This window comes from Centroberyx affinis, unplaced genomic scaffold, assembly GCF_046629955.1.
Source record: "Centroberyx affinis isolate AG114_WGS23_722 - 3 ecotype Tasmania unplaced genomic scaffold, CSIRO-AGI_Caff_v1 ptg000657l_1, whole genome shotgun sequence".
NCBI classification, from domain to species: domain Eukaryota; kingdom Metazoa; phylum Chordata; class Actinopteri; order Beryciformes; family Berycidae; genus Centroberyx; species Centroberyx affinis.
The window spans coordinates 46469-106660 of record NW_027279283.1 but is presented as its reverse complement, the minus strand read 5'-3'; the positions used below and the strand labels follow the sequence as shown (position 1 = coordinate 106660).

The following is a 60192-nucleotide window of genomic DNA, read 5'->3' as shown; positions in this document are numbered from 1 at the left end:
AAGTCATTTTAGGTGGATTTCCCCTTTAATCCCTCTAACCTTGATTTCTGAAACTCCTAAAGGGTTAATGTATCAGCAAACATAACTCATTTTTGGACTAGCAAGTCCTAGTGACTACTTTTCCTTTCTTTCCCCATTCAACTTCTTGCTTATTACAACAATTTGATGTAGGTCCAGTCGGAGGAAGCAGATTAGTACAATTTCCATAGCTGAATGGTAACATTTTTAGTAGTTTATTTAGTATGCAGAACATGAACTTACATTTCTAATGCATTCAACAACACTGATCTTATCAATAATCAATACCGCTGCACGGTTAGTGAAAGCTTCATACACTGATGATGTACTGAACAGCTTGTTATACAGGTAGTTAAACATTTCTCCATACACTTAAGGGATTTGATACAATGGCAGTGGGTGGGAAAATAGAAACCCTTGGGAGAGTTTGAATATTGATTCCTTTACTGGTAAACTGGATGTCTTTCCATGGGATCCAAATATAGGACCCATCTGTTCCTAATGCAGAAATAACACACTTAACATTGATTGTCCCTGGCACTGATGCAGCTGAAAACGGACGTTTGATGTTTGCTTTTTCTTTTGTGTGTGTGTGTAAATATGAACGCAGCTCCTTGCTACAGTAACATCTGAGCAAACAGATACATGCAAGACTAGATGCAAGACAAACTGAGAATAAACATTAGCAGCATTGGTTTGGGCACATGTCAATGATAATGGCTGATTTGACTATGAAAAGGGCCAAAGTGAAAAGGGATAAGTTGAGGAAAGGCCTGGGGGGTCGGAGAGCTCCAATTAGCCACAAAGGCTGATTTGCAGGTGAAATAGATGGCACACTCTGCTTTGTGGCCATTGTCCCGCTCTCATGCCTCTCTGCCAGATGGCCTCTTGAAATTCTTTAGAGTTGAAACCCCGGGACTCAGCCTTTGAAATGAGGCAGCAAATGCGACTCTCTAGGATTTGGCCTCTTTATTGGGCTAATTTGACAGTCATAGCTCATATTAACGTTTATCATTTTAAGCCTGACAACACAATACTGCCCAGAAAATGTAATTACTTCAAAACTCTTATTTCAAATTGTCAACTTACAGTATATTTGATTTTTTTTCTGCTACTTTAGAGGGCCACTTTTATTATTAGCCAGCTGATATTAGGTTATATGCAGTGCCACAAAGTCAACATAAGAAATAAAGTAATTTAGATTATGAAGACTGCAGAGTAGCAGTGAAATACCAATAATTTCAAGTATACCCAGTGGCTGGTTGACTAGATGGTTTCAACAGTCTAGATCAGTTAACTCTCAAGATGATGACAATTTATGACTAGTAATTGGTTTTAAAAATGTAAACGGCAGTACAAACAAATTGTATTGTGTGAAACAGGGTTAGGCTACCTGTCATTTGACACTGCAGAGGTTTGGCAAGCTGAAACTCTGTTCACTGCAAGGATTTTTGTTTCTAAAACTTGGCTCTGGGCGAGCTGTCTGAGTGACAGTGATACATGTTGTCACAGAGGAGAGCCACGGGTATAAACACACATCATTTTAGTACTTTCTAACATGATATTATGAACCAGTGTTTTTCTATCTCAGGCTATCTGTATGCCGCTGGCCCCAGTGATAAACCCTTGATACACAAACAAGCCCTGTGCTATAGATTTAAGTTGGGTATTGATCGTGGAAAGAGAACTGATATATTTTCCTCAAGTAGAAGTGAACTGCTACTTAGGTCAAATTTTACAAAGTTGGAGAAAAAATTAAGATTTTATGAATGTTCCACACATTGACCTGTTACCCAGTTCTGATTAATTATCTGCCCAGAGTTTGGGGATCATCCCATTTCAATGCTATTAACAAAACTTGTTTGAATTATGGAAGGTCAAGTCCAGGATTGTTGTGTTTCACTGGAAATGGAAAGTCTGACTGTGTTCACTACTCATAAGTCAAACATAAAAATTCCCTATAAGCATGAAAAAATGCAGCCATTTTTCAATATTTAAAGAATTTGGCATTTACAAGCCCTATAAGCCTTGATCTGCATCTCAGTTCATCCCAGGCTGTATATGATAAACAATATAAGCCTAGTCCTAATATCTCAGTTACAAGTATAGCTCAAAATATAAAGCAATTCACTACCTAGGCTAATAATAATAATACAAAGAGGCAAAACATATAGAATAGAAACAAATATTTATTCAATCTTCTCAAATGTTTTTGCTTAGAAAATATGAATAGCTATAAAAAAAATCGAAAAACATATCAAGAAGCATAAACAACATAAACAAATGTGTTTTGGGTTGACACCATCAATGAACAAAAATGCAAAGAAATTAAATAAACGTGTCCATAAATAAAAAGATAAATAAAATAAAATAAGAAATAAAATAAACCACTGACATCGATAGAATAACTTCACAAATCACTAAACTGATACATATTTAAAAACATATATATAAAGTTCCATTGGTGCAGTGAACTAGTTCTTGGTCTAGTCCATAGTAATTTAAAAATACAAATAGTCCGTGTGCCATAGTTCATCGTATTGTTTTGCATGGAGCTGCTTCACTGGAACTTGTGAGAAGAGGGTTTAGGATCTTTGCTTCTGACGTCCTTCTCCTCTTTACGAAGAAATCTGCAAAGAAAAATAGGAAGGAAAATGTTAATGTCACCGCTTCATGTAAATAATAGTAGATAAAAGTGCTGGTTGGCGCCATTGACTCTAAAATTTCAATTTGAACCTATTTTGACTTGGGCCTTACCTGTAATCTGTGCGTTGTTTTTGGGCTTGGCTGCCTGTTTGGAGAGCGTCCTCTTCCTCCGGACGGGTGTCACTTCACCGGGGAACTTGAGTGTGTTGGACACGCTGGAGCAATTCTCCTGGTTGATCTCCGCCAGACAAGCCGGGGTTTCCTCACTGCTGTGCAGCCGGCAGCAGTCACTCAGACTGTCGCTGTCCTCCGTGTTTGACCCGACGACAACATCCTCCGCCAGAGTGGAGTCCTGGTAGAAAGCAGCAGAGCGACATGCGGGTGTTTCCTCCCACTGATACCTGCCAGGCAGCGGAGTGTCCGTGTGGAAGTTGAAGTTCCAGCGGCGGCTGTCCTGCTCCGAGATTTCCCGCAGCTTCTGCTTCAAGTCTCGGCTCAGCTGGTCGTGGTCCACCGGGCCGAACAGACTCCTGCACACCGCGTCTCTGCGCCGGATGGGACTCATGGCTTTTCCTTTACAGTCCTGTTGAGTTTTTGGAGATCGGAGAAAAAAAACAACACGTAGGCCTATTTCTTCTGGTATAACAAGGGGACTAGTTGTCTCTCCGTCCCAGTTGGTCTCTGGTCGCCACAGTGGGACAGGTCTATTTAAATGCCACAGGGCGCACGCTGGTCTGTTTGTATACAATAGGCAGAGCCTGCTGATTGGCTGCAGCTCTTCTTTGTATAGCTTGAAGAGGAAGGGGCGGAATTCATTCAATCATTCGTGTTGTGATAAAAGCCATTGAAACCATTGTTAAAAGTTTGTGGTTTCATTTTGGATTCTTGAGCTGTGAAATAATTTTCCAATTTTTCAAGCAATAGATCAACACTGTCATGTCTACCATAATATGTCTGGTAGGCCTATTCTATAAAATTAGTAGGCTACGGCTGAATTTTTAAGATTAATCTAGCCTAATCATTTTTGATAGTTTACATGATTGCGGTAAAAGAGCAGAACAATCGTAGGCTATATACGATTAATATTTATTTATATTGATTATATTTTTGCAAACAGGCCTAGCTTGTGGCAGTTAGGTAAGTTTCTGAATGTGAAGTGAGTTAAGGCGCCAGACTCCAGCTCAGCCGCTGCAGGGGAGCAGTGATTAGTAAATCACTACAGGCATTTCTAAAGTCTTGCCAAAATGAGATTGAAGGTTGGTCTGCGGTCCAAAATGAAAAGCGGATCAAATCAGCAGCTTACATGTAGTTATAATTGCAACTAGGTCACATATACAGCGATTAAAAAGTCCTGAAATGACTTACATTTTTTAAAGAATTGAAAGCAGAGTAGTTCACTTAGCCTCATAGACTAGAGCCTAGAGAATTAAATAGATTTTTTGGATTTAAACTGTCCCCAAATTTCTATATTTCCATTTCTATTTGGTTACATTCATTCCTTATTATTTCTATTTGGCTACATTATTGGATTCACAATGCTTCACATGGTCATTTTCATGTGAAAAATACTTAAAGTGTGAATACATGGTTGACATTAAGCCACATGTTTAAGACTGAGATGATCAACTCTTAGAATTACTGAAACTACTCACTTGGCCACACAAATGGCTTGATGATTCCTTAGATGCCAATGAACCTGTCAAAACTAAAAGTATGAACACACATGGCCACCCATTTAAACAATATTTTTTCTTTGCCTTTATGAGATGTAAGTCTTTCATTGGACAGCAGGAGGCCATGGTGCTGATGAGAGCGGTGTGCAGTTGCTGACCAACATGCAAAGTGATGGTGCTCAGCTCAGCCTGTGATTGGCCGGAGAGAGAACCACACCTTTTGACCACTTCCTGATGGCTCCAACGGTTCACCTGAGTGCTGTGAAGGGAAACCTTGTAGCCCCAGGTTGGGTTCAGGTGGAGGAGAGGAGCATTAAACCATGCAGGAGAGACAAGACACACCTCTGGTAAGTATCTATAGTGACAGGCTTGCGTGTTTTCCTGTGTATAAAAGTGTAAAGATGTTCTCCATTAAGCTAAGAATTTGTTACTAGTGTGTTTCCATTGCAATGAGCAGGCTCCCTCCTGTATTGTATATCAAAGGGGATAATGCTGTAAGGGTAAAAGCAGGGCAAGTTGATGAAAATGAACAGAAAGCATCAATCAATTTGACCATCTAAATTTTAGGTGTAATCACATTGTTGAGGAGTTTGACTTGTAGATGGAACAGAAGTTGTGTTTTTGGACTTTGCTTAACCCATCATAACTCAAACATACAGGTATATTTTTTTTTACCTATTTCTTCACTAATATTACACATGTAAACAAACATTGTATAAACATTGCTCCCCTAAAATTAATGAATTAATAGTGACATCCTTACATTAACCAATTGTATGCTTACTTTAGTGACCATCAGTTTATATTTGCAACATTCTACCTCTTTCTTGCTACTCATTGTAAAGTTGAAGATTTAATCATTTAGATAAAGGTTAAAGGTTAAAGGATAAAGGTTAAGTGAGGTTGGAATTTTAAACTTTATTTATATGTGCTTTTACAGCAAGGTGTTACAAGGTGTTTGCATCAGTACGTTCACTGATATTTCTTTCTTTTCCGCAAAGTTACTGGGATTGTTACGATGTTGCAAAATGTTGCGATCCAGACAAATCTTCACTCTTATAGATGATGTCGTTTTCAAAAACTTTTTCCATCACTTTCTAAGAATATCGTAAAAGTTTTATGGAGGAATGGATTTTCCTCCAAGCTGTAGATCAATCTAAAGGGGCATGCCTCTGAGGTCGTACACACACACACACCTATGTATTGCATGTACACACACAGATTCAGGCATCCCAGATCATTCTCTCTTCTTGTAGAGAAAACACCTCTGGTCATGCAAGACCTCAAGGCAGAGAGAAGGTGAGACAGAGCTAGACAGACAGACAGACACACACACACACACACACAGCTGGATGTCCCTTTCTCTGCCTTTGCATGCAAATGCTCCTGTTTGCATGGGCAATGATCTTTTCCCTCACACAACCAGACCTGCAGGCAAATAAAGTCTCCCACAAAGGGCTGCACACTTTTTGCATTAAAAAAGATTACTAAACACTAATTGACTACTTGCCATAATGAGTCAGTATGTTAGCCGTTTGACCACCACTTGTGTAAACTATATTCCTTATCCATGTTCATTTTACTAAGTGACCAGGGAGGCCAAGCTGACACTGCATATTGTCAGAGAAATATGCAAAAAAGAAATACATTGCATAATTTTTTAAATAATCTTTAGCAAGAAACTCATGTACCCATAAGAGTGGTTACTCATGCAAAAGGATAATCATTATCAATAATGGATATTATGTTTTGTTTTTTTACTGTTGAGCCTCGTAAAGTAGGAGATCCTAGCATAGTCCCTTGAAATTGGTACATTAATTTTAGCTTGTGAGACTGAAAAAAATTTGTATAGTTTTAGAAACTATGCTTGAATAGTTGATTATTATCATCATCATCATATATTTATATGAAAAGAATCATTTAGAGGGTATACATTTATTGCTTTTATTGTAAAATATATAACTAATAACTACATACAAACCAAGTTAGAAGCACATTTTTTCAACAATCCACATACGGTGCAGTATACCTTACTGTCATTTGCCATAGTGTCAGAAAGTTTTTGTTTTCCCACTCTCAAGTAGAAACCTTGTAGCCCTCTTACTAGTTTCATGTCTGTATGAATGAAAATCGTTTTAGGTGAAAGCTTGTGGTGTATTTCTAGGCCAAATGTCAGGGAGGAAGCAATTTGCATATGAGGCGAGAATGAAAATGCTGCCAGCTTTGCATTGACCAAAAGTTCTTTTACGAACCTTCCCAGCTGTCGACGGAGGAAAGATCGGCGAGAGAGCGATAATGTGTTCAGCAGAAAATGTACATAATGTCTTGTGCGGTGTGTTCATTTGTTTACAGGGGACACTACATCCACAGACACGATGCCTGCGATGTGGGGACACGCTGGAGTGGTCAGAGGAGCACAGGTGTGTGTGTGTGTGTGTGTGTGTGTGTGTGTGTGTGTGTGTGTGTGTGTGTGTGTGTGTGTGTGTGTAAAAAAAATGAAAATGTGAACACCGTCCCATGCTACAGTAGCAAATAATCAGCAATAACATGCATAAATGCAAGACAATGTGAAAATCAACATTAGTACCATTGGTTTTGGCTAATTGGGGGGGGGGTCCAGAGAGCTCCAGTTAGCCAAATGTGTGTGTGTGTGTGTGTGTGTGAGAGAGAGAGAGAAAGAGAGAGAGTACATGTAAAGGACATGGTCAAAGTAAAGGCAACACCAACATAAATTCCAGCCACAGTGATTTAATACACGCAACCATTCAATGTGTGTTCAATGTGAAAATCAACATTAGTACTATTGGTTTTGGCTAATTGGGGGGGCGGTCCAGAGAGCTCCAGTTAGCCAAATGTGTGTGTGTGTGTGTGTGTGTGTGTGAGAGAGAGAGAGAGAGAGAGAGAGAGAGAGAGAGAGTACATGTAAAGGACATGGTCAAAGTAAAGGCAACACCAACATAAATTCCAGCCACAGTGATTTAATACACGCAACCATTCAATGTGTGTTGCTTCCAGTGTCCTGCTGGGCTGCTCGTGCTGCTCTCCACTGGAGGAGACTCTGGAGAGTGTCTCTAGAGGCCTGGGAGGCAGGATGAAGAAGGAGAGAGAGAGTCACTGGGCAGCGGGAAGAGTGGGCGACATCGACTTCACTGGTTCCAGTCGGACAAGAGGGAAGGTGGGACCTTAACGGATAGCATACTATATCTCACCTTGTATGATATCATGTAGATTTTATCATTTAAAAAATACACAATAACATCAGGCTTAGCAGCATAGCAAGAGTTTTTTAAAAAGTCTCCATGCAATGAACAGTCCCGCCCCTCCGCACTCCTCCCTCCGCACTCGTCAAATAAAATTGCCTTTCTCTCCCTTACTCATATTCCACTGGCTTAGACTTTTTAGTGATCCCTCACTGCACTGTCCCACCCCAACATCCTGTTTCAACAGGAAATGAATCAAATCAAGGAAGTAAAGATGCCATTTCATGGGGTCTTTAACAGAATATTAACATACCACCTCGTTTCCCTCCGTCCAGTTTGTGAGGGTGCGCAGCAACACAGACCCGGTGCAGATCTACCAGATGCTGACAGAGCAGTGGGGCCTCGCTCCTCCACACCTGGTGGTGGCGCTGGTGGGAGGAGATGAGCTGGCTCAGATGAAGCCCTGGCTCAGGGACACCGTGAGGAAAGGGCTTGTGAAGGCCGCACAGAGCACAGGTAGGGACTCTCTTTAGAAATATAAAGTCGATACATTTTTTCTACAAGAAGTTATAGTCATAATAGATCATTTAATTTCTTCTTTCATTCCCTTATGGAGATTTAAAAAAAATAATAATAATTGGGCCATTAGGAAAATATTTGCATGAATTGCAGTGCATGTAATGCGGCGTGTCTGCATGATCCTGTTCTTGGCAATGACAACATTGCTGGGCTACACATTGTGTGCTTTATGATCATATAAAGCAATATGGATCACTTTGTCCAATATTTTCTACAGTCTAGTTATAATATGCTTACACATGGGTAACAGTGAGTCAGAAGTTGGTCAAATTAGGTTCTTCTGTATTAATATTTTCCTGTGGCTAATTCTGGAGCACAGCAGCTGCACAGCAACTGTTATGTACTACTAGGTAGTCGGGAAAACAATTTTATGGTTCTACCAGTCTCTACCATGTGGTAGAGACTGATAGAGACTCAATTCTTGTGCTTCTTTGTCCTCCAGGAGCGTGGATTTTGACCAATGGCCTTCGCTTCGGCATCACCAAGCACTTGGGCCAGGCGGTGCGAGACCACTCCCTGGCTAGCACCTCCTCCAAAGTCCGGGTGGTGGCCATCGGGATCGCGCCCTGGAACATGATCGACAACCGAGAGGCGCTGCTCACTGCCAAGGTTTCAATACACAGCTGATAAAAAACTGCCGGTGGCTTCTTCCCATCAGCATATAATTGATCTTTTACATTGTTACGTTTTGTGCTGTCCTGTATGTTCCCAAGGTGGATGAACCTGCTACATACGAGCCACAGGACTTGCCCCATGGGTCGGTCTACTCCCTGGACTGCCACCACTCCCATTTTATTCTGGTGGAGGAGGATCGCAACAGACCGGGAGCAACCAGTGAAATGAGGGTCAAGCTGCTGAAGCACATCTCGCTCCAGCGCACCGGCTATGGGGGTATAACCTTGTTGACCATTTACTTTTTCATGCCAAGGACCTCTTGGTTTATTGCTGATCAAATGACAATGTTTTCAAGAAACTGCAAGATGCAAAATATATTACTCTGTGGCCCTTGCAGGTGCAGGCAGTTTTGAGATCCCAGTTCTGTGTCTGTTGGTCCATGGAGAACCCCAGATCCTAAAGGTCGGTTTCATTATGTGCTATTGGGTGTTAGTTACTTGAGAACTTTCAAGACCTGACTGCAAAGAAACCTTTAGTAATCCAGATATCTGTTTTGGTGTATACATCCGGCTCTAAATCAGCAGTAGGCTTGAGAATTTGGCTTGGAACAAAATTGTAGTTCTTGAAGTAGCAGGCCAAAACTAGATTGAGAGCCAAATTCTTCCTGTTTCTCTTTGGCTAGGAAACCTGTGAAAGGCACAAATTTATTTACATAAATAGCCGATGAGATTATGAAATTACAGTTATCTAACACTGACCAATTTAATTCTGTGTTTATGTTATTTAGAGATAGATTGACTTTGAGTAAATCTATATTTGTGAACATTGTCTCCCTTCCTGCAGAGGATGTATAAGGGCATTGGGAATTCCACACCATGGCTGATCCTGGCAGGGTCGGGAGGCGTGGCTGACATCCTGGTCACGCTGATGAATAGGGGCTGCTGGGATACGGACAGTGTTCACGAGCTGCTGCTGGACACCTTTCCCAGCGCCCACCACAGCACAGACATCAGTAACTGGGTCAAGCTGGTGAGAGAGATGCACACAGCATGTAGACGGGCACACAGACAGATATGCGCATCACACGACTTCCGAAGTTAATTCACTGTCAAAGTTGCCAAAAAAGACGGGGTGCGCCGAGAAAGCTAAGATGTGGGATTTTCATCCTTATCTCCCAAATTTGTATGGGATGACCTAATTAAGGATATCTGCTCAATGTCGTGTGCTTTAAAAATAAACAGAGGGAGAGATAGGAAGAGTGTAACAAGATGACATACATAGTGAAGCCATTTGAATTGTTGGAAACTCTGTCATCGTGTTACGTAACTGATGTGAAACGTGATATGTATTAACTGGTTGATGCCCTGCCACTCAGATCCAGAAGATATTGGATAACGGGCACCTCCTGACCGTCCACGACCCTGAACAGGAGAGCTCAGAGTTGGACACGGTCATCCTCAAAGCTTTAGTGAAGGGTACGGTATTTCCTGCAAGGCATGCTATCAAGAAATTCTTGCAATCTGTAATGGCTGTACAATTATGGGTGTTGTGAATTGACAGTTATTTGGAAACGGAGCCTTGACCCTTTCAGTACCTCACAGATTGTGTAACATCTTCTTGTGTGTGTGTCTGTGTGTGTACGTGTGTGTGTGTGTGCGTGTGTGTGTGTGTGTGTGTGTGCATCCATCAGCCTGTAAGAGCCAAAGTCAGGAGGCCCAAGACTTCTTGGATGAACTGAAGCTGGCTGTGGCCTGGAACAGGGTGGACATCGCCAAGAGTGATATCTTTAATGGAGATGTGGAGTGGAGAGTGAGAGAAACACACAAACACTTTATATTAGTCAGGGTCTAGTATACGTAAATTAACCCTAACATATGTGCTAAAAAAAATTCTAGTTTTGAGGATTTGGCATGAGCACTTGTTTTATGTGTTGGCATTTGAGATTCAAAAGAGGTGTTAGTGTCTTAATTTAGTGACTATACACTTATTAAATATCACAAATATGAGAGTGGGCTGCCTGCATGAAGATACTGTTAATGATTGCTTACCATCTCAATTTATTTTATTTTCTCATTTCTCAAGAAGACAAATGCTTACACTACCAGTCAAAAGTTTTACATTTTACTATTTTAGAATAATGGTAAAGACATCAAAACTATGAAATAACACAAATGGAATTATGCAGTGACCAAAAAAGTGTTAAACAAATCAAAACTATCTTATATTTTAGATTCTTTAAAGTAGCTGCCTTTTACCTTGATGGAAAGGCAAAGGCTTTGGAAAGAAATTTATACACAGGCATCAACGTCACTATTTATATTTGTATAAGAAACACATTTCAAGTATTTGCATCAAAATGGCTTTAAGATAATGAAAAACACAGTGCATTCAATCATGTGTGTCCGAACATTTGACTGGTAGTTTATATATAAACCGTTGTAACATTGATTCATGATCTCTGCAGGCGTGCGACCTAGAGGAGGTGATGATGGATGCACTGATCAATGACAAGCCTGACTTTGTGCGCCTGTTTGTGGACAATGGTGTGAACCTGGGCGAGTTCCTCACCTACAGCCGTCTGCAGGAGCTCTACTGGTCTGTGTCGGAGAAGAGCCTCCTCCACAACCTGCTCCTGAAGAAGTACGAGGAGAAGCAGCTCCTGCTCGGCGCTGCCAGGACCCCCGGCCCCCCCGGGCACCACCCGCCCGAGCAGGGGGATCGGAAAACCCGTTTCACCCTCCACGAGGTCTCCAAAGTGCTGAAGGATTTCCTCCATGACTCCTGCAAAGGCTTTTACCAAAAGATTCCTACAGTGAGTGATCCACAGAAATTCAGATAACTTTATTTTTCTGCTAGAAACTGTCATAGTTATAGTCATAAAATAGTCATAAAACACACCACTCCCCTTGTCACCATTACAGCACAAATACAGAATTCCCAGTCTCAGTAAATCATAGAAACTAACACTGAATAACACTCGCAACTGATGACCGTAAGTCCTTTGTATTGCTCATGGTATTACCTCTTGTTATAAAGGGCATCTTTGCTGCTCATTCTATGAGCTCGCCTCAGCTAGAACCATGTAACCTTGCAAACGAGAAGATACTCGGAGAACACAAACCTCCGCCAACGCTGAACAATTGTCCACCTCGCTGTTACACCCAAAGACATCATTCCTATGACATAAATGTTCGGATCGCCACCAAAATCGAATCAATTGTTCCTTGGCACGAGGCCTATCAGTCTACCAAATTTAATTTAAAGCCATTCATAAGATTTTGACATATCCTGCTGACAGACAGACAGACAAACAAGCTAACAGGCAAACGCATAACCTCCTTGGCGGAAGCAATAATTGATTTCAAAAGCATTGTTGTTGGAAGGTTGCAATGTTGGAAATGTCTGTATGTTTGCAGTTTCTGTTTGTATTTCTGTGGTCTCTGTATGTGTGCGTCTGTATGTATGGCATGTTGTCTTATATTGTCTTATCTGTACATGTATTCGCTGCACCTGACTGTGAAAATAATTTCCTCTCGGGGACAATAAACAACCTCTCCTATCCTATCCATAGACTGTATCACACATATACAGTAATAACTATGCATGTGATGTGTATGCAGCCACTCTGTGCACTACATATGTCGTACATGCGCTGTCTGTCTGTGCGCTCCAGGAGAAGCCAGCTAAGGGTCGACTGTTCCACAGCCAGAAGAACCTGGCCGGGTTAGAGGGACGCTGTGAACATCCGTGGAGGGATCTTTTCCTCTGGGCCGTCCTTCAGAACCGACAGCAGATGGCTAACTACTTTTGGGCCATGGTCAGTCTTGTCAGCTCCCTAATTCAATTCAGCTCCAGCTTACACCATCTTGGTGTTGTGTGGTTCGATCAATAAAAACCTAAATGTGCATGGCGCTGGCGAAACTCATCCAGCCAAACTGAACTGAGCTGAATTATACTGTGCCAGTTTGTATTCTGTGGTTTATGTGAACAAGAATGATATGGACCAGTGCAGTGCAGGTGCAGGTCAGCGCTGCCATATGAAAATGTCACTCTAGATAAAAGAGTCCAGTAAATGGCATATTTATCAACCACCGTGTTGAACTAGAAAGCTATCTTATCTCCAAGAACATTATTCAAATGAAGGTCATGCTGCTTGCTAGGGCTGTAGCCAAAGAGCAAAGAAGCAGTGTATGCATATCTAAAATCCTGATGAAGTCAGTGAGAGAGAAAAAAGATCCCCGCGCACTGGATTGATGCTCAATTTAAAATGACACAAATGAATGGTAATTGGTTTAGTTTGTTTTCAACATTTTATCACGGCACCTCTCATTTTTTAATGCACCTCCCCAAATTAAAGGAACCAATTAGTGAAATCTCACAAGCAGTCACTCTCCTGTGTTTCTTTCCTGGGTGCTATTTCAAACGCTATCTATCAGTATGGTAATTGCATTCAATGTGCGCACATCCCTCAGTGCAAGTCTTTTAACCGTTCATACACTGGCTGGGATATCAGCATTCATATGATTATGTGAAGCATCTCTCATGTTGAACGCCTCATGTGAGATATCCTTGCGACTTGGCTTATGCTAGCAAAATATCTTATGATTTATGCATGCATATACAGTATGTGAGCACAGGAGTAAAGTGTGATGTAAAAGAAAAAAAAACCCTGTCGCTGCTTATTTTAAACAAGCAGGGCACAATGTCAGTGCTGTGAGGTACAAATCAGGAACTGAGAGTGGAGAGAGCTCCACTTTTGATCCATTTTATGTTACTCCTCATGTACGATTTGACACATAAATCATTTAAATCTTTGCATCTAGGCCCTACTACGCCATTAAATACTTCTTTATTGATTACCCGTTGATTATAGAATGACAGTTGTCCTTGAGCGTTCTCTTTGTTTACTGACAAGGATCCAACTGAAGATCTGTTTTGTGTGTAACCCAGTAAATCAGCTATTCTTTCCCTTCTATGGCCATAAATACATCTTCTTCTTCCTTCACATTTATGCATGGCTAACAAAAACCCATCAGTGTCAAAACGCTGACTTAACTATTAAGGGTGCAGGTATTATTGTCTATCTCAGCGCTGTAGTCAGCACCACCTTAAGTCCAAATTGAGACCAGGAGAGTGCAGCTGAGGTTAAGGCCTTGGACATCTGAATTCAAGACCAGTCATGACAATGAGACTGGATTCAAGCACCTACTTTGCGGCTTGATTGCAGTCCAAATAGTTGAAAAGGAAACAAGCAGACAGAGGTAGAGAGATAAGTATGAAATGATGAGAGAGAGTTTTAAAGAGTTTGGTTGTCATGTACAGCCATACATAATACTTCATTCTACAGTCTTTGGTTGAATCCCAATGTCAAGACTAGAGACTACAGACTCTTCAGTACAGACTGGAACGCCAGATGCACACAATGCACCCATTTAGATACCGTACATGCATTTCTCTGAAAATCCTTTTAACTAGATTTCAGTCTGGACTCAGCTTTCTTTTAATTCCTCAGGGCCCTGAGGCTGTTGCAGCAGCGCTGGCTGGCTGTAAGATCTTGAAGGAGATGGCAAGACTGGAATCAGAGGCTGAGTCGGCACGTAGCATGAAGGAGGCCAAGTACGAGCAGTTTGCCCTTGGTGAGATACAAAAAATTTGATGACAACAGCTAACAATGTGGTCAGAAAATGTAAAGCTCATGCATTTCATTCACTGACCTGAAATGAACCAAACCGAATCAACCAATCGATCATTTTTTACCCACAAACCAAACCAAATCCCACTGGAAGGGAATAAAATATGAATTTTGATTTAAGAATTCTTCAACTGTAGCTGAGTGTTTGACACCGTGTTACGACTGTGTTATCGTGACAGATTTGTTTGGAGAATGCTACTCCAACAGTGAAGACAGGGCCTATGCTTTGTTGGTGAGGCGAACTCGCTGCTGGAGCAAATCTACTGTCCTCAACTTGGCAACCGAGGCAGATGCCAAATGCTTCTTTGCCCACGATGGAGTTCAGGTAACAGCGACACACGTCCATATGTTCATCTGGCACCGCTTTGGCTGATTCCCTCAGCTGCGGTGAAACAGGTGTGACATTTAGAGAGTAGGAAAAATCTATCCTTTATTGAGGTTGCATCCAACAGTTTCAAAGTGTTGTGTCTTTGATAAAGAGAGTTGGGTAGCTTAATATGCTGCTTCTTGTATTCAAATATTGATAAAAGAAATTGCCCTAGAATTATTGCAGTAATTAAGGATGATGCTTGTTCAGGGCAGTGTGCGTCATTAGATATGCAATTCAAAGTGATATCTTCCACTGCTCAATGGGCCCCATTCAGTTTGCAATTTGTGTATAAACCCCTCTGACAGACATCCTCGTCATTACAAAGCCTTCACTGAGAATTTAGGGGTGTCCATTTTCAGCAGGGAAAGTTACCATGCAGCAAGTTCCTGGACTAGCAATACGTCATTTAAAGCGCACGGCGGGAATAATATAGTTGCCATTCACACTGATAGCTGTTAATTATAATTTACTGCATATTATGTATCAAGGGAACACAGCTCAGATGGCATTTAACTGGGATATTACAAAGGGCCTACAAGCTCATGACCAAGCATCAGGTGTCCTTTCATTTTGAGAGACCATTCCCCAAATTACAACAACAAATGCATCATGTGAAATGGAGGTCTGATGAGGGGAAACAGCCAGGCAGACACACAAAGCAACAGATTTGAAGGCTTATGGTGCCCTCTTGTGGTAGACTTTATTCAACAGCTAAATCATTTAATAGTTCTTCATGCATGTGGAGCATATTGCGGTTTATTCTAGGTCATAGTACATGATTTTAATCCAAATAACACAAAATTAAACTTTATTACAGGCCCTCCTCACTAAGATTTGGTGGGGGGCGATGACGACCGACACAGCCATCTCCAAACTAGTGGTGTCTTTCTTCTTCCCACCACTCATTTGGACCAACCTCATAAAGTTCAGGTGATGTACTGTCTTACCCTTTGTCTCAGTCATGTGTGTGTTTGTACACTACCAGTCAAAAGTTTCGACACGCCACATTTTTCTTTATTTTTACTATTTTCCACAGTTCAGAATGATAGTAAAGACATCAAAACTATGAAATAGCACAAATGGAATTATGCAGCAACCAAAAAAGTGTTAAACAAATCAAAGCTATCTTATATTTTGGCTTCTTTAATGTAGCCGCCCTTTGCCTTGATGAAAAGGCAAAGGCTTTGGAAAGAAATTCATACATAGGCATCACCTTGTATAAGCCTTTAGATCAAAATGTCTTTAAGAGAATGAAAAACATTCAATCAGGTGTGTCTAAACCTTTGACTGTTAGTGTATGTACATGCCTTTCTCTGTGCACTCACACTCACATGATCATGGACTCTTCATGTGTGTGTCAGTGATGAGGAGTTGGACAATCGCAGTGGGGGAGAGCAGTTTGTGGAGCTGGACAGTCTGGATACAGAGAAGGCCTTACTGCTCACTGACGATGACGACCCTCTGTGAGTCTCCAGTGAAAACTCACTTATTTTTCATCCTACACCGGAACAGAATTAAACTGTTATTGAATAGTATGAAAATTATCTCTGTTTAATAATGGTTCACTTCATTTAGATGTGGCCAAACCAAGACCTGTGAATTAAAAATACAGCTACGCTATCAGAGACAAATTTCTAGACTACATTCATTTATTAATGGAGACCTCAATTAGTAATTATGCTAGCTGAGAACATTTAAAAGATGTCTTTGAAACCAGCCAGCCGCTAATTTTCTTTGAGGGCTGGCATTTACAAAGCATTTTTCTCGCAGAGCAATTTTGCAGACTATTGTGCAGAGCTAATTTTGCAGATTTTATTTCGGCTTCTAACCTACTAGTCTACAGCACTTAACGTATGCCTACCTTACTTTTTTAAGACAGGGAAGCTTTTGCAACATATTTGAATACCAATTTCTCCAAAATAATTTGGGGACGCATTTTAATCTTCCCATGACCCAATTTAGTGTTACACTACATATTCACACCACAGTTACACCACACATTCACATCGTCTTCTAGTACTTGCAAGTTATTTTTGTATGTGAAAGGAGATGGAGAGACAAATGAGTGTCTTGTCCACTGTTTGTTTTCCAGAGACTCTCCACCCGGAGGCCCAGCAGCCCAGAGCTGCGCCTCAGTGTGGTGGCGCTTCTTGCTGCGCCGCTGGCGTCGCTTCTGGAGCGCTCCTGTCACCGTGTTCCTCGGTAATGTCATCATGTACTTCGCCTTCCTCTTCCTCTTCACCTATGTGCTCCTGCTGGACTTCCGCCCACCGCCGCCCAATGGCCCCGGAGCCGCAGAGATCATGCTCTACTTCTGGGTCTTCACCTTGGTGCTGGAGGAGCTTCGCCAGGTGAACGCTGAAATAGATAGACTGAACCTTTTGAATTTTCCAGGCCGTGTGATTTTTTGGACAGGATCCGCATGTGGAAAGGAACTCAAGAGTGCGGGGACTTCTCTAAAATCAGTAATGACTTTTAAGTTCTGATGAATTAGATGGTCAAGGGGATCTATTCACAAATCCTCATTCAAATTATTCCTTGGAATCATACTACAAGTATGACCATAACCAAAAATACTCACAGTTTCACAGAAATACTCCCAGAAATATTTCTCGTAACTTTGACCAAATTGTTCACGGAAACCTAAGAGAAGGAAGTGGATGGTACTTTCCTGACTCTCATATTCCCACTCTCAACAGTGAGCAGCAGTTAGTCTTATGTAATTTAAGAGTGAATAAAATATCTTCAATCCAGTGAATCACTATGTAAACAAACCAGTAAACTTCAGTTATGGGTTAGGATTTGAGCATGACACCTCCTTTTGAAGCAGTGTCACGCTTATTAGCTTTGCTTTGGTCTCTGGGCCTGACCAGTCAGTCACCAGCCACAACAAGCTCTCTCTGTTTCTGGGGCTTGAGGAGGTGCGTGAGTCTTTCACCCCTCCCTGTGAGCCAGGTTATACAAGCATGTTCCCATATTGCATTGATCCTCAGGAGCCTTCCTCCCCAGGCCACATATTAAGTACCCAGCTGGGACAGGCCTTCACCACTGTTCCCTCAGTTCAGTTTTTCAACTCGCATTCTAGCAAGTCCCATGGGCTGAATACAACTACGGAACAGGTTACCCCAAAAAAGAATCAAACTGCTACAGGCAGCCTTGGCATGCTACCAAGCCCAGCGGGCTCCCTGTGCCTTCAAAGGGATGGCTGTGGGGCACACGCTGCTCCCTGAAGGGAGACAGTGCCACAGGGGGCCTCTGTTCCTGCCAAACCCGTAGAACAAGGGTACAGACTGCAGTGTCACCAGCTTTTTTAAATGCTGTAGAGACCCATTGATGCTGATGCAAGGCTGCCCGCTTTCAAACGAGTAAGTAACGTGCTGTTGCACCAATTGGGAGATAAAGGGATGAATAGTGCATGGTTTCTCATTGACTTCAGCAGAAATCACTGGTCTCAAGCTCTACACTGTGGTTGGTGGATGGTTCACAGACACTTCATCCATATTTACAGGTCATTCATGTCCCAAAAAGGTTGGACAACATCAACAGTGGTATACATGAAACTTAGTCAGAGGTGAAAAGTTTTGTTGGGGAGCAGCAGAGCAACTGTCTCTCAGAGCAACACATGTACCACACAAACTGAACAGAAGGAGACCTGCCAGATGCAGATTCAGTGGAGTACCTTCCATGGTTAGTCTCTGTGACCTCAAATAGCGGCTATATGTACAGTTGTGAAAGAGATGTAATGAAGTTGCTTATCAGTGTTCCAACCTGGCCGTTCCTCTTTCCTACAGTTCTTGCTCAAACAAGGTAAACAGCTTTTTCACAGTGAAAGTGTATTTGGCTGCCACTCCAGCATGTCATGTTGTTTTGTGATGCGACAGTCGGGACTCACACACTGGGCTGTCACTTTATGAAAGGAGCACACCGTCCTCGCCTTGTCCTCAAACCATTTGTGCCATCCAGGGACCTAACATTGGCTCTTGATGCACTTCCAGGTGCCCCATTCAAACCACTGGGGACAGTTGACCTTAAGTTCCTGTTCTATAACACATAGTTGTTTGCACTGGCCACCAACTGGCATGTTAGGAGTCTTTGTATGCTTCAGTTTCACCAGATTGTCCCTCTTGCAAGGCTAGTGTAAGAGGCAGTTCAGTGTATTGAGGATTTGGGACTCTGCATGTGCATATAAAGCAGTGTGGCTGTGTTCCTCCTAAGGCCCAGTAGGTGTGATTGAATGGGGCTTCAGTGTATGACCCGGCAGAGTGCATGTCCCCATGTGAAATGCTTCCTTTGTCTCCCACAGACAAAAAAAGTTACATAACTACACTTACACTAGGTTGAGAAAGTTTGTTAAAGCTAATTTTTCTGTCCCTAGAACTATTTTAAAATCACTCCAGATTGTATCTTTAAAGGGGTGTTAAGTACAACACTGATTTATTATGCACATAATCGAGCATAAATCTCTATCCTGTAAACAGCAACACAGAGTATTTCAAATGATGTTACATACAGATCAGTAAAATACTGAAAATGAAAAATAGTATGCCCTAAAGGCACATGAATAGATACTGTTTGGAAAATGTAATTTTCAAGTTAGAGCAAAAGCAATCACAACAAACATCAAAACAAACAAAGCAAAACAAAATTACACCAATCTATCTCATGACCATGGCAGGAACCTTTCTTGGGAGAAATAAAGGCTGGGAAGAATTGAGAGCTAGCGAAGGCTACATGAAATGTTTGATAGTTAAGCTGTCTTCATTTGGAGTGAAAATATCTCCATAAAATCATCAAGACTACACATTGAGACTATGTATTATATTATTTGAAGTTCTGTCAGAACAAAACAAAATTTGAGATATTTAGGAAAATCAGCATAGCTCAGCACATTAAAACACCAGAAAGCCATGGCAACGAAATCACTATCAACACACACCAGTCATACCCAAGACAGGGTTGTTGGTGGAAAATGACTCAATATGGTTTTCTAATACTCTACCATGTTTATAGATGGGGTTTTTTCATGAATATGTATGTTTCATAGTGGTGTATGAACTGTCTTTCGTGACACAGAGCTTCTTTACCGATGAAGAGATGAACATCTTGAAGAAGTTCAAGCTCTACCTAGAGGACAACTGGAATAAGTGTGACATGGTTGCCATCTTGCTCTTTGTTGTTGGGGTGTCATGCAGGTAAGAAACATCAAATAACATCAATGACACTTTTTGAAGAAATTACAACAAAACAACTTGGAGGCTGTAAATTGGTTGGTACAGTGGCCTAGAGAGTGAACATAAGTGAATGAATGAGTTAGTGAGGGAAGAAATGAATAAATAAATTACAGAGTGAGTAATGTCTGTTTTCATTTGTATTGCAGGATGGCGGACAGCACCTATGAGGCAGGAAGGACAGTTCTGGCAATAGACTTCATGGTATTCACACTGAGGCTGATCCACATCTTTGCCATTCATAAGCAGCTGGGTCCAAAGATCATCATCGTGGAGAGAATGGTGACCAAAACAAAATACTTCTATCAAACCATAGCAACTCTGTCAAAATTAAAACCAAAGTTTAGGGATAAAGATGAAGATAACACAGACCTTATTACAAATGTGTAGTCTATAGAGAAGATACATTTCCATTTCTCCTTTCCAGATGAAGGATGTCTTCTTCTTCCTCTTCTTCCTGAGCGTGTGGCTCATTGCATATGGCGTGGCCACCCAGGCCCTCCTGCACCCTAATGACCCGCGGATCGACTGGGTGTTCCGCAGGGCCTTGTACCGCCCCTACCTGCACATTTTCGGCCAGATCCCCTTGGAGGAAATAGATGGTAACATACAGTAGTTGGCAGTTTCTATATTTATTTACTCCAAATAATATGCGGCTGTTATATGTGTGTTTACAAATGAAAAATGTGATTTTGTATCTTTATGACTAACGTAATGTTTTGATCATTCATTTGATTGTGGTTGGGTTTCTACTGTAACCAGTTTGAATGTTGTCAGGTCACTTTTCTCATTTCATGGAGATCATAGTTGATAAAAACAGTGTGTGTCTGAAAAAGCAAGAAAAAAAGCAATCTAATCTATCTAGTAAAATACTATCGAATCTAATGTAATCTAAATTGTATGAAATCTAATCTAATCTACTCTAATATAATATAGTCTCATCTAAATTTCATTAAATCTAATCTAATCTAGTCTAGTCTTATCTATTTTTTTTATTAAATCTAATCTAGTCTAATCTTAATTGTATTAAATCAAATCTAATCTAATCTGATTTAATCTAGTCTAGTCTAGTCTTGTTGAATCTAATGTAATTAGATTCATCTAATCTCTCCATTTTGGGCACAGCGGCCCGCATGCCGGAGACCAACTGCACCACGGACCCAGAGGAGATCATCATGGGCCTGCAGCCTCCGTGTCCCAACATCTACGCCAACTGGCTGGTCATCCTGCTGCTGGTCATCTTCCTCCTAGTCACCAACGTCCTGCTGCTCAACCTCCTCATTGCCATGTTCAGGTCAGAGGCTGAGAAGCCAAATAATGGTCCATATACTTGTCAGCCAACTAACATTATCAGCTCATAGTGATGATCATGACGATAAACGTTTGGTTATAGTTAGATTATTTGCATCCTCAAGACTAAGGGGGATCAAGTCCAAGACCGGAGCGAGTCAAGACATGTAGTTGATGTCATATGTCAGATATTACGTGATTGCATTCCAATTACATTTTGGATTACAAACTTGTACACTGGATGGAGAAGCTATGGCTAAGCTGCAGTGACTGGGACAGAGGCAAGAAAATAAAATCCAGTCCAAGGCAAGTCCAGGAACATTAAGAGAAGAGAAGGCCCTCTCAAATGCAGATAAAAAGTCTGGTTTATTTGACAGAAAGCCAGGCTTTTTATCTGCATTTGAAAGTGTGAACCTTCTCTTCTCTTCTCTTCTCTTCTCTTCTCTTGATATGTGATTACACTTGGTCAATGCATCACCAACATCACTAACCCAGCTCTACTAAGTCCAGGAACGTTGAAAACTGGCCTCAAGACCTGTCTCAAGATTGAGATTGGAGTACTACAGTTCTGGTCAAAACCTCAATAGGGTTTAGCTGGTGGCATCTTTGTACCTTAAGAAATCCAAAAATGTACGCGTGTGTTAACAGCTAAAAAAGACATACTGATTAGATCACACAAACTGATTTTACTGCAACAATATGGCATAATTTGAATTTTAACCTCTTTTAACACTACAAAATTGCATGACTGTTGGATGTTAACTTCAGTTAATTATGTGTTTTACAAACCCTAGTACTTATCTCAGCTGCAAAACAATTTCAAACCATTAACAGCACAAAGGCAAACCATCTATCCAACAGGCTTTGTATTTATTCTTCTTTTCCACTTCCAGCTACACGTTCCAGGTGGTTCAGGGGAACACAGACATCTTCTGGAAGTTCCAGAGGTACAACCTGATAGTGGAGTACCACAGCCGTCCCGCCCTGGCCCCCCCCTTCATCATCATCAGCCACCTCTCCCAGCTCCTCCTCTGCCTGATCAAGCGGCCCGAGTCCAAGCAGGAGCATCTTGGTATGAGAAGAGGTTCTGTGTAATAAGCACGGTTCAATATATTTCCATATATAGAGAACTGCCGAGCCACACCACTTTACATTTCAGATATTGAAATGGCTCCTTGTGGCTTATCTGGCTAAATAAAAGTTGAATGAAGTACTGGCAAATACACAGCTTGCTTATCTCTGTCCCTCACCTGTTCTATGCACGGGAATTGCCTTTTTTGTTAATTGGTTTTTGGAATGTTTCCGTGTGTGTATCTGTGTGTCTGTGCGTGTGTGTGTGTGTGTGTGTGTGTGTGTGACCAGAGAGGGAACTGCCGGCAGGGCTAGACCAGCGGCTGATGACATGGGAGACGGTGCAGAAGGAGAACTACCTGGCCAAACTAGAGCGCCAGCATGGGGAGAGCAGTGAGGAGAGACTCAAGAGTACCTCCTCCAAGTAATTGCCATCTTGCAAATCTTTCCCATTGGAAATTGTGGCATAGTCACTTATTCTGAATATTAGAATATATAACTTAAGGGTTAACCGACAAGTTATAACTCAGTTCTTTATTTCTTTAAAGTTTTAGATGCAGTCAGTGTCTCCTATAGTACTTTATGAATGTTTTGGTACATTTTGACCGATGATATTAAGGGTTTTGACTGAGGTTTGTTTGTGACCAAGGGTCCAGAGCTTGCTGAGGATTGTTGGTGGGTTCAAGGACCAAGAGAAACGACTGGCATCCATGGAAGCTCAGGTAATCCTGGAACAATGTTGAACATCTCGACAGCTAAATACTGTGAAGTAGGCGCGCACATCCAAAAAACTTCAAGGCAGGTGCTGAACCAATAGAAGACAGTATGAAAGAAAGAGGAAGGTCCGCACACTGTAGCTCCCTTTAGTTTTTTTAATTACATATGGGATGTTTAATTAAAAGAACTAAAGGGAGCTACAGTGTGTGGACCTTCCTCTTTCTTTCATAACATCTCGACAGCGCCACTTGACACATAATCAATTGCACTTAGCTTGCAAGTAATGTGGCAGAACTGCTTGCCTTAAGAATTCACACAACTTTCAATCAGCTCTGGCTTTCTCTCTAGGTTAGATACTGTGGAGAGGTGTTGTCCTGGCTTGCTGAGTGCTTTGCCAAGAGCACGCTCAAGTGTGGGAAAGAGGCTCCCAGAGCTCCAAGTGAGTCATGTGGTAATGAGAAACAACAATGATGATGACGACCATGAATTAGGCAACAATAGAGAAAAATATTAGATTACATTTTCCAATGTAAAATAATGTGATTATACTATGATATCCTACTTCAGTCTAATTTAAGTTAATATGAAATCTTGTGCCACAAAATGGCAGTGTCTTTGACAGGCAACAAGGCAAGCAGTAGCAAAGACGCACCTCAAAGTCAACCAGACAAAGAAGTGAAACAAGAAGCGGCTGAGGCTAGACCAGGTCACCCAGGATATGGAGCCAACAAAAGATTCCCTTACATTGATGAATAAAAGTGACAATGACAAGTGTTATCTTCGTCAACACAGAAAGACAGTTGTGATTCTATATGTAAGATTTATGGAATGTGTTTAGGGTATGATGATGATATAATTTGAGGAAAAGGGGCGTAGATTTTGTTTGAAAATTAAAATTGTTAAGTAGACTTCACAGATGATGTCCCATTGTGGTTTCTGGTAGTGTTTCTGTAGAGCAACTTGTCATATGTGTATCTTAGGAAACAAAGTCCACATCCTCATTCCTATTCTACGAATGAAGCCTTAAGGTTAAGAATAGATTTACTAAAGCTTTGTAAATTGTTGGCCTTAGGGTTAGGGTTATGGTTAGGTCAGGGTTAATTAACACTATACCACTTAAAAAACAATTCTTTTTTTTCTGTCAATAGATCTGGTAAAACCATGTAGTGGCTAGAAAAGGCATTCACTCCCCTCTGCCCCTCCCAGACAAAATCAGTGCAAAATACATGTATTGGGGATTTTTGTTGTATAATCAGGGAAAAGTACTCTTTTCAAAGTGGAGTGACAAAGATGTCAAGTATACAATTCTAAAAATGAAAAATCTAGTTTGTTAGTATTCACTGGGGCTAAAGTATCCCACTGAAAAAGCATTTCATCACATATATTAGGTTCTTTAGGTTATAGTGAGTCATTCTGAATACATTTCCTTTTCATCGCTCCAACTTTATACCCTTCTTGGTAGGAAGTCTTATACCAGGTCCCTTCAGTACATCTTGGGTTGGGACTTCAGGGTTTGGTGTTTTCTGCTTCAGGATTCTGGATCACATTGTTGAATAACTGTGCCACTTATGGATGACATTTGATTTCAGTTATTGGGGTTTAACATATATCTTGATTTGAATGTCAAATAACACAGTGGTTATGAGTTTAAGGTGGATATGACTTTAATTTAAGGGTATTTTCATCAGATGGTATACTCAATTTGTGAACGAACAACCATTCAAACATTAAAACTAAAATGAACCACAATCAAATCACACTGAATAACATCATCACAATGCCATGTTACAAGTGAAAAAATAGTCTACCAACAAGGCCTATCAATGCTCAAAAGGCAGCATATTGTTTTAAAGCCATGAACTTAGCTTAATGTCTACACTTATTTTGCTAGATCACATTAGGCAGGAACTTGTGATAAAGGCACCATAAATTATATGGACATTTGTAAAGAGCAAAATGAATAACATAAGGCACATTTGCATTGGTGTGACCTATTTTTCAAAACTGTACAGAGGTGATGAAGCCTGGTACACAGACAGCATTAAGAGTTCAAAGGGGATATTGTGCTTTTCTGCTGAGGATGCCACTGTGATGCCCACAGAGAAATATACTGAAGAGTCATGAAACATAAAATCTTGAATGGGGAATGCCCACTGAATTTCAGTTTTGCTATCCCTATGCCTTACAATTACATTTCAGTCTATATTAGTAAACATTCACTGCTGTCTACAAGAACCAGAACAAATGAACAAACCCCTCTTCTTTTAACTGTTCTCCAGAAAAAAAAATCTTATTTGGTATCAGTTAAGTTTCCAGTGAGTATGTATGACAACAGAAACTATTACATCACTTGATAGTAGAGCCATGTAAAGTAAATTTCAGTCTCCTAGTTTGCAGGCAGTAAGTGCACATCTTGAGCTGTAACGTTGATTTGATAAAACATAATTCAGTATTTATACTCACATGTATAAGTTGAACATAAAAGATTTTTAACTACTGGAAATTGCTATCATGTGGCTGTGAGCAAATCTATTTCTAAAATAAAATAAATCATATTTAAAAAATGATGTTGATAAAAAGTCAGTGAGCAAATAAATAGTAAATTGCATAGTTGCGCTGTCCAAATTGTAGAACAGAATTGGTCTGAACATCATTTTTCCTGCTCTGCATCTCCAACCTTTTAAATAGACTTAGCGATGTCATAACATCAGCAGAGCTACTGTGTTGATACACCTCTGCAGCACTGAGTGAGTGGAATTTCCTCCTAACTTCTAAGACTTATTGATTTATTTGGTGTGCCTTATCTTGGGCATTTTAAAAATCATCAACACATGATAACTGTAACAATCCAAAATATACCCCCCCCCCCCCCCAGCCAAACTTTAAATACTCTCATATCCTATCTTTATAGTCACTGAAACTTTAGTCCCTTAAACTGAGGCCTCGGGCCCTCTGGGCTGCACTGCTGCTCCCTCGCGGCGAAGAGCCCCGTCGAAGCGCGGTGTGACCTCACAGCGGACCAGCAGAGTGTCGTCTTTAACGAAGGCCCTCTGATGCAGCTGATGCAGGTGCAAGAAGGTGACGTAGCCGAAGCCCTTGGGATTTCGCTGGATGGTTGGCTTCTGGAAGGCCTGCAGGTCTGGTTTAGTCTCCATCACCTCCATGTGGTGCTGGCCCTCAGGGCCCTGGTCCAGGATGGCGAGCCGGATGGTACCCTGAAAGGGCCAGCTCAGCTGCCCGTCAAAGGCTCCTTGCATGGTGTGGACAAACAGGGAGATGTAGTTGGAGCAGCGTGGGGCGTTGGGGGTCTGCAGGTGTAAGCGCAGGCACAGCTTGTAGCCTGGGCGGCCCGTGTAGAAGCCCGGACTGTGCTCCACCACCGGCAGGCCCGCCTCCTGGTTGTGCAGGTGGGCAGAAAAACCCTTGAGGCGCCAGATGAAGATGCCCTGGCACTGCTGGGCCTCCAGCTCCTTCACCGTCTCCTCCAGCACAGAAACCCTGCGCCGCAGCTCTGCAAGCTGGCCTGCCTGTGGGAGGGAGGGGACAGTAGTTTCAAGTGAAACAGAGGCTCAAGGACAATCGCAGACACTTTTTCCCAAAATGTGACTAATATCTAAGTAAAACTACACCACTACAACTGAAAATGTTAAGTTTAAGTGTAGTAATAACTAACTGAGCACACCACACAATATTACCCTTCACAGTTCTAAAGCGTCTTGCTATGCTTTAAGTCATCTTTTGTACCAAGGAACATACAATCTCATCTAATCTCAAAATTGCATTGCTTTATTCTCTAAGATGCACACAGAAGAGAATGAGGACAGGGACAGGTGGCTGGAGCAGACGCACTACAATGACGAAACTGACCCGTCCCGATTATGAATTCTGTATTTACTTTTTTTTTTTACATTTCAATATTCTCGTTTTTGTGGTCATCTTTATCTGAAAGGTCAGATTCTGTAGCTGACACTGCAGTCACATCCACCTCAGTATGGTTGTCCACCTGAACAGCGGTGGTGTGGCTGACATCACTGGGGGCTGCTGTGGATGTCTGCCGTGTGTGACAGCATGTCAGGTGTTGCCACTGATTTGAAATTCTGTTTTTGCCCAGACAATGAGCAATCCACAACTACGATGTTGGGACATGTCAAAATGAGTTTAGGCAATAAAATCTCAGAATAAAGAGCCAAAAAAGATTTACAAAATAATATTAATAATAATTTCACGAATAGTTAGTCAAGAAAAAGAAGCAAACAGAAAGTAGGCACAGAGGAGACAGGCATGTGACTGTACCATGAAATGTGATGCAATGTTGACTATATCATACACATATTAGTACACTGAGACACCAGGACATCCCATACCTGTGTTTCTTTTAAGATGATGAGCTCACGCAGCTGGTGGTCCTGCTTTACCAATCGTCCATCCATCTCCCTGAGCCTCTGACCATCCTCACTGGGCTGACAAGATGCGCTGCTGCCGCTGCAGCCTCCGGCTCCTCTGGGCCCACTGGGGCCTGGCACTGGTGCTGCAGCTCCTTGATCCTCAGTGGAAATAGAGGACGGCCCTAGCATCCAGAGGGATTTGGGTGTGGTGTCATTGAGGCTAAAGCCACGCAGGAACTCAGCCATGTAGCGCATGTGCATCTGTGTGAACTCCTGCATGTGCTGAGCCAGGTTGTGGCGCTGCATCTGCAGAGGCACAAGATTGTTCTTTCTGACATTTGGTATGCAGGATTAACAGAACTAATAGTATAGCAAGCATGTCCTCAAGTCCTTCACATTGTCATGTGAACAATGTGCAGATGATTTAAAATAAATAAGTATTACATTTAGGGTTCATCTCCATGAGAACTTGGAGATGACCCCACCTACCCTTTCCTGACATCCAAAGGTGCTAAAAGTACAGGCGATGGGTGCTTTTGGACAATCTGTATCACAGTGAGATTCCATCTGAAACAAAAACATCATCAACTCAGCTTAATTCATATTCATTAATTCAAATCAGATTTTCCAACAGCCACTTAGGGTCAGCTATTATTATCATGGACACATTTAAAGAGGAAGGCCTCTTGGAAAGAAGTCATTTCCTGTCCCATATTGCAAATCATCCGAGCATTTGCCTGTTCAGAAATGTTGGTTGCACATTGCAATTGTGAGATGTGTTGGGATTGGGATGAAACGGTTCAAATAACTCATGGTTTTAACACAGGGAAAAAAAATTCTCCCCTTGTGAAAAGAACAAACTTGTTGACACAAGTCATTAGTTAAAATGATTGACAGTTTGCATCCAATCTGGAGTTTAAGGTGCCATTTTTTTTCTTTATGCATCTTTTCCATTGGAAGAATAATGTTGTATGACCCACCGTCAGCATGATATAGTGACATGTACACTCACTCACCTGGTCTCTGATGAGGTCCATCCCACAGTACTGGCACTTCACGTTCGCAAAGGGGCACTGCAGCTCATGAAGCTGAGGGAGCAGCCAAACCACATTTTAAGTACACCATCATAAGGGTTTATGTGGATACACTTTGCTATGAAACACTTTCTGGAATAGGTAAGAGGAACAATTAGGTGACTGAACTGTACCTGTCTGTCCTCATAAACAAAGGATGCCACACAGTCTGGACACGAAACAGGTCTCCTCTGGCACTGATGGGTTGTGTGCTCCTCTAGGTGGCTCGTCCTCACAGGTTGTTGGCATTGCGGGCATGGCACAGTGGCAAACGGACACTGTGTTACATGATTCTGGTAGGAAAACAATGTATGGAAACAAATCAGCTAAATGTATTTTCCCTTTTACATGCTATTGATTTAAAGGATTTGTTAGACAGACAACCTACAGGTCTACTGGAGTTAGTAGCACTCTAGCATGCACGTATTTTTAGTTGCTGACTAATCTGAAGTCTCCCTAAGTGGCTGTTGATCAATTAGGAGCAAATCATCTGAGGCAGTGTTGGAACAGGCGGAGAGAAGAATGCATGCTGATTATGCTGGTGGTGGTGAATTAGTAAGTCAAATGGAAAATGTTACAGATTTATTGTTTGGTAGTTTTGAAACTAGGCTACAACCTAAATGGATTCAGTTATTTTGATACTGCTAGAATATTTAAATATCTGCCAACAATGCCGTTTTCTCTGGGTTTCTACCACTATTTAACCCAATTTCCCTTGATGTCATATCTCCTGTTAAGAAGACTTAACAGGAGACATTTTCTGGCTGACAGTTTCCATATAAGGTCACTTTATTGAAGTAGGTTTTTGCTTATTAACTTGATAAAACGCAAACTAAGTTTATTAATAAACTATGAACCACGGAACCACATTGAACAGACAACTGGGGTCTGAAAAGACAGAAATAGGCATTTTATTATGATACAACCCAAACATGAACTAGGCCAGCCCAGCCTCAAAAAGACACACTTGTCCTACAATTAGCTCAGTAGGCTACTATGAATAGTATATCTATGGGAAGTCAGTATGTGTGTGTATACATGCGGGTTGAGAGCTCAAATATTGTGCTGGAAAATCTCTCTTATTTTCAGAAGTCAATGGTAGGTATTGATCAATCATAGGTGATTACAGAACATGTGGTTTTAGTCTTGTCACAAGAAGCTTGTGGTTTTGACAACTTAAATTGCAGAAACAATATTCAGAATAATCACAATAATCTGATTAATTGTGATGTGATTTTTAAAATAGTATCATACAGCCCTATTCTCACTGGAGTGTCAATTTAATATATTAGCCTTACAACTTCAGTTGCCTGTTTCCAATGGTGTTGCGTGGGCTTTGCCAGATATCAGAAATGTCTATCATCATCTCTCAGACTTCTTACCTCCAAATGCCGGAGTTCCATTTTCTCAGCACAGCCAGTATTGGGACAGTGAACAGTTAGCGACAGGATTTCTCGTTTGGCAAAATTATCAGGGAAGAGCTGCTCTTCCAACAGCATTTCATTATCCACCGGGCATCTCTGTCCTGCGTCGCTGTAGTCCAGGGGGAGAAATAGGAAGCTTCAGACTTGGATTTACTGCAATTTTATCATCCACCAAGAATAATAAGTAATATAATAAGTTTGATATATCTGATAAGTTAGCTATGCAATAATAAGAAAATGAAATGAGGCAATAACAGGAATCACCAGTTAAGTATGCAGTTGAAAAAAAAAAAAAAAAAAAAAAAACCTCAAGATGTACAAGTAACCAAAAGAAGTAACACATTAGATGGATTCTGGTTTATATTACAAAACACACAAACAAGAGCTGCATAACATGACATAATTAATTTGTGACATAGGAATGCAAATGTGTAATTTACTGAGCTCAAATTTCAAAATAAAAGCCCCTCTGGCAATAGCCTTTAGCCACACACATTTCTGTTGTAAAGCTCTTTTTCAGAATTGTATGCTATTTGTTCTCATTTGTCTAAATTAAATGCCTTTAACAGAAAACATTTGGTTTGTGCTAGCATTTAAAAGCCTATTGGTCCTACTGATTCAAAAACCAGTACTGATAACTAACACGGCTTGTCAGCTAACCAAACAGCTTACTTGCCATGACTCATTTGAAAAAGTCCATCTAATGGCTCCATAATTTGACAGATTGTTATGCTGCTGTGTCACATATGTATTAGAAGAAGAAGACACTATGAAATCAGGACTGTGCCATGAAGCGGTTATGAAGCTGTTGTTAAGGCATTGTAAATGTATTATAAACCAGAGTTAGTGTTCAGTGTTACCCAGAAAGCTACACAGTGGCATACCGGATGGACTTCTCAATGCAGTTCTTGCAGAAACGGTGACCACAAGGTGTTTGAATGGCATTCCTCAGGGCCATGAGGCAGATAGGACACTCATATTTACTCTCCAGGGGCGGGTCAAACTCCACATCGTAGCCCTGCAGGGGAGCGGCGGCCTGCAGGCTGCTGGGGGTGCTGCTGGTGAAGGTGCCAGGGCTTTCTGAAGGGCTGAGGAGAGAGTCTCGTTCCTTCTCCATCATCGCCAAGGCACAGCCTGACAGCTCTTCAGCAGCGGCTGCCCCATAACTGTCCACCTCCAAACTCCCCTTATCACTGTCATAGCAAGACATCTAGAGAGAGTGGGACAAAGAGGAAGAAAAGGGTGAAACAGACAAGACGAGAAAGCATTATTTATACAACTAGGATACCTTCTACTACCTTCTAGTATGGCGAAATATATTGTGGACATAACCTTTGCTAATTTTCTCAGCAATGAAGAACTACATATAGTATCAGCAAACAGAGTTGTTCATAACAACTGTACAGCTGTGTAACTGGCCATACCACATCTATAACTCATAATGTTATCTAGGTAGCCATAATAGTGAACAGATAGGCTGTCATACTCACTAGGACTTCCTACAAGGTCTCCCTATTTACCCATAACTGACTCTGGATGACCAATCATCAAATTTTACAATTAAGCGCTTAGCTCGTGAGTGCAACACGGCCATAATGTTTACACCCTTGCTGTTAGCGAACTAGAATAACAAACATATCAATTATGTTAGCCTAGAAATTCTATGGTAGCAGTTTTGTAAGTAGCGTTACATTCTATTGGTGGCAGTTAGCGGTAAACTCCACCTGAAATGCGGTACCGCCTATATCGTCCGTAATAACTCACGTCATTTCTTTTCACACAAGGCCATAGCACAATTAACAAGCTGCCGAAGTTTTACCTAATTAAAGTAGCAGACAACTAAAACTGTCAAACCGTCGCAGAATGTCGCCAAATTGGTGCAAGATAGTACAATGAATCCAAACTAAGCCCCTACATAACAGAGACAGTGTTACTACTTATAAGTGGTCGGTCATGCCCCTTGATCCCCTGATGCGGAACTGCAACTTCAAACCAGTGAAAACACTTAAAAAATTAGTTAAATGAAATTACCGTCCAAAACAACAAGCCAGAAAAATACGACCTGAATCAGCGACTGGGGAACTGAAGCAATGACTGTTTCTGTGGATGTAGATATATCTGCTAATTAGCTCACCTTAGCCTTGAGAAGTGTCTCGAACTTTTCTACAGAATTTCCTGCATTTTCTAAACGTCACCGACGAGTTTCTGTTCTGATGCGGAGCTTCCCTGAACCTTGAGCGCCGCCGCCTGGTTGGAGGCTTGTCACTGCAGGAGAGCGTCAATCTGCTACCACAGTGCAAAAGGAGACAGAAAAATGGCGGACCTCAGGAAGATCTGTCCTGAGTCTTCGCCCCATCGTGTCAACGTCTCGCGAAAAACGTCTTCTTTTCAGGGGAATATTTTCATCATTCTTTGCATACTTCTAGTAGACTCCGGAGGAGCTACTACCCACTGGGTTGTCACGGAAGATGGAAAAATTCAACAACAAGTATGATAGCTAACTCACTGACCTGATAACGTTAACGTTAGCTGGCTAGCTATTAAAGCTAATTTTGCTAACGGTAACCTGGAGTAACGCTTTTGATAGATGGTGTGTTAACATTGTTTTAGCAACCTAGGTAAACGTAAACATGACTCATTTGTCAGCATCGGTATCGTGACATATTGCGTGAACGTAACATTAAACAAGGGGTAGTCTGGTTAGCTAACTCCGTTAGCTTTTACCGGCTAGCTACCTAACACTGACGTTAACATTAGGTGTTTAAGGTCAAGATGACCAAAATATTTCAGGCCCAATTCAGCGTCAGCATTGATTACCTCTTATCAGTGAAGTTAATCAGTGCCAGCTGCCAGCAGTCTGTTACGTCCACATTGAAAAAACAACGAGTGTGTTTGTGTTGGAAGCGCTGGGGCTGACTGGCTAAGTTTGAAAGCACATCTGGGATTGGAATTGGATAGGCAGTGTCAGTTATTTCTGCGGATAACATTACCTAATAAAACTCTGATATTGAAAGCTGTTTAGATTTAGCCAGCTGGGTGAATGTGTTTCTTTGTCATCTATCTGCATTGCCATGGGACGTTTGACATGGACTTGCTTTGCAGTACTGTCTGTCAAGCCTTAACACGTTGTTGTTACAGGTCGACTCTCCGCTGAATCTGAAGCACCCACATGACGTTGTGATCTTCATGAGACAGGAGACTCGCGTTAACTACCTCAAGAAACTGGAGGTGCGTGTGTCACTCTAGCATTTTGGCATGAGCAGAGAAGTTATCATCGGAAACAATGGTCTCCATGAAGACTGTTGAATCCTGCTGATGACAACATGGGTGGAAAAGCAAGGGGTTATTAGGAGGCTGCCACAGATGTCTTTTACATCTGGGAGCTCATATTGGTCTTAAATGCTTAATTTCCCAAACACTGGAGGTTAAATTGCTTTTTACTTGTGTTTTCTACCACTGGACAAAAGACCGTATTCCCAGCATATCACTTCTTCTGTAACCAATCACATAATGTGCTTATCACTCCACACTGATTCACTGTCTCTGGCTGTTGTCATGCAGAAGCAGTTGGTGGCACAGAAGATCCACATTGAGGAGAATGAGGACAGGGACACAGGGCTGGAGCAGAGACACTACAAAGAGGATGCTGACTGTGTCATGGCTAAGGTACCGCTGGGAGACCTGGACCTCTACGACGGCACTTACATCTCCTTGGAGAGCAAAGACATCAGGTCAGCAGCAGAACAAAAAGAAAAGCAAACATGTTGTGCCCATGCTTTTGTCAAGTCTGCAGTGTTTTTGTACAGCGCGTCACTCGTAACGTGACCTGAAGGGTACTGGGCACCCTTAAACGAGTGCGCCCAGTTTCTCCAAATTGCTGTGGATGGGTGTTGCTCGGATATTGATGCCATTTATCTAGCAGATTGTTATGATTTTACATGCCAATCGAAAATGTATATGGGAGATCTTTGTCTGCCATGCCATAATGTGAACAGATTAATTTTATGTCATCAACCATTTTGCACTACTAACAGATTACAACACTGCAACAGCACAGCATTTTGATTTTCTTTGTTTTTTCCTGGATCACCTACTCCTGTAGTTTTATTCCAGTGTTTTGGGGTTGTTTTGCTGCTCTTGTCATCTAAATTGAAGTGAAATGTTTTTCGATTGTAGCCCTGAGGAGTATGTGGATTCCCGGTCACCTCTGCCACCAGATCTAGAAAGGCCTGACTGTGCCAAAGTGTTTGAGCTACCTTATAGTATCCACGCTTTCCAGCATCTCAGGGTGAGTAAAGGCCAAACTATACTGCCATCTTCTTGCCAATGCCTTTAGCCATCACAATGCTTTATGGACAGGCAAGTTTCTATGGGCAAGTATCCATAAATACAGTAGATAAATAATATAAGAGTGGAAAATCTTCCTCAGACATATCTGTCACAGTTCATTAATTCATTAATTCATTCACATACTGTACCTGCTTATTCCTATTGAGGGTCACTTGGAGCTGGAGCTTATCCCAGCATACTTTGAGGGGTCACCAGTCCGTCACAATTATTTATTTGGATATAGCTGCACAGCCACAGAAAGTGTGGTTGCTTCAGAAGCTGGTGTGCTAAATTATCTGCTTTTAAAACATTCGGACATTCTGCTAGCTGTGGTGAGTTCAGTCAAAAGCAGAAGTGTTTTTGACTGGAATTTCAAAGAGCATTTTAACTCGCATCTGGGTTATGGCTGATGAGTTGTGCACTTATGCACAACAGGGATTGATAATTGATTACACCCCTAAACCATACAGTGAATCCCCCCTCTCTCCTGTCTGGTCCAGGGTGTGCAGGAGAGGGCAAACCTTACCTCCCCACTGCTTTCTAAGGAGGATCCCATCTTTAGCTCGCTGTCTCATAAGCTGGGTCGCAGCATTGACGAGGTGGGCCATCGCATCCATCAGGGCTTACTAAGGGTAAGGCCTGCTTCCACCACACTGCCTCACATAATTTCACAGAATTATGACATTTCAGGGAAGTTGTTATAGAAATGGTAAAACAGGAAAAAAAAAACATTGAAATATCAGTGTTTGGGGAGCAGAAAGTCATTTGTGGGGTGTGTGTGTTTGTGTGTCTACCTTTGAATGCAAGTCATGTGGATTTATCACAGGTTGAGGAAGCCAAAATGTTGAAGCAACTACCATCCCCGGTGTATGCGCTGTTAGGCATGTGACAGAGATGCATTGACCACTGCAGCAAAATTGCATTGACAGACACTTTTAGGTGTAACAAGACTAACAGTCTCCTGCTGAGAATCGAACACTGTTCCCTCGATTGAGAGTCTGCAATCTAACTCCCTTTTTTCACCCACGTGACCGAAAGCGGTGAACAGAGCGACTGACCGACCGACATTGTGATCCTTAGAGCTAAAAACGCTTGAAAATATATACAGACTAAGATTTTATATGTTCCAAAAATGTAATCCACCATTGCATGGAGTGTTGGTTCTTTTGCCACATGTTTAGAAACAATTAGTCCCTTCATCAGATTGAAAGGTGTGTGTGTGTGTTCCAGAACTCGTCGTCCTGGGTGCTGTATAACTTGGCATCGTTCTACTGGCGTATGAAGAACGAGCCACGGAGGGCAGTGGACTGTGTGGTGCGTGCTCTGCATTTCTCCCCAAGGTACTGTAACTCTGCTCACTAGCCCACTGCACCAGTATGCTTTTGTTTCCTGGGTGAGACTGCACCTGGGCCACATGGGTTCCCACCTTCTCATGCTGTGTGTGTGTGTGTGTGGTTCTTACAGGCAGCACAAGGATGTAGCCCTGGTCAACATGGCCAACATCCTGCACCGCGCCCACTTCTCGGCAGACGCTGCCATACTAGCCCATGCTGCCCTGGACCTTACCTCCGATCTTTTCACCAGCCACTACACCCTCGGCAACATTTATGCTGTAAGTGTAAGACGATTCAGTTAGTTGCACTAGAACGTTGTGTATCCAAACCTCAGTTTACATGATTAACCAAACAGGCATATATTACAGTTATTATCCTTAAGGCATTTCTTTGTTGATATATGCACCGATAAGCATTTAAACTGCAAATGAATGTACAAAGCTTTGTAGAATGTATGTTGATATAAGTTTCATATCGTGAACAAACGCTGGACCAGAATTTGTCCCATTCCAGGCATTTAGTCCTTACATATTGATGAAAGGTTTTCATTGAGTTTCTAGTGTGTTCTCGCACAGCTAAGATGGCTGTTAGTTGTTGTTATCGAACCTTGTGAAAACCAGGTTATGCCGACCAAGATGGCTGCTGCAAGTGTTTGTAATAGTCCCTCGAATTCAGGCCACTGGAACCCTGTTACACCACAAACATCCCAGACACCTAGTTGTCATGTCTTCTGTCAAAAGTCAAAGATGTAAGCATTTCATTTTGCCACTGCAGCAATTTTTTCTTTATTTATTCAGGATACTTTCTTTCACTTGCTCTCAAGTGACTGTGAGGATTTGATGCTTTTCAGATCACATATAGTCCCCTCTGTGCTTTCAGGAAAATACAACATTTATGGTTGGATTTCTGTTTGACAAATTGTTAGAATTCCATCCTTATCAATATGGCCTAGCAATGTGTGTGTGCATATGTTAAAATAAGAGCTTATGAAACTTGATACTTAACAATGCTTTGTAGCCAACAATTGGAAGCTATTTGAAAGCAAAAGTGTTCCAAGGATCAACTGGATATGTCAGAACAGCATGAATTTGACACATAGAGATATGCTTTCAGTCTCTTAGGCAGCCCCGCTCTCTCGGCTGTCCACTCGTCCTGATCCACCAGTGCTAAATCTTCAAGTGTTAGTAAGATTAGTTTAGCTAATTGAAAGTTGGTGAAGTAAAATGAAATGAATCTAATTTCTCTCAAACTACACCCCGAGGAAGACTCTGCACAGTCGAAATTAGTCAGTGTTTTTATTGCCCTAGACATGCCTAATTTGAAATAAAGGCTTTTTAACTTTACCTCCCCTCTCTGCGCATGAGTTCTTGAAGTAAGTCTTGTATAGCTCTTTTCCTATTTTGACAAAGCCTAATTTTCATCTGAGAAACATTGTTTTTTCAACTGATGAACAAGCTCAAGATGGGGAAGACAGGAAACTGTAACATCAGTTGGTAGATTGGACAGTGTGCTCCTGTTCTTTCATGCCTGCTGTTGCTACAGTAGCTTAGAGGAGGGAGATGTGCACACACACGGGTGGCTATTTTATTAATGCTGTTTTTTGCCATCTTATCTGATGTTGAGTTTCAGGGCTCTGCTGGCAGAAATTAGGTGAAATCCAACTGTAGGCAACTTTATTCTGCTGGTCAGTATATCCAGGAGACAATTTGCTGGAAAATCTTACCAGCCAAAACCCACGTGCTAGTCTTGCGTCCCTGCAGCATTATACAAATGTGTAGTACTATGTACATATTTTTAGTCTGTTTGCAGTTTTTTTTTTACTTGCAATGTGATTTCTGCATGAAACAAACCAGTGTCTAACCTCTCTTCTATCCACGGTCTGTGTGTGTCTCTCCCTGGTCTGACCAGATGCTTGGGGAATACAACCACTCAGTGCTGTGCTATGAGCAGGCACTGCAGGCCCAGCCAGGCTTTGAGCAGGCCCTGAGGAGGAAGCACGCTGTGCTCTGTCAGCAAAAGCTGGAGCAGCGCCTTGAAGCCCAGCACAGGTAGGAGCCAAACTTGCCAACACACACACAAACATACACATACTCATACACACTCTCATTTTCAATACTCTGGTTGCATCCACTGAATTTCCACACATTTTACACAAAATAAAAATATTACAGAGGTTCGAGGTTCAACATGGTTTAAGGACATTTGCAAATCTGAACATGTCCAAACTATCTCCAAACGATCAGGTGTACCAGCTTACTAGTATACCGAAGACATCGCATATGTGCTATATTGATGATCATGACTATCCTTCCTCCATTCATTTGTAGGTCCCTGCAGCGGACACTGAATGAGCTGAAGGAGTACCAGAAGCAGCACGACCATTACCTGCGCCAGCAGGAGGCGCTGGACAAACACAAGCTGCTGCAGGAAGAGCAGATCCTGCGCAACATTATCCATGAGACCCAGATGGCCAAGGAGGCCCAGCTGGGTGAGATGCCAGATCACCCACAGTAATCAGACTGGGGCAAGATAGCATTTTGAACAGTTGTAACAAACATGAGCATTGCTTGTATTCTCGCAAGTCAACACAACACTTATCTAGGTTGTATATACCTATAGTTACCTAACAGAAGCATTGCTGACTCCTTCAGATGGTCAAGGAGGGAAGAGTTCAGTACATCTATGGTTGTATTTTCAGTATGTCTTGTGGTAGAAAACATACAGATAGCTATGGGGAGAAAGCATGGAAGCAGGACAGGGTTACTGTAGTTATGTGTGCTTTGGTGTTCTGCATTCAAAGTTACAGAGTGCTTCTTGTGAGGTGATGTGTAAATTAACTTAAACAAGAGTGCAGCATAACAATAGGACTAACAAAACAGTATTGGCAAAGCAGTTGAAACTTGAGAAATGTGACTCAACTGGGAAGTGTGTGTATGTATGTGTGCTTCAGGGAACCATCAGATGTGTCGTCTGGGCCAGCAGCAGCGCAGCCTCTTCTGTCCCTTTGACCTGCCTGTGCGCTATCACCGCGGCGATCTGTTTGAACATGTCCACTATGTCCAAGTGAGTCCAAGATTTTACTTATGGAGGTGATGTTTAAGAGGAGGGTGATGATGAATAGCTTACAACAGACCAGTAATGTAAAGGTTAGAGAAGCAAGCTTGAATGAGTGTTAAAGCCTTAATAATGATAATAAGTGCTTATTTTCATCATTTCACAGATGACTATTTCTTTGCAGTCTACCAGGTTTGAGTGACTAAAAACACATTTTAGTATAATTAGTTTTTTGTAGAGAAAGAGGGCTGCTCAATTTTGTCTTTTAGTTACAGCGGGTGGACTCTATATTCATGAATATTCAAATCAGTAGTGAGTAGTAAGAGGGGCAAAGCCAAAGACTCTTCATGTGATTTGTAAAACCAGAAAGCACTGATTTCTACTGGGATTGCACGTGTTACAAAGCATGTCTTGTTATAGTATGTCAAATTAGCCTACTGCCGTGTGCTGCATGCTCCGCAACATTGCATTGTGTGGTGGGATGCCTTTGGTTGAAGAAAATTGACTGGCATATGATGTAGGAGATGATAAAGACGATGGGAAACACCCAAGGGGAGAGGTTTTTCCATCATCGCATTACTGCTGTACTGCAGTATGTGGAGGCTTACCGCGGGGTTGAGACAATAACTTATCATTATCGCTGTAACACCTGTGTTTCTATTATTACTTTGTCCCCTTTGTGCATCCATATGTAACCATGAGTTGGATGCTACCATGTAATTTTAATTAATCTAGTTTGTTCTTTTGTTTTCTGTCTTTCTACTGTCCTCAACACTTGGAGAGGGTCTTTACAGCATCAGCAATATGGCGACATACCTTTGTCGCTCTTATTTGAAGAGGAGCAGCACGTCAACTTTAAAATCTTTTTATTTTTTTTTATATTTGGCCTCTTTCCTTCACCAGTGGTTTTCCTTTTTAGAAAGAGGTCCAATGTGAATAAAAAAATAATAAAATCATGAAATTGAGGTGATTGCACAAAGTTCTATTGGAGTGTTCACATAAAAATTTTCTCGTCTATTATATGTAGAATATGTAAAAAAAAATCTCCCTGTTCTATGTCCCTCACTCATCTATTTTGTAATGGTGTACTGTAGGCGTAGGCTGAATGGTTTGGGCCTAAATGTCCCACATTGTACATGGTGCAAATACTGAAAGGATATTCACATTGACAGACTTTCTACTGGCAATGAGAAGAACTTGGCTTTTGTCGTCCAGGTTTCAGTTTCAGTTACATTTATAGAAGAACAAACACAAAGGAAAGTCGAAATAAGATCCCATTACCATACCAGTGTTTTAGGCAAGCTGTGGTCACTTTCCTCTTGACAGATTACCTAATATAAGATCTTTTCTCTTCCTCTGTCATTTTTCTATCTTTTTTTTTTATAGTTTGGGGAGGAGGTGTCTGTGGCTTCTAGTGTGGCCCTGGTGTCTGAGCACGGCTCCAACCAGACAGCGGCGAGCCCTCAGCTCCACCCCTCTGTGTCTGGAGACCAGGACCCTGCTGCTGCCCTCTGGGGCAACCACCAGGATTACACACAGGCAAGACAGAACTACATCTGCTTTTGTTTTGTGTTTTGCATGTGTTGGGTGAAAAGTGTGTGCGCCTGTGTGCCTATTTTAGGACTACACATTTAAACACAATTAATATTAAAGGAAAAACAAAAGGAAACCCCCTTTTGTCTTGAATGTGGACTTGAGGACAGTAAAAGAAAAGCTTTGTGTGTAAATCAAAATTAGGGACTTTAAAAGTTCTATAATATGAGATGGGTTAAGCCTTTTGTCACTTTAAAAGTAATTAATACAATCTTACAAATGATTCTTAAATAAAAAAGAAGCCAAAGTAATGTGAGTTTTATGATTTCTCCTCTCTGTTCTAGGTTCAGTTCTGAAGGTCTAGCTTCTGCATTCTGAACTGGTTGCAAGCCTCTTTGAGAAGTCTAGTCTGTACTATACTGTATCTCTAAGGGACACGAGTATTACATACTATATCCAAAAGTGTTGTTTGTGCTGGTATTTGCCCAAAAAGAAACTAAAGCAGTGCTCAACTGCTGAATTACATTCAAATCACTATTAGGTTGCATAATCTGAGTTATGTTCTCACTTTTCCTGGTAACGCAAATCAAAACACTTTTACAGTCAGGAGAGTGTTGTGTGTTATTGAATTGATTTCTATGGTTATGGTAGCTTTCAGTAACAAGGGTTGAAAACCTTAACCTTGCAACTTTAACTGCAATATCGAACTGAACATTCAATATTACTACTCTTCCATTTCCATTCAGCTTTCCTGCATACACTTAATAACATGTGTATGCTTGTGTGTTTTGGCTTCAGGACATCCAGACGATGCTGTGGCCTCAGAGGTCTGACTGTGCCCATGAGTTCCCCAGTGTCCCCCCCGCCCACCTGCTGCCCACGTTCTACCTCCCACCTGAAACACAGGGCCTCAGGTCAGTACGCATTGCTGGATTGAGGCGTTTATGCACGAAGACATGGCATGTCTCACCGCTGTAACCACTTACATTTAAACTTATTCAGAATAATCACCAAACCAAAACTGCAGCACAACACCAAAACAAAGAATACCAATTTGAAACGACGTGAGCCAAGAGTGAGCCTTTACCTCAGGAATTATGTTTTAAAACTAACCACATGGAAAAGTAATCCGTTAAATATGTGTGTTTGTGTGTGTGTTCAGCCCAGTGGCAGCTCTCCTCTATGGGAGCAGCAGTCCTCCTCAGACTGTAGCCCTGCCAGACTGTGGTCCCGTCCCCCAGCCACCACCGGCCCTCTTGCCTGCCTCACTGGACTGGCCCCTGGAGGGAAAGGAGCTGCCAGACCCCTTTGCCTCCCAGGTATCTGCCTGTTTATTTATGTGTGTGTGAGTGTCTGTGTGTGTTTCTGAATGAGAAAAAGATGGAGATAGGTACAAGTTTATGGAATGGCCAGAACTGAGACAAAAACTAAGTGTTTAAAACATAAATGGAAAAAATGTTTTTTTTGTTTATGTGGACTGTAAAAAAAGACTGAATTTTTTGCTGAATGCCAACTACAAACTTTTTCGTGCACATTTCCAGGTGCTGCAGGTACGCAGTGGAGGATGGATGCTGGAGCAGATTGGCTCCAGAATAGCTCAAGCTTTGAAACAGGTAAGAGCCCCTCACCACCATTATTCCCCTAGCCCATCATTCAATTTCAGACTCGTATTTCCTATCATTAAGTTTTTAAGCATGTATAACACACAAATGCTGTTTGATATCTTACTCATTGAAAAAATACTCTGCCTCGGATGAGCAATTTATTGTTCAATGTGGATTAGTGTAACTGGTTGATACCAACACATATACCATAGGGGTATACCATAAGTTTAAGCAAGGCAATGCTCAGATTGCTACCTCACTCAAACTATGAAAGCTGCCATTTTGACCATTGGGTCTCCAATTGTGTTCTAACCCTAACACTTGTCTGGAATCTGACCTAAATTACTCCCAGTTTTAGTTGTCTAAACCCAGCTTAAGCCATCCATTTTAGAGCTGACACAAGTCTTTTTTTTTAATACAGTCCAACGCCCCCCGCTGGCAGATCCACAATGAGGCAGCTCTATTCTGGCGAGCCAAAGGCAATGGCAGCCGTGCCCTGCAGTGCCTGCGCCAGGCTTTGGGCTCAGCCCCTCCTTCCCATCGCCACCTGGCCCTCATGAACGCTGCTAACCTGCTGCTACACCATGGCTTGGCCACCCACGCACACACACTGCTGGAGCACGCACTGGCACTCAACTCTTCAGAGGTAAAGGCACACATACTGCTGGGTTTTACCATCTTAGATGTGCCAAAATATAAACACCACATGCTTATGGTTTGTCCATCAAATTCGATTTTTAATAAACAAAAAAAGAAAAGGGGAGTAGAGTGTGCTACATTTGGGCATATAATGTCAAAATCTTCAGTGGTCTTTGGTGTGGGGTAACTGCATTTAAAGGAGAAAAACGAAATCCAAGGTACTCTTCATAGAAAAGGGTTAAAAAGCCTTTATTCCACTGGCCTGTTCAAAGAATCAATTAATAACTTCCACTTTTTTCTCTCTTAATGGTGAGATCTTTGGTGGTTGTATACTCCAATCCAGTAACCACAGGTTGTTTATGTGACTGCACTCAGTTGCCACAAACAACAAGAGTGTTGGATTTGCAGTTTTAGAACAACTGTGTATGTTTTTCCTTTTCCATCTTTAATGCCTCTTGCCAGGGAGAAGCTCTCATCACTCCAAAAACAAATGCCAGTGTTTTCAATCATAGGGAGCTGTAGGAAGCACACCTATCTGCCATCTTAAAACCTAAGCAGCAATTTTCACTTAAGTGGCCTTTTAGCTAATGTTCCCCTGTGTGTCTGTTCCCTCAGCCCCACACCCTGCTCAGCCTGGTGAGCGTGCAGTTGGCCCAGGGCAACGTGACGGGCGCTCTGGCCCTGTTCCGCCACATCCTGGAGACGGCCCTTTCCTCCTCCTCTTCCTCCTCATCTTTCGCTGGCTGTGACCAGTGTCGTGCCAGCCTGCCGCTGCTGCGCTGCCTGCAGTTCTACCCCTTCCTCTATAACCTTTCACACCGACAGCCCTGCCCACGTGAGTGACTGCAACACACACACACATTTAATTGAAAAAGGAGAGGGATGTCTTTGCTTAGAATTTATTAAGTTTAATAAAGTGTGGTATGCTTGCCAAGTACTTGGCATAGTATTTGGGTAGCTGTAATCCATGAAATCTTATAATTATCATTAATCAGAATTACTTATTCCTGTAGATAACCCTAGCAGGCTTTGGGGTCAGCAATACTCAGGCGGGTAAAGGGAACAAGACAGTTTATTAAAGAATATCCAAAAAAGGTTAGACATATTACTACTAATAATAACAATAATAAAATCCCCCATGTAGGAGATAAAGATAAAGTTCTATTGAATTCCTGCAGTACAGCAGGAGAAAAAAATGTATACCACATACTATAACACACTTGCTTATTTATGGAAGCTGAGAGCACTGTGGTTGCTCATTTTAACTATGATGGAGATCACGACTTAATTATCTCATTATCTCAAAATATGAAACTTTGTTTTCTCATGATCATGATTTATTTACCTCATTATCATGAGGGAACAAATAAGCAAACACCGGCCGCTCACGGTTTTGGTACTTATTAGCTTGGTTGAAAAATTGTTCTATTCTTCACCCACTGCTAAGGTGCATGAAATGAGCACCTGAGAGGAAAATCCAGCAACACTTGCAGTACTGAATACAAATAAGTATCAGTAAAACCTCCACGCATTGGTGGTGGTTAGTGCCATGTATACCATAATTTCATGTAGCTAACCTATGCTTTGGGGAGACTGAATCCATAGCCGGGTAACAGCTTTGTTTATGAAAAAGTGCTGTGAAGTAGATTTCTACAAAGGAAAGGAAACTGCCATTGAAAATGGACAATGTCAATCTGACTAAAAGCCAGGGCTGAAAGTGTGTATGGGGCAAGGGAGGGAGTCAAATTGTCATGGTTAGCTTATGTTACATAAGTGTAACAAACATGTATATTGCAAACACAGTTTATATACAGTGGTTGCCTAGAGAAATTATATAATTGTACAATCAAAATATTTATATATTTACTGTGTATATATAAATAGTTGTAGACGTCATCTTTGTGGTTCCTTTCTGAATGCAAACGGTATACTGCCATGTTGGATCAAGCCAGCTAAACTGGGATTGGCACATTATTTCTGACACCCAGCATCCCACCCATGGTGTTGGAAGAACCAACAAGAGTGGTTGTGAGAAACAGAAGTAGTAGGCTGCGCTTTTGAGATGAACAACAGAGGCTGCACCTTTTTCTTTATTCATATCAGTGGGAGTGAAGAGGAAAGTGCTTTGAAGTGGAGAAATTTTGCCACTCAATAATTTACGCTGCAGAAAATAGCTGCTGCTGAATTTAGAAGGGTCTATATTTTACTCACCGAAGCTAAATATTGCTCCCATTAAGCACGCTGAGTACACGACTACACACAAGCACTCATAAAACACACACACCTGAAGTTGGGGCAAAGGATGAAATATACACAAAAATAAAGGTAGTCAACTAATAATGGAAACACCAATACAAAGTCTCCTCTTAGTTGAATTTTCTGGTTGCTGGAATTGGGTGCAGTTCCGCTATGAGTTTTATCCGTTCATCCTATAAAGGGCAGCGATACAATCAAACCAATTCTGTACTCAGCATTTTTAATGGCTATAGAAAAACACCATATCAGACATTGTTCCACAATCCCCCGTTGACTAGTAGGATTCACATTGGGGGGGAGTATAAAGCAACTGCACTATCATTGTTGTGCTCTTTAAACCACTGCCCACTGTCTGTCAGAGTATGAAAACATTTCTCCCAATGCCACCTAGTGATTTATGGTAAAGTCTGTAGTAAGAATTTTGCCTAAGTGTATTTATGTGTGTGTTTATCCAGAGGGAGCTGCCTGCATGGCTGAGGAGGACCTGGGTATACAGCTGGAGGAGTGGGAGAGCAGCAGTGAAGAGAAGCAGGACCCTCCACCCGTTTCCACCATGGAAGAGTCTCTGCTCTTTGAGAGTAAGAATCAACCAGCTTTGGTGACACCGTCCATGGGCAATGTGAAACCCTCAAGGAAATCTTCACGATGAACTGTGTAGCAAAAAGAGACTGATCGGAAAAAAGGGTTTAAAATCAGCATTAAAATCTCAGCCACAGATTACTAGATTTCCTAGTCCAGCATTGACCTTTCAGCATAAGCAGGCCAGGTTTCAAAATAATTGCATACTCTCCTGCTGATTGTGAGCATCTGGGTCTTAGTCGACCAAGTTTTCATTGGTCAGTTAGTCGCAGAAAAAAACCTCAAACTCCATTCGGGAGCTGCGCCTTGTCGTTAAAAAGTTATTAGACCAGGGTTGCCAACTTTGGGTACCTGGCTTGAGTGAGATTTTGATGCCGTCTGTCTGTATGTATGTATATGTGTGTGTATGTATGTATGTGTGTGTCTCAACATTCGTTCGTCCGATCTATTTCACACTTGGCGGGTGTATTGCTGGAGACCCAAGGACGTGCAGTGTTGGATTTGGTGCAATTTGGACATGCGACACGTTCAATATTAATAAACTTTGAATAAACAAGCGAACAGTGCTCTGTGCAGCAGCGGGGCTCAAAGCAAGTGACTGATAACCTATTGTGTGCTTTTTTTTTTTTTTGGTGAACCAGAGTGTATTTCACTGGTGTTTCTGACCGCGAGTAGCTGCGACTTGGGTGTGTTTTTTCAAAAAATATATATTTAAATTAATATCATAAACGTGCGGCGACTAGTCGACTAATGGCTTGAACTAACAACTACTAGTCGACTAAAAAAATCTTTGGTCGGGGGCAGCCTAGTAAATAATATCCCATAATGGTATATCAGCATCTTGAATTTTCTTGGGTTTATTGTCAAAAATGTCATGCAGACTCAGAGTGTATGAGTCCTACATATGAGTCAGTGGGCTTAATTTTCTGCCTTGAAAAAAGTACACAAGACTCACAGTATCTGACCAACAGTTCTGTCCTGCTTGGTGTGCCTTAAGCTTCACGCCATACTGATTTATTTCTCTCCACTCCTTAGAGGTTGTCTTGGACAGTAATGGCTCAGGTGAGGCAGCTGGCCAACAGCGGGCCTCTCCCTCTGCCTCAGGAGCGGCTAAAGCGACCTCCCCACTGGGAGGTGGAGGAGCGGAGGGGGAGGAGGAGTGGCAGCTGAAGGAGGACCTGATGGGAGCTTTTGAAGGGGCCCTGGATGTTGGAGGCAAACGAGGGGACCTGCGAGGCATCCGGGTGCTGAAGAACGACCGCGTCATGGGGGCCCGCGCCGGTGGAGGGCCCTGCTTCGGAAACTGCGAGGACGACGAGGGGGCAGAGTGGGTATGTGCACATGCTCTGCCTTTTCACAAAATTTAACCAGCAACTTATTGACAAGCGTTTTATCTAGGGATGGGACGATATATCGAAACTCAATATATCGCAATACAAAAATGTGACAATACGTATCGTGGGGCAGAAAAATGAATAGCTGTATAGTAGTGTAATAGTATTAGCTACATTTTATTCTGCTGTAGTAATCACAAATGAGACAGCTTGCCATCACAATTTCACAAGCTCTCCATCCAAATTATATTATTTGCACTTTATAATGACATTTTAAAATTGTTTACATTCTAGCAAGCCAGTACCATTGCTAGAAAGATTTGTGTCTCAGAAATAAACGTAATTCTACACAGTCAGACTTTGCTGTCATTTAACTTTATTTATTACATTGTATCATGGTTGTATCAAATCGTGAAGCCCATATTGCGTATCGAATTGAATCATGAGATAAACATATCTTCGCATCCCTAGTTTTATCTAAGCAGTCCAGTATGTATAACCTAACCCATGGAGCTTTCTTCCCTCGGCCATCAGATCACCTTCCAGGTGAAGCGGGTGAGGAAAGCCAAGGTGGACGGGGCAGAGGGTGTCACCAGCTCTGATGAGAGCCAGCATGGAGAGTCGCTGCCTGGAGGCCACTCGGTCCTGGAGATCAGTGGGCCAACGATCCCGTCACCTGGCCCTTCAGGTAGCGCTTACACCCACCTGCATTATATTTACGAATACCAGTATTGATCATGTGGAATTTGAGCACAGAGGAATCCCCGAAATGCTGGCATCCACCGGACTGATGGAGGTGTCTTTGTGGTTGTTGTGCTGTGGGCAGGTCGCTGGAGGGACTACACCAGTCTCGGCTGGCCTGGGCCCGAGGAGTGCCAGCGGACACGAAGGGTTGACCTCACCACTGTAGCTAGCACCTGGTTGGCTGTTTCCGCCAAGAACATTGAGTAAGACTCTCACTTCCCTGCTCATGTTTACATGTTTGCCTTATGTTAGATTATGACTAATCAGTCACTTCCAAAGAGCGTTAAGGATGATACATGTAGGATTTTCTTAGTAATATATTGCTGTGAATTTAGTTGGTGATGACACATTTTAATGCCAGCAAAAAATATCACCACTGTTGCTGTTACCAGCTTGGGAATACTCAGATGTGTGATTGTTAAATTATTATTCATGCAATCGTTGAATTACAAATCAAATCTGTGGGTCGGAGAATAAAGATATATGTTGGGTTCCTATATTCATGGAAAACCTAAAAAATCAACAAAACCAATCATAAATATGGAAAATAGTATTTGAAATATGGTTTTAAAAATGCCTTGGAAATTTAGATCTTTTTTTAATAACTCGTTTAGCTGTTTGGTAGATCTTGGTACCTCTGAAGGGATAATAACCCAAATAATTACCTGATTACATAAATCCCAAATGATAGTTCTATCAAGATAAAAAGAAAAAACAAACCTATAACCACTGTTGTAGTTATACAATGTCAGCTTTACACACCATGAAATTGATTCTCCTACAGAAAGAGACTTGCATATTTAAAGCTCACACATCAATTGCTATACAGCAATATGGGGCTGCTGTGTCACTGACAGTATATAATACTCAGGTAGTCAATCAGCGCCATCTGCAGGAGAGCAGGGGTTCTTACCACAAGTTCAGGAACATGAGAGTTAAAATAATCAATAGGGCCATCAGCCGTCCTGCAAGGATTACTACCACAGTCAATACAGACATGCAAAGTTCAACGATGGCTTAATCAAAATCCTACAGTGACTAACAGACATCAAATCATGTACATTCTTACCAGTACTGCTGCCACACATAAAAAATGTAATATTTACAGAGCGAGGCTGTCAGGATATCGTTTATGAAAATCCTGCCATATGGAATAGTCACAGAATTTGATAAGCAAAAATGTTTATGCACCCTGTATATGCTGATACAGATATAGACAGGGTATATAATGTAGTGTTGCTGGTCTGTATCACAGTGATTTTTACACAATATGTTTAGAGGATATTGTACATAGGGTGACTTTACACTCGTTAATACATACTTGTTGATACATTTTACAATCAAGTAATTCAGTTCTATTGAAAATAGATCATCATGAACATGTTAAGTAGGGCTGTTTTGTTTTATCATCATATTAATAGTCTTAGCCGTTTGAACATTTTTTACTTTGTTATTGACAAAGATAATTGTTCTTTTTTTTTTTTTGGTTGATTTTTTTTTTTCTTTTGTCCCTCTCAGCATCACGGAGCACATAGATTTTGCCACTCCACTCCAGGAGCCAGCTGCTGAGCCTTTATGCAATGCCAACCTTGCTGCCAGTATGCACACCCTAGACCACCTGGCAGGGGTGGCCAATCGCGCCGCCATCCACTACACTGGTGAAAGCCAACTGCGGGAGGTAGGCTGAGGCAGAGCCCATAAATTACAAGAGTTACATGTGAAATTCAATACCTAATCCATAGAAGCATAATAGACACAGAAGGCCTAACCACAGAAAAGGTTATATAAAATAGTTGATAGTTATAGCTATTAAAAACATTCTACACACAAGTCCTGTTAGCTGTCACAACAATAATACACAAGCAGATTGACAGATGAGTTGATTGACTATTGGATAAAACTAATGTGAAGAATTTGTGATTCTGAATTCTAACCCAGTTTACATTAATCTGACAGGGATGTGTTTATGATTATTGCATTTACACTCTTTTTAAGATGTATTTTAAGCATTTTATGAAATGCTTTATGAAAACTAATGTGAAGAAATTCTAACCCCAGTTCATGTGGGAAAGATTTATCTGTGGATAGGCCTGTATAACCCCAAAAATCAAGGCTAACCCTGCTCCAGAGAGGGTCCCGCTAGCCCTGGGTTAAAGTGTGGCATAACTCACTTTGGGACTAGATCATGTTAAATGCTAGTCAGCTGAGGTTTAAGAGCCAAGTTAACCCTGGGTTCAGTCAAAGAATGTGCAGTGTACTAAGCCGTACTGAGTCTTGAACATGTTCACACTACAAGATCATCAGCAGTGCCTGAATCTGTTCAGATCAGGCCATACCTACCCTGATCATAAAAACCTATCTGGATGGACATATCAGGCCAATAGGGAAATCATCTTCTAGAGTGTCCCCAGCTGTTTACATTAGTTGTGTAAATAGTTTAATGGACAAATAGGATGCTATGATCTGTAACTTAAACTTAAAGCAGTATATTAAGTATGAACGATTCTTTGTATTAAGTAAATGCAACAGTGCAATCTGGAGCACATTGTACTAGCTAAAATGTCAAGTATATTATAAAACATTGGATAAGAGGCATAGCATGTGTGTTGTATGTTGCCTGTCCGGCATCTCTCTTGGTCTCCAGTCTCTCCTGTCATTCTCCTCGTATGCTACGTAACAAAGCAGAAATGCCATAAAAGCGTTCCCAGAAGTATGTCTCACACAGTCTCCCATGGGTCTTCCCCTGGTCTTAACCACAGGTCCTGCAGAACCTTGGCAAAGATAAGTTCTCCCCTCAGTCCTTTGAGCAGGTGGGCACTCGCATCGCTAAGGTTTTGGAGAAGGTAAGGGCTATCTGATCTTCAGTTAAAAGTCTCTCAACAGCTGTTGTCTTAGACATCATTTTAAAGTTTGTCTCTTTTTACATCACATTCCAGGATTCAATTTTTCGAGTCACCAGACACAGTGTCTTGTAGATTTAGAAATCTACCAGACAGCTAATTACCAATATCATTGCATCTTTGGAATATCTAATTCCATATGCACACACCTTTAATTAATCCTAAGTAATTTGTGGGGCTTTTGTATTATCTAACATAAATACACATTATTTCTACATGAGTTACACACTAAACAACTGGTGAATTGCATGCAGGGGAAAACGTAGCACATATACAAGAGTAGAGACTCAGAGTTCAAAACAATTTATCAATTTTTAAACAACTTGTTTTCCAGACCCAATGCTCTGACCTAAAGCTGAAAGTTATGACAACATTCTACCAAGAGAAATGCGCTTTCACACACCCCAGCTATGCTGTGTACATGGGTGAAATAAACTACATCATAATGCATCAGACTGTCGCATGTCATCTACTGTATATTAACCTCTAGTGGAAATCACACCAAAACCTGACTATGCAACTGGGTCGAAGGCTTTGTCTGTTGGAAAGAAAAAAAGATTACAATGTGGAATCTTTTATTATCTTCATTTTTGCTTGGAGTTTTGAATTGATTTTGAGTATTGAATAAAAAGCAACTGCCTAACCGCTAGATCGCCTGAGAACTGAACTGCTGTGTTAACTTTGGTCAGACTTAATCAGTGCATTCATTTTCTCCAGGGTAATGTTAGATGACTAAGGTGGATAAACCCAAAATTGTAACACTCTTTCAGTAGGCCTAATCACCTCCAGTGTTTCCTTACAAAGATAGGCTGTTAACATTAATAGATGGAAAAGGAAAGCTACAGTATCATATGGTTTTGGTGTTATCGTTAGCAGCAAGCTACTGGGCTATACAAGTAGTTGGTAGTAGCTTACAGCAGGCTACTGGCTTTACTGACTGGGTAACACTGCTACCATAAGCTTACTTCTGTGAAGTGTCTGATCATCTCTCACCACTTAATGAAGGTGATTCTGTGCTTCTTGCTGGTGCATTAATGGAGAAACTGAATAATTATTGACCTGTGCTGCTGCTAGCATTTTTATAAAGTCATTTCTTCTGCTGCTTTGTCCTCTTTCTGCATGAAACTATGCTTATATGATGCCAATCCTGTGGGAATGCTCACTTGGAATTACAAGAGACACTCAGTTGAATCGTAAAGATTACTGTACTGATTCCCACAGACTGCTTTTGCACTAAAGGCAAACATTAACTTAAAGTTCAGCTTTTTCCCCATACTGTATGTAGGCCAAATATATGTCCAAAAATATAAAAAAGTAAGTGTAACTATTCATTGAAAATATATATCCAACAACGCGTCAGGTAATGTTGATGAATTTATCTCTCAAGATTGAAATTAACTTGCATTCCATGACATGAATGAAATGAAAAATACCTATTGTTCTGTCGCCTGATGCAACCAACCTCTATGTTTGAACATCATTTAGGCCTGTTAGTAATAACACTCACCTATTAAATAAAAGTTCCTTCAATGTTTTCTGCTTTAATTATTATTATTTAGGCCAAATATGCAGTAATTGTTTTGTGTTTGTTTTTTCCACAACCCTGAAACCTTGTAGAATCAGACATCGTGGGTGTTGTCCAGTATGGCTGCCCTGTACTGGAGGGTGAAGGGCCAAGGCAAGAGAGCCATCGACTGCCTGCGCCAGGCGCTCAACTACGCCCCGCACCACATGAAGGCAAGTTGGCCCCCAACCTCCCCAGCTAACCTCAACAGCTAACCTGCCTCCCATCACAAAACGACACCCTGAAATCTCATCCCCAACTCCCAACTGTGATACTAAAATATGTACTGTCGCTTATTGCATATAAGTTTACTGATTTCGTTTTGATCACTTATCATCTCTCCTCCTTCCTGAACCAGGACGTGCCCCTGATCAGCCTGGCTAACATCTTCCAGAACGCTCGGCTGTGGGAGGACGCCCTCACCGTGGCCCGCATGGCTGTAGAGATCGCTCCGCACTTTGTCGTAAACCACTTCACCCTCGCCAACGTCTATATAGCAATGGTAAGCGACACAACCGCTTCCAGAACCTCATAGCCTTATATGGTGGCGTAGCACAGAGCACAGTTTGATTTTGGGATAAATGTTTGGTCTTCATGGTCTTACTCAAAATTCTTTTGTTAAACGCATTGTTATTCTTGCAATGCAAACATCTGACATGGTGCAGTTTTATTAAAGTGAAATGTGTGCAAAAGCATTAGAGGAAGTAAGCTGGAAAAAGGTAATGATGTCAAACCAGCCAATTGTTTAGAGGATTAGAGGAAACTCCTACAAATAGAATATTGCAAGGGCTACGCTTACGTGCGCAGAGAATTCTGTTCTTAACTCTGTTACTCAGCTAACAGGGTTTTGGGTCGACACATGTAAACCTCATAACTTTGTTAGAATAACCCAGTTAAGTTCATACTCTGATTATGGGAAACCCGGTTAAGATGCCTGGCTTACTCCCATATTAAACAAGTTACCATGGAAAGATCTTACTTTTGCTTTTCACTATCTGTCAAACTCAGACTCACACAGCGTTATGGGTACATAACAAGGCATCCAGCAGTACTTACTACAACTATTAATAATGGGATCTCTTCTTTCCCCTGTACTAGAAGTAACCTCAGTATTGCTCAGTCAAAGTGGGTAGCTGGCAGCTGAACCTTTTCCATACTTTTTTGCTGCTGGATTGTTCTATCCTTGGATGGGACTCCTCAGGTGGACAAGAATATTCTGTTAACTGGTTTATTCATGGCCACAGGGAAACTCAGTCGCAGGGTATCAAAGCATGTAAACAGTTTAAAGTGATGTTGAACTTTGGTAGTACCTTGGGTTGTGTAGCTTCCTGGCCACGATATAACCCCAAAATCAGTGATTCTCTGTTATCTGTTGCTCTGGTAGAGACGATTGAAAAATTGTTTTTCTTTCTTTCTCCATTCACTGCCAATGTATGGTGAAACAGGTCTGAAACTCACACTTCTAGCACATAAACTAACACGAACAAAGCAGATTCTGACAATACATAAAAAAAATACTGTTGCTCACATTTGGTTAAGTGAATCGCTGTCTTTCTTTATTAAATCTTTCAGTTTGAACAAGTGTAACCAAACAGTCAATTGCTGATTTTGGGGTTATATCTTGACCAGGAAGCTACACAACCTAAGGTCATCAAATGGTTAACTCGAATAAGACCTTGACTGGAGTATGGGCAATAGCTGTATTACTCTGTGCATGTAAATGTAGATAATTTTGCAACAGTAAGTAATTAAGATAGTTGTCAAATAATCACGTGTCCATTTGTTGACGTGGTTGTTCTGGTTCCTGCTGGCAGGAGGAGTTTGAGAAAGCCATGCGCTGGTATGAGTCCACTCTGAAGCTGCAGCCGGAGTTCGCCCCCGCCAAAGACCGACTGAGAACCATTCAGTGCTACCTGCTTACCAAGAGGGAGCGCCGCCAGCCCTGAACCACTCAACCATTTTGAACCCAGGAGTAGCCCACACACACATACACATACATACACACACACACACACACACACACACACAAGTATACACATATCTGTAGACCACAATTAACTTGCGCACAAGAAACAGAGAGTAAGAAACTGTTGAGTGTTGTTTCAATTGTGGGGATTCATGTTTCATATCCAGTGGAATCCGGAAATTCCTTTTTGATTTTGTTCCACTTTTATGCAGACCTAAAACCCTTAAGGATAGGTTTGAAAAGTGACTAAGTAAAGCTGTAGATAATTTTGCCCCACAACATATCCGTAAAATGGGAGGACCTTTTGTTATGCAACCATCAAGAAGTTATGACTGTAAAACTCAGTTTTCCTCCGCTTGACTGCCTGTAAAATGAAAGGGAAAGACATGACATTTGACTCTTGAATTGATTCTTCTTCTTTTTTTAAATTTCATTTTTAATTGTGCATCCTTCTGCCTTATTTTGATTTCAGTCTGTACTAACTGGAAGGATAGTTCAGTTTCATTCTTGAAGGTATTTTAGAATTTTTGTGTGAGGAGGTGACATCTAAACCAAAGGAAATACCAGTATATCATATTGTTCCACTGCTCTCAAGGACAATATTGCAGTCATCGTTAACTTGCGTGTGTGACAGATGTGGCCTGGAGATGGCGCCATATTTTAATTTAACTTAATTTGAAGTTTTAATGGAAAGGGTTGTTATATTTTCTTAAGAAATCTTTTGCTGAGATGGTAATGGATGTGTTTCTTAACTCGGAGGTTAAAGGAGGTAGAAATGAACAGTAGCCTATATGTCCTCATTATGTCTGCTTCATAAAATGAATTGGAATTCTCAGTTTTTGCACTTTTCTTCTATATTATATCATTCCTATTTATGTGGGACCTATGACCTATTTGATTTTGCTCAAAGCAAGTTTAAGTACATTTGAAAAGCGATAAAGTGAAATATGCTATTGCATTTGCTTCTCAACTTGGAAATCATGTGGCAGAAAAAGATTTGCCATTGACCATCTATAAAAACTCTAAAGTGAGATCTGTATTAAGTGTACAGTGTTTAAGGCAGTGTGTGAATATAATTTCATCAGTTCCTCATTTCAATGCATCCATTCATTGTCTCTTTGGGAAATAAAAGCAAGGTGTTTGGACTCCTTGAAGCTTAAGTTGACCTGTACAAGTTGCACTGTTTCACTTTTAACACTTTACACACAATGGATGAATCACTGATTGAAACTATTGTCAAACATATTGGAAACTCACTGCATCCTCCTCACATTACATTTCAAATCACAGCCTAAAGGTGGCAGTGTCTGACATTTTTAGGCACACTGCCTTTTAACAAACAATCTCTCTACACACAGATAATTAATAATAGTCCAGTATGTAAATCAAATATAAAGAGTAATTTTGTGATCAAAAACATAAAGTGCCCAAAAGTAGCATATCTCACATTTTTAAGAAAGGTGCTTTAGGAAATGTGGTTTCCACACAATTCAGAGTTCCTGCAGCCACTGCTTTTCATCAAAGACAACCAGCCTCAACATGTGGTTGATTCTGTAAAACCAAATCCATTATCCAAACACAAACAAACAGACCCATTCTCAATTTGATTGACAGAAATCCTGATACAAGGAACATTACCACATATGCTAAACATGTAAAGGTTGTCCTATTTGTAATGGTTTTCAACACTAATAAAATAGACCTACAGTATATATTGCAGTTATGATGGCTTGGGAAAGGTGTCATCCATCTAGTTTCCCCATCCACAGGTCAAATTCTTGACCTGAAAGACTGAATATTCCCAAAATGTGTATGTTCACAAAAACAATGAAGAACCCAGATTGGGTTTTCAGAGAAATTAACTGATTTGGAAACTTTCTCAAAAGGTGCTTTCAGCACATCATCTTCAAACTAGAAAATGAATACAGTACTCAGGATACTTTGTCAGAAAACATTACGTTCACAACATGACATCCACACTCTACATTTAATGTCATTACAAGATATTCAGAATATAAAGAGCAGTTTAATTAACCATCTACATTTTAAGTATATATTTATGTCCTTGAAGAATTTGACTTGTAGAGGTAAAATAGATTTTTGGTAACTTTCTTAATCTATTGTAACTCAAACCAGGTATGCAATACTTTCCTGCAGTGCTTATTAACATCAGAGATGCAAACAAACCTTTTACAGGCTCAAAAGACATGTACAATTCAAACAGTATTTCATCTTTATTTAAAAAAGCCAGACAATAATTTGGTGTGGAAAAACATATGTTCCATAAATCACTACAAAAACAGAGTCTGTGGTGCAGTGACGGTATTTCAAGAAGACACTGTACTGCAATCATAGACTTGGTCTACTGAGTTTCAGGTGATACTTACAATAGAGTGAAAATTAGTCCAAAGTTATTCAATGTCTGGGTTAGGGTTAATCTTCCAGTTTTGTTTAGGGTTATGAGGTCATGTGCATCTCACTGCATTCTGGTACCTTTAGTGAATAAAGCTTGTTCATCTGCAGTACTTGAATAGTTGGACGCATTGTCGTTTGGCAACCAGAAACCTGAAGTTGAGTAATAATAATTAAATGTATTTGCATTGCACTTTTCAAAACAAAAGGTTTTACAGACAATGAAATAATAAAGTCAATAAAACAATAAAAATGCCAGACATTAATTAAAAACTGGTAGAGCTAAGCTATTGATTTGAGATGTTGCCGATGCAGCATGGCACATCTTGGAACAGAGATGGACCAGCGCGTCCATTCACATAAAAAAAAAAATTGCATCCACATATCTGTGAAACAGCACTTTTTTTTTTTTTTCTCAAATCGTAAGCACCAAAATGGTACAAGCACAGTGCAGCCTGCTATTTATAGCATCCTGTAAGGGAACAAGACGGTTGCAGAGAAGCTGGAGTATAAGCACAGACTCCTATAAATACCAACACAACACATGAGGAGGCAAATTTGCACGGTTACATGTTTTCCACCCCCCATACACACACACACACACACACACACACACACACACTTCAGGTTCAGAACCACTGAGGACAAACGGGCCACTGCATTGCTAATGGCCATTATTATTGTTAGCCCCTTAGTCTATTCCTGTCCCGCCGAACCCTCTCCCCACTCTGTTTTGGAATGTTTCTCAATGAATAATTGACTCGAATGGTATTTTTGACCAGCCCTGTCTTGGGTACAGTATATAAATAGCTCATGTGCAGCAAAGCGTGCATGGATTTGTCAGGGGCGTTAGGCCTGGGAGTGGGAGCCCTGTTATGTAATAGGCATGTGAGTGAGCACACCACAGAGACACTGCATTGAATGGGTGTGTGTGAGGCTCTGTATCCATTGAGTGTTTTGAGAGTGAAAGTATACTCACTGGGAGTCGTTTGTTAAGCCTAGTGCAGCTGAGGCAGTTAATGTTGTGTTTGCACTGGTTAAACATGAAGTTACATGCACCTTTTATAAAGCTGCAAAGGAAGGACAAGCCTATAATGCATTTTACTCCATGCATGGCTGTGTTGATTTAAAGCTGCCGCTAGTAATGTAGGAAACTACAGCAGTGTGTGGTCATCCATGTTAAATATTGCTTAAATAAATATTTTTAGCCTGACAAATGAGCCTTATCCACTTAGATATGGATTCATAACGTCCGTATAACTGCATGGTTGTATTGCTATAGACGAATTAAAACCATGATGTTGAATACAGCAACCCTAGATATTTATGTGGAGTTGCTATATAATAGAGTATGACACCGATATGGCAATTCCATATTGATATCAATTGCATTTTACTGACACACTGATAAATGGCTACTGTGGAACACCATTATCTATAGGCTGGTAAGATCTCTTCGGCAGTCAGTTATTACACATGGCAGGTTGTCATCTTAAAATGCCAATTTTACCACTACTTTTGATGCTGCTTTATTTTGCTCTTTTGCCATAGATGAAAAATACAGTCAAGGGCTCCTCCTCTTTTGTTTTTAATGACCACAGTTCATTAAATCAGTGATTCTCAACCTTTTTCATACCAAGGACCCCTTATTTAGTCCACATTAGAGCCACAGACCACCATTTGATGAGATTTTGTCTCTCTGACCCAAATCTTAGAATATTTCTTATTGTTAGATATGATTTTGTCCAGAATCTGTATTGTAGGTAGAGAGATAATAGTGAAACTATGATCAAAATAGTCATTTTTCTACATTCTTTAATTGTGTTAACTTCTTGTAAATGAAATAATGCTGAAATTTAACAATTCATCAATTTGCTGGGGACCCCCTGGAACCCCCTCAAGGACCCCTGAGGGTCCTTGACCCTGACCCTTGCCTGTCAAACTTAGTGTGACCCACTCACAACTGTCCCACAGGTGCTAGGCCAGTTTGAACAGTTTGGAAAGGGAGCAGAGGTAAGAAGGGCTAATTTTTTGAGGTTCTCATTTGTTCTGATGCTGAACTCCACAGTTTGATACCCATTGGGGAAATTTCAGAATTTCCACGTTGAAAATTGTTATTCCACATTAAATCAGTATTGTATTGGGTGCACCACTGCTATATAATAACAGAATGGATGTTGCTGCAAAATCACCATATTACATAATAATAGTAGTGAATTTCCTACATGGACGCAAAAGGAGACGACTATTTTAAAGACACGGAGATAGGGACTGGAGTGGATCAGAGTATCATCAGACTGGAGAAAAATGGGTCGTTGTCTCATTTAGATGATCTCATCATGATGTAGACCTAACAACTATTGCACGTATTGCTCTTGTGATGAACGCTTTACCCGCTCTCCCCACTGTTCTTACAAGAATTTGTCTAAATACTGCACTACTACATTACTGCAGATTTCATAAAGCATGTATCATGTTTCGTTAGGCTTCTTCCACTAGCGGTTTTCTGGGCTTTGCTTTCCAATGCAATCCAATGAAAATGTATTAGTCCTGTGGGGACAATAGTTTTCACTGCCATTAGCACCACAACCCTTCTTATCTCACTGTCCTCTTTACTCCTTTACTTTTCTTATGAATGCATTAAAACAAGTCTGTAGCCTACTTTTAGGTTGGTGTTTTGCATCCATTGGAACTTTCATTCTTTGTTTCTTTTTTCTAATTAATGTGTACTCTAAACCAGGGCAGTAGTCCTCGAGACATGAGTACTCAAATTTTCTGTGGCCTCAGAGTTGTCTCAGGCTCAAGCCTATTCCAGCAATTGCAATGCAATCACATACTATTTTCTGTATTAACTCCAAATAAATGCTGTGGTCCTGAAAAATACTCAACTCCCTCTGGTGTTGGTCTTGACTCAGACTCGACTAAGGTGGTCTTGCCTAAAGCCTTGCTTACAACTGCAGTGTATACGTGTCCAGACACTATCGTCTGGTTCTTATTTTAGGATACTCACTCATCACTGCATTAACTGCTACACTGTTGTTGTGGTACCATGGACAGCTCCTCAGCAATACTCAGTAACACAAACTCTCAAGGAGGCCACCGCTGAGATTATAGACCGGTCCACGACTATGGTCCACAATCATAAAAATGGGATAAACGCTATATTAGAATAGTACGGCATAAGGTAACAGTTATTTTTTTCACTTTTCTCCTGTAATTAGTGCAGTGCGTGTACTAAAATGGTTTAATATAGAGGACATTTTTAGAAACATTTTGATCTGGAATTTATGGAGTCTCACCTTGGACACTGCACCAACCAGCTGGCCATGTTGCTCACAACCATCGCTAAACATTCCTTGTCCACAATCCATCCAGTATCGTTCCTGTGCCCAAGAGCGCCAAGGTTACCTGCCTCAATGGCCTCAGGGCAGTTTGCACTGACCTCATTCAGAAGGAAGACCTTTGAGCGACTGTCCTACTCTAAATACATCACAGACCCTTTTACCTGCAGGGCAAATCAGTCAGTGGATGGGTGCTGCAGTCACTTGGCCCCTATGCCAGGATCCTGTTTGTTGGCCTTTGTGCCGCATTCAACACCATCATCCAGGAAACTGTCCCAGCTGAACACCAGCACCGTGTCCATGAACAGGGGTCTGTTATCCACACTGCTGGCCAGGTGATTGGCTGTCACCTGCCTTCCATTAAGGACCTGCATGATGCCAGAGAAGGGAAGGGTCAGGGTTAAAAAAGGACAGGAAGGATTGCCACCAAGCTAGGCAATCTATTCCAAAAACTTTCCTCTAGAAGACTGTGCTGGTCCTGTGACCAAGACCTCCGGCCCCCTCAGCTTCTTTTCCAGAGCCGTCACCCAACTTAACTTTTCTGCTTTTTGTATAAATTGTGGATGAGAAAGGGATTCTTAACTGAGACAGGAATACAGAGAGTTGCAGGAGCCTAATCAAG

General features: G+C 41.3%; 4 protein-coding genes across 6 annotated transcripts; 2 read left to right on the top strand and 2 right to left on the bottom strand.

Annotated features, from left to right (window-relative positions):
- Positions 1 to 2481: 2481 nt before the first annotated feature.
- Positions 2482 to 3275, bottom strand: cdkn1ca (cyclin dependent kinase inhibitor 1Ca). The gene is made up of 2 exons (XM_071519105.1): positions 2776 to 3275; positions 2482 to 2648 (listed from the first exon to the last, which is right to left on the bottom strand). Exons 1-2 carry the CDS (start codon positions 3227 to 3229, stop codon positions 2551 to 2553), a joined length of 552 nt encoding a protein of 183 aa, XP_071375206.1. The 5' UTR covers positions 3230 to 3275; the 3' UTR covers positions 2482 to 2550.
- Positions 3276 to 4606: 1331 nt separating this feature from the next.
- On the top strand, positions 4607 to 24002 carry trpm5 (transient receptor potential cation channel, subfamily M, member 5). Of its 3 annotated transcripts, none has more exons than XM_071519092.1 (26): positions 4607 to 4684; positions 6690 to 6757; positions 7353 to 7512; positions 7873 to 8053; positions 8559 to 8725; positions 8830 to 9007; positions 9129 to 9193; positions 9575 to 9760; positions 10107 to 10206; positions 10422 to 10540; positions 11196 to 11543; positions 12405 to 12548; positions 14244 to 14367; positions 14603 to 14748; positions 15611 to 15723; positions 16155 to 16256; positions 16886 to 17144; positions 19867 to 19985; positions 20171 to 20303; positions 20449 to 20623; positions 21147 to 21315; positions 22205 to 22383; positions 22674 to 22806; positions 23032 to 23104; positions 23448 to 23538; positions 23710 to 24002. In XM_071519092.1, exons 1-26 carry the CDS (start codon positions 4658 to 4660, stop codon positions 23853 to 23855), a joined length of 3705 nt encoding a protein of 1234 aa, XP_071375193.1. In that variant the 5' UTR covers positions 4607 to 4657; the 3' UTR covers positions 23856 to 24002. The 3 variants fall into 3 exon arrangements, with proteins under 3 accessions (XP_071375193.1, XP_071375194.1, XP_071375195.1); XM_071519093.1 differs by having other exon boundaries at positions 23448 to 23547; XM_071519094.1 differs by lacking the exon at positions 4607 to 4684 and adding an exon at positions 4986 to 4996.
- Positions 24003 to 25994: 1992 nt separating this feature from the next.
- On the bottom strand, positions 25995 to 32161 carry traf6 (TNF receptor-associated factor 6). The gene is made up of 8 exons (XM_071519095.1): positions 32116 to 32161; positions 30866 to 31191; positions 29940 to 30090; positions 28692 to 28850; positions 28501 to 28572; positions 27974 to 28051; positions 27464 to 27790; positions 25995 to 26626 (listed from the first exon to the last, which is right to left on the bottom strand). Exons 2-8 carry the CDS (start codon positions 31189 to 31191, stop codon positions 26030 to 26032), a joined length of 1710 nt encoding a protein of 569 aa, XP_071375196.1. The 5' UTR covers positions 32116 to 32161; the 3' UTR covers positions 25995 to 26029.
- Positions 32162 to 32295: 134 nt separating this feature from the next.
- On the top strand, positions 32296 to 54652 carry ttc17 (tetratricopeptide repeat domain 17). The gene is made up of 25 exons (XM_071519097.1): positions 32296 to 32469; positions 33120 to 33209; positions 33543 to 33712; positions 34158 to 34269; positions 34811 to 34942; positions 35541 to 35650; positions 35775 to 35922; positions 37553 to 37692; positions 37972 to 38132; positions 38595 to 38707; positions 40085 to 40237; positions 41030 to 41145; positions 41394 to 41550; positions 41773 to 41844; positions 42257 to 42481; positions 43090 to 43309; positions 45186 to 45308; positions 46345 to 46640; positions 47178 to 47331; positions 47470 to 47590; positions 48906 to 49065; positions 50147 to 50230; positions 51905 to 52024; positions 52210 to 52353; positions 53666 to 54652. The coding sequence occupies exons 1-25, from the start codon at positions 32296 to 32298 to the stop codon at positions 53795 to 53797; spliced, it is 3627 nt and encodes a 1208-aa protein (XP_071375198.1). The 3' UTR covers positions 53798 to 54652.
- The last annotated feature ends 5540 nt before the right edge of the window (positions 54653 to 60192 follow it).

Excerpts from the sequence above, each read along its gene's own strand:
- cdkn1ca (XM_071519105.1), bottom strand. The coding sequence starts at position 3,229 with ATGAGTCCCATCCGGCGCAGAGACGCGGTGTGCAGGAGTCTGTTCGGC. Across the intron at positions 2,649-2,775 it reads AAACAACGCACAGATTACAG|ATTTCTTCGTAAAGAGGAGA; the intron begins GTAAGGCCCAAG and ends TTTTCTTTGCAG.
- trpm5 (XM_071519093.1), top strand. The coding sequence starts at position 4,658 with ATGCAGGAGAGACAAGACACACCTCTG. Across the intron at positions 11,544-12,404 it reads TTTACCAAAAGATTCCTACA|GAGAAGCCAGCTAAGGGTCG; the intron begins GTGAGTGATCCA and ends TGTGCGCTCCAG. Across the intron at positions 20,304-20,448 it reads TCATCATCGTGGAGAGAATG|ATGAAGGATGTCTTCTTCTT; the intron begins GTGACCAAAACA and ends TCTCCTTTCCAG.
- traf6 (XM_071519095.1), bottom strand. The coding sequence starts at position 31,191 with ATGTCTTGCTATGACAGTGATAAGGGGAGTTTGGAGGTGGACAGTTAT. Across the intron at positions 28,573-28,691 it reads TTGTTTATGAGGACAGACAG|CTTCATGAGCTGCAGTGCCC; the intron begins GTACAGTTCAGT and ends CTGCTCCCTCAG. Across the intron at positions 26,627-27,463 it reads TCATCTTAAAAGAAACACAG|GCAGGCCAGCTTGCAGAGCT; the intron begins GTATGGGATGTC and ends TCCCTCCCACAG.
- ttc17 (XM_071519097.1), top strand. The coding sequence starts at position 32,296 with ATGGCGGACCTCAGGAAGATCTGTCCTGAGTCTTCGCCCCATCGTGTC. Across the intron at positions 34,270-34,810 it reads ACGCTTTCCAGCATCTCAGG|GGTGTGCAGGAGAGGGCAAA; the intron begins GTGAGTAAAGGC and ends TGTCTGGTCCAG. Across the intron at positions 47,332-47,469 it reads CCCGTCACCTGGCCCTTCAG|GTCGCTGGAGGGACTACACC; the intron begins GTAGCGCTTACA and ends TGCTGTGGGCAG.